We start from the raw sequence: 72,089 nt of genomic DNA, 5'->3' as shown, positions 1-72,089 counted from the left end.
GCAGTTGCTGAGGAAAGCTGCTCCCTGGAGCTGGGAGGCGCCGCAGGAGGAGGCGTTCCTCCAGCTGACCGAGGCCTTGGCGCGTACAGCATCCCTCAAACTGCCAGACCTGAATAGGCCCTTCACGATCCAGACGGACGCCAGCGACCAGGGACTCGGCGCGGTGCTCCTGCAGGAGACAGAGGGAGAGATCCGCCCGGTGGCATTTGCCAGCCGGGCGCTAAACCCGGCGGAGAAGAACTAACCGGTGAGTGAGCGCGAATGCCTCGCCATCATTTTTGCTCTTAAGAAGTTCGATCATTATGTCGAGGGGACGGAATTCACGATCGAGACGGACCATATGGCCCTCGCGTGGCTCTCCCGAATCAAGGAACCCGCCGGAAGACTGGCGCGCTGGGCCTTGACACTGCAGAAGTACGAGTACCGAATTCGGTACCGGAAGGGCACGACAAATGTGGTGGCCGACGCGCTCTCCCGCGCACCCGTGGATCCCCCACCGCGCGAGGCAGCAGACTACCGAGGCGGGGCCATCCCCCAGGAGACGGGAAATCCCGCATCTCGCTCCGCTCCCCACTGTGGCGGCGTCGCGCAGCTGGCTGAGGCGATTACCTCACTGGGACCGGCGTTCAACCGTACGGAACTGTACGAAGCACAGCAGAGCGATTCGTTTTGTCGCGCTATCTTCGACCGGCTCAGGCAAGAGATGGATCCTGACCAGACGGGCGAAAAGACGCTCCGGCACTCCGGAACACCGAGAGGGCCAAGTGCCACCGCCCAGGGGTCAGACATTGAAGCAGGTGAGCTGGAGTCTTACCTGATCGATGGGGACGGCGTCCTGCTGCGCTACTTCCCGGAAGAGAGCGATTCAAATGAGTCGTTCAAGACCGTGATTCCCCGCGATCTCAGAGTGGCAGCGCTGCGTCACTACCACGATGCGGACGGTCATGGCAGTGCACCGAAGTCGTGGCATAAGCTGCGCCGTTTCGCTACCTGGCCGGGCATGAAGGGGCAGCTGTGCCGTTATGTCCGTAGCTGCGCAGTGTGCCAAGAGCGCAAGCCCAGGGGCGGCAGACCACCCGGCCTGTTCGAGCCCATCGTGAGTACGCGGCCATGGGAGATCGCGGCCTGCGACTTGATGGGACCCCTGCCGCGGTCAAGCGGAGGCTATCAACATGTGTTGGTAGTCACTTGCCACTTCACCGGATTCGTCGAGATGTTTCCAATGCGGAAGGTGACAGCCAAGGGAGTCCTGAGCAGGCTGTCCGAGGTCTGGTGTCGCTACGGGTTCCCCGAGAGACTGGTGAGTGACAACGCCTCGATATTTTGCTCGAAAGTCTTCGCGGCAACCTGCCAGGCCCTCGGGATTAAGCATTGTAAGACTTCGTGTTACCATCCACAAGCAAATGTGACCGAGCGGCGGAACCGCGACATCAAGCCGCTGCTCGGGGCGTATGCTCGAAAGCAGCGGGACTGGGATCTGCATTTGGATTCGATTTCGTTTGCATTGCGGTCCAACCTCAACCGCAGCACTGGGTTCACGCCTGCGCTTTTGAACTTCGGCAGAGAACTCTCTACGCCGACCGATGCGGTTCTTCGCCCGCGACAGAGCGCGGCCAGAGCGGTGCCCTCGTACGAGGACTTCGCGACGCGCACAAGAGAGCGACTGTCGCGGGCGCTGGACGCCGCCCGCGGAAACAGGGCTCGCGCGCGGGCGGAGCAGAAGAACACCTATGACAAAGCGCACCGCGATGCGCAGTTCAAGGTGGGCGACACCGTTCTGCGGCGAAGTCACGTGCAGAGCGATGCGAGTAAGTTCTTCTCGGCGGCGTTGGCCCCCAAGTGGGTTGGCCCCTTTGTCATCGATTCCAAGAAGTCTCGACTGACATACACGCTGAGGGACCAGAATTCTGATCTCGTCCGCGGGACAGTTCACATCGGCGAACTGAAACCCTTTTTCCCCAGGGAAGGGGATGAGCCGGTCAAGCGGCCGCAAAGGGGCATTCGCGGGCGCCAACGATCTCAGGAGTTCCTGGGACCACCGCGGCACAGCTACAACACGCGTAGCCGGAGGCAACCCGATGGGATCGGAACTTCGTAGAGTGCGTGGCCCGGGAAAGGGAAGAAGAGGGGGGAGCGATCCGAAATTGGCGTTCCCGGCATTTTTTTATTGTTTTTCTTTGTGGGTGGGGGGAGGGTGCCTCGGAACCCTCAGTGTTTGTTTTTCTTGTTAGTGCTTTGAATGTTTTTTTTTTTTTTTGTTTTTTTGTTTTTTCTTGTGCGTCATCGCCCCTGCGGCTGCTGCTTCGAGACGCAACTTGGTGTGCATCGAATGGTCCTCTCTGGGAGGGATGAAAGGAGGAGTCGCCGTTTGGACAAACACCAGCTTGGGCTGAGCTCCTCGTCTTCTGGCAGCGTATTCCCCGGCAGGAACCACAGCTCGGGGAGCCTTGTGGGACGTCTGCGACGCCACGCAGGACGCCGGGGTGCAGTTCTCAGTGACACTGGACTTCCAGCCCCGCATCGTTCCGGGAGGGCGGTCGCAGCTGGGTCGCAACCACAGTCCCTCTCCGGTGCACCACTCTGTGGAGGGGCCAGTCTCATGGTGGCCAGGCACACTGCTCAAGGACCCCGTTGCCCCGGAGGCCGCCGCCAAGCCGAAGTCGACACAGTCTACTGCGAGGTGTGTGGTGGCCGCGCACCCCAGGTCTCGGGCGAACTGATGGACCTCAGTGAGGACGACCCATGGGACCAGCGGTGTGTGTGTGCGTGTGGGGGGGTCTCCAGGCCAAACCAAGCGACGGTGTTCCCAGCAGCCTAGCCGTACGTCTGAATTCTGGCGTACTTCGATTTTTAGGAGAGGGGAGTATGGCGCACCGTGAATTCACGAGGGCGCCCATCAAACCATTCGGCCAATCTTGGCCGCGACACGATCACATGGTCGTGTTGCCGCGGGGTTGATCGGGATCTCGAATTCGGCTCCCGACGCGCCGCTTTCTCTCCTAGCCACTGGAGGGCGCTGCAGGCGCCCCCGTGGCAGGCGAGGAGAAACCTCCTCGCCCATCGAGAGATATACTCGGTGGGGCAGGGGCAAGAGGCCTCTAAGAACTCCGGACGCGACCGAGACGCAGGCACTGGCAGGCAAGTGGGTGGCGACCGGATCTAGGATATCGCGGGACGCGAGGCCTAACGGCCTCCTTTGTGTTTAGATTTAGCCTGAACGTGCATTTGTAAATAATTGTGTAATGTAGCTTGTATTTGTAGTTTATATTGAGTGTTTTGTAGTGTTGTGTTTTATTGTACCAATAAACTGGGAGCGGAATCCCGCTCCCGTGAAAGAACCAGGCTGGACTCGGGTTGTTGACGGACCACGTGGGAAACGGCGAATCGGCGGCGGTACGCGAATTCCCACAATGGCGCTTGGCTCTCAGCATTATCAAATTTGGCAATTTTCGCCACACATTTCTAATTATGCTACAAAATGTGGATCTGAATATTATTTAACAAAACTTTTAGGAAACATTCGCCGGCTATTTATTGTTTACGATCGCGGTGCTGGTGAGGTAGGCTCTTACCCAATAGGCGATGTGGATTCGGCTGACGTGCACCGATTCTGCGTATGCATCGTAGTGAAAAGGCAGAGCTTTCGAAGGAAAGAAGTCGCAAAAGAGTCCAGTTTTCTTTTAAAAGTTCTATAGCAAATAATTTTTTTTGGCTCCCTAGTCTTGTGTTTTTGTGCTCCTTTTCACACCTTTTACGACGTGCGGTGGATGAAATTCGATTTTAAAATCATTTCATGGTCCCTTTATATCTCTTTTTAATTTTTTTTAACGCAATTATCGTTAAGAATGGGGTTGGGTAATGTTGTGCTTATTTATTTATTTTTATTCCCTACCCCTCTCGGTGACACTTTCTGCGTGTGTTTCGGATCGTTTCTGTGTCATCACTTTTGTACATTACGGAAGTGAAAGGATATTCCCTGGTGATCTGTGCCATGTGCGGTGAACAAACCCTAGCGTTTGGTTTCGGGAAGAATTGTATATAATATACTAAGGGTGGCCAAGCTAGCTGCGGCTCGCGAGCCGCATGCGGCTCTTCACGTGTTACTGTGCGGCTCGCGGCTCCCTCCCTAACCTTCCTCCCCGTCCCCCCCCCTCCCGCCTCCCTGCCGGTCACACGAGCACGTCCCAAAAAAGAGAAATGGAACGCGTTTTAAATCGAAAGGCAGGTTGCGGTTTGATTGTTTTGTGCAACTGCTACCTTACGTACAGTTGGACTGCTTTGGACTCGGATAGACTTAAAGGAGCGGCCCAACGATATTCAATTGGAATGTTTTTCTCTCTACACGAGCTTAGGGCTCATTCACACTGGAAGCGGATCCGCGTTCGCAAAGCGGTTGCGAACGCGGTTGTATAAGGATTCAGTACAATTGCACGCGCACACGATGACATCAAATGCGCGTGCAATTGCACTGGATCTTTATACAACCGCTTTCGCAACCGCTTCGCGAACGCGGATCCGCTTCCAGTGTGAATGGGGGGTTACTGGCACACCTGGGACTCAAGGATACTCACACGCAACGCCATTGGCCAAGCAGTGTTGTACACGTTCCTCAAAAAAAAGAACGAAAGCTCCTTCCTCGTTCCTTCTGATTTTTGGAACGCGGTCCCGTTACAAGTTTCATATGTGAAAAAGGAACTCGTTCCCGTTACAGTTAAATAAATGGAACGTATCGTTACATATACGTTACATTTGTATTTTGCTGATTACCATATTTAATTAGATTAATCAATTTTTTTATCAATCTCATCAAATGGGAACATACAAATTTATGTGTCGTGATGGAACGGCACCAAGAAAAGAAAACAAGCGGAATCAAGGTTTGATTTGTTGATATATTCAAGTTTAAAAATCTCAGCTTTTAATTATATTTGTGGTAAGCAATTCAGACGAGCCAAATGTACTGTTACTCCACATTGCTGGAGCGTTTTACAACAACCTCACACGTTTCAATCTAACAAAGTCCCCTGTTCCAACTTCACAACACTTTAACAGCCATTGCTCCTCGATGTTGCGGTCCGCAAGACGAACAAGTGAAGGAGAGGATAGGGCTTTTGGAAGGTTAGTCTTGAAAACTACAAGTACGTCTTTGTGAAGGTGAGGTTCGTTGTTCAGTTTGAAGGTGGGGGACAAGGGGAGAAGGAATAAAGGTTAATTTTTATGTATCTTTTAAGTGACCAATGCTCGGGATACAAGGGTGCGTTCGATGTCTTGGTAATCTGTGATATTGTTATAACTGTAGGTATCTCTATGGAAGTTCAAAAATGGCTTTAGTCGGCCTTAGATTTCTGGGAGTATGAGGATTAGTGGAAAGGGGGCGGGGGGGGGGGGGGGCGTAGAAAGGAGCAGAGTTAGAAACGTCCCTCTTTCTGTCTCTTTTCCTGCGCCGATACGTTTTGCTTTTGTACCTCAATCTCGGGCAATCAAAAAAAAAAAAAAAATCACTGTCCACCAGTTTTCCTGCACCCGACTGTTACCAGGCGACAGAGCTGGCCAAATTACTCATATTTTGTAATTAAATTACATTACTAATTACTTTGCTAAAAATTGCTGAAATGTAATTAAATTACATTACAAATTACCACAGCCAGAAAGTAATTAATTACCATTACAAATTACTTTTAAATGTAATGACATTACTTTCGCATTACTTTTGTATACTTTTAAATATAAAGATCTATTGATAACTTCCTTTCACAGATAACTTTATTTACATTATTTACACAGTTCATGGCACTCAGCTAGAACTCTCTGTTGCATGTTTACCGATGGACAGAGGAACGCACGCGACTGATCCGTTTCCCACCCCAACCCGGACAACTATTTTTGGAGATGACTGAGGACCCTACGCGGATTATCTCTGGGAGGGGGAAAACACTTGTCATTGTTCGCAAAATCGCGTCGAGGGCCGTTCCACCAGGGGCCTTAGTTCGACCTACTTCCCCTCCTTCGTTTTTCGAGAATGTTGAGCAGTAAAGCTCGAATGGAAGGCACTTACCAGCCCTATTTCTCACAGTGGAAGATAACACAGAGAGGGTACGCAGTATGCATCAGAAAAAGTAAGCGGAAACTCTCAAGAGGGGCCAGAAAACCTCGAATGCAAAACCGCAAAACATAGGTAGAGAATCGCGCTGAGCGGGTTTTCACAGTTTAAGAGAGTGGCAGAAAATGTCTAGCTAATAGCGGGCGCTAAAGTCGCACCAGCCGCATTAGCATCAGCAACATAGCGGCGGCCAAAAAGCGTTTTTTGGAAAGGTGTAGACGAAAAAGAAAAAGTAAACTAGAAAGAAAAGCGCTCTTGTGTATTGTGGAAACAAAAAATATGCCTGGTGCGAAAAAGTAATTAGGTAATTTAATTACAATTACCGTCGCTGGAGTAATTCATTACATTACTAAATTACCTGCTACAAAAAGTAAGGAATTACATTACTAATTACTGGAAAAAGTAATTAAATTACTGTAATTTCATTACAGTAATTGCATTACTGCCAGCTCTGCCAGGCGAGGACCACACAAAATAAACCCTAAGATAACTAGCCAAAAAGTTAACAAGTTAAAAACAATATGTCCGTAAAGATATAGTTCTTATACTTTTAAAATTTCCCTCTTAGAAATGAAATAAAAAATTGCCCCACTGAACGAAAGAAAGGAACGCCGTTACCCTTTCCGTTACCGTAAAAATGTAACGAGTTCCCGTTCCAGTTCCACCGATGTAAAATGAAACGGCGGCGTTCCTTCGTTCCTCCTAAAAGGAACGCGTTCCAGGAACGCCGTTCCTTGGAACGCCTTTTTGTACAACACTGTGGCCAAGAAACTCCTTTGTTGCGGTGTAATTTCAAGGACAAAAGCGATCATTTTCATTCAATCTCTCCTTTGCAAAATTTGATGATGTAACGTGGGGATCGCAGAACACCCAAGTGACGATATTTGAATGCGGTTCATAGATTGGACCCGAGCATTGCGTGGGCACTCGACTTGGGCTCGTGACAATTGCTAGCTCGAGAAGCATTCGGGTTGTGACCCGTGTCCAATCGCTGCAACGGCGACAACAGCCGAGCCATATCTGAGGGCTCAATCTGAGGGCTTGATCACAAGCCTGTGTTCCGAGAAACTCGGTATCGAAGTTTTATCTTCCGGAATTGAAAGAGCTCACCGGTTAGGAGCATTCCATCAGCAGAAAATTCGTCCCATCATTGTCAAGTTTTCATCGTTCAAAGAAAAAGAGGGCATTCTTGGTTCTGCGCACAAGCTTAAGGGCTCACGCGTTGCAATTAGTGAAGATTTTCCACTTTCTGTAAGGCTCGCACGACGTCGTCTTCTTGATTTTGCCAAACCAAAGGGAACGCCTTTTCGGCTGCGTCACGATAAACTGTTCATAGATGGCAAGTGTTTTGTGTTCGATGACGCTATCGGCTCGGTTGTTGAAAAATGTACGTAGCAATGCCGGCGTTCTTCGCGTTTGCCCACTCACAATCAAACTGCCAAACCTCACGTTATCAACAAGATATCTTCTATTCATTCTATTTTGTTTACTAACATTAGAAGCCTAATCCCAAAGAGAGATGATGTGAATTCCTTGATTCAAACATGCAACGCCGACTTCATTGTTCTTACTGAGACGTGGTTGAATCCCGACATATCAGATGCTGAATTGTTTCCTCCTTATCCAAACTTTCGTGTGTACAGGTGCGACAGAATTACTAGAAAGGGGGGAGGCGTACTTTTGGCTATTAATAATCAAATCACGTCTCGGCTCATTCCACTTTCTACCGCACTAGAAGTCGTATGGGTTTATCTCCCTACGGCGCCCTCTGTTGTACTGGGCGTATGTTATAGGCCACCTGATAGTAATAAGGAATTCACCTTTGAGCTTAATAAGTGTCTTTCTGAACTCGCTACTCAATATCCTAACGCTTCTGTTGTACTTCTTGGGGATTTCAATTACCCGAATATTAATTGGTCTACCTTCACATCCACTTGCACTTCCTCTCAAGAATTTATAGATCTTTGCCTAGATTATAACCTAACAAATATTATCACACAGCCTACTAGAATTACCGACTGCTGCAGCAATATACTCGACTTGTGCTTAAGTCAGGATCCTTCTCTTTTTAGCAACGTTACCTACTTAACAGGAATCAGCGACCATCTTGTCATCGACATAACACTCTCTCTCACTGTTCCTCGAAAATCACATTATTGCAAATACATTCGCGACTACGCGAGGGCCGACTATGTGTCTATCAACGCATGCCTCGAAGACTTTTACCAATCATTCTCTGTTAATCTCGAGGAAAGAACCGTCAATGAAAATTGGACGCTCTATAAAAATAAGCTATCCCACTTAGTTGAGCGCTTCATCCCATTGACCCGCATCATATCAGATAACTGTCACCCATGGTATAACAAAACGGTGCATAGTCATGCTAACAAGAAAAAGCGACTTTATAAACGAGCGAAATCTGTCAACAATGCAGCCTCGTGGGATGCATATCATGCGTGTGCTATAACACACAAAACCGCCATTGCCGATGCTAAAATTAAGTTTTATACTCACGACCTCCCCAACATTTTAACAAATAAACCCAAAAAGTTCTGGAAAGTGGTCAACCCAGCTCTGTCTCTTCCATTGCAGTTCATTAACGACAACGGCATCCCACTTTCAGACGAAGATAGCGCTCTTTACCTTAACAATTTCTTCACATCAATCTTTACTAAAGAAGACTTGCTAAACGTTCCCGACTCATGCCCATTAACTCACCCCCAGATGAATCCTATCATAATTGACCACGCAGGTGTATTGAAAGCAATAGAAAACCTAAAGGTTTCCTCGAGCTCTGGAGATGACCAAATTAATTCGAAGGTATTAATAAACACTAAACATATTTCCTCTGTTTTTCTCTGTGACATTTTCTCACAATCGCTCACGCATTCCATAATTCCACGTGACTGGAAAATAGCTAACGTAATACCTGTTCACAAAACTGGTGATCGCCAACTAATAAGTAATTACCGTCCCATCTCTCTCACCAGTGTTCCATCTAAGCTCATGGAGCATATACTTTACTCAAATATAATAAACTTTCTTGACTCTCATAACCTTCTTTTTAAACATCAGCACGGATTTCGTAAATCTTACTCTTGTGAAACCCAGCTAACCGCCTTCCTTACTGATATTTACTCAAGCTTTGATTCGAATATTCAGACCGACGCCATTTTCATTGACTTCTCCAAAGCATTTGATAAAGTACCCCACCAACGTCTTTTAACAAAGCTTAACGATATTAATATTCATCCCTCTGTTGTTAAGTGGATTTCTGAATTCCTAATTAACCGTAAGCAATATTCCTCCGTTAACAACGTAAAATCTCCCACCTCTACCGTAACGTCAGGTGTCCCCCAGGGAACCGTACTGGGCCCCCTTCTGTTCCTAATCTATATTAATGATCTCCACCTTAATATCGCTTCTTCTGTGCGGCTGTTCGCCGACGATTGTGTCATTTACCGACCCATTCTTTCAAACCATGATCATCATGCTCTCCAGGAAGACCTAGAGTCTGTAATCCATTGGTGCGAAAAATGGCAGATGACATTAAACTTCAATAAATGTAGATCCCTATCGATTTCCCGCAGTTCGCGTGCCACACCATTTTCGTATTACCTCTCTAACACTCAAGTAATAGCATGCTCATCTTATAAGTACCTGGGTGTTCATCTCACCTCTGACCTATCATGGACTACTCACATAACTTCTGTTATTTCTGATACTAACCGTTCTCTCGGATACTTGCGCCGTAACCTTAAACTTGCTACACCCTCCGTAAAACGACTAGCGTATACTACTCTTATAAGATCGAAATTAGAATACGCCTCATCTATATGGTCCCCATGGCAGTCCTACCTTGCAAATAATCTAGAATCCGTCCAAAACAGAGCCCTTCGTTTTATTTATAACAACTACTCACCATATACCAGCATATCAGGATTACGCCAATCAGCTAACCTTCATTCACTTTCCCTTCGCCGCCGAGTATCACGCCTTTCTCTCCTCCATCGAATTTTCTATCACAATAGCCACCTTAAAGAATCACTGCTATCACCTCCCCATCGTATTTTCCCGCGTCTAGATCACCTATGTAAATTACGTCCAATTCGATCATCAACTGTTTCTCACCAGACTTCCACACTACCATTGGCCATCGAGGATTGGAATTCACTACCTCATAACATCGTTTGTATTAATGATACTACTAAATTTGTTGAAGCCATTACCCTCTTTTTATCTAACCTACCTAGCTAGCTTACAGTGTTATAATTGTGTTTACTGTTCTATTTGTTTTTGTTCTATTGCCACCCCCTTGTATAATGCCCCACGGGCCCTCAAGGAAAATAAATGATGATAACAATGTCTGGAACTCAGCGCGTGTCCTGTGCTTTGCCAACACCAGCGCGTGGCTAAGATCAACACTGGCGGCATATAATCGGCCCCAGATCACGCGGCCGCTTGTTCTGGCTGCGAGTTGAGGGGGTGAACGCTGCTCGTTTTTCTTAAATTTTTTTCTGGGACTTCTATTGAGTGGGTTGAAAAACGAACGCGTGTTTCATAGGTCATTAACGTTAGGGATTCGTTTTAAGCGGCATTTGCGCAAAGTACAAAAAATGTTGCATCGCTCCTTTAAAGTAGTCCGAGTTTCGCGTATTCCTATGGACAAAAATGTGCCCCCTCCCCCCCCCCCCCCCCCCCCCCCCCCCCCCTTCCCCGCGGCTCTTAGAAGTTTCGTGGTTCGGTTTGCGGCTCTTCGGCCTGGTCAGCCTGGCCACCCCTGTAATATATCAATGATGTGGTGACTTTTGATCTCTTAGTAATATGACAGCTAAGAACTAGTCATGCTAGTTTACAGTGAAAGGTTTATAAATCAAAACAATACAACCCCTGCGCCTCTTGGATGTTGAAGGTCTACTAGGCCTGCTGATTTGGTAAGATATGTTTCTCGTGATTTCCCGCTCTTATCAAAACATAAATAAATATTCAATACCACGAAATACGTTTATAATTGATTACAAAACGCAGACAAAAATTCAAGAAAACTTTTTCACAATTCATAGAAACTCACGGGTCGCTATGTCTGACTTAGGTCTTGCAAAACAAGTAGACAACTACAATATCTACATTTTAACAAAAAAAAATGTTTTTTTTTAGAAAATTGATTTTAAAATTGGTACCTTTTGGTTTTCGCATAATATTAACATAAACGTCCCGCAAGGGATATTTTATACAACCGAGTTATTTTATAATATATATAAAGAGAGTGTTTTCGGGCTCTTCGTGGACATAAAAAATATTAATGTAACCCAAGTAGATCGCCAGTATTTAATTGTCAAATTTCGTCAACAATTGACGAAGGGGGCGTTTTTGACATTTTTATAGAAAAGAAGTAAAACGCCTAAAACTATTTCATGGTATTAGAACTTTTTAAATGTTCTCACAGAGTGCTTGAAAAAAAAGTTAATATAATGTGGACTAAAAATCCACGGCGGGAGATTGAGCGAAACATTTAACCGCGCCGGAAAGCAAACACTGGTTTCCGCCGCGGCCTCTTTTAAAATTCGTAAGTCGAGAACAAAAAATCCGACGAACTTGCGACTTCTGGCTACTGCGGTTTTAGAGTCGACGCCATAACATATATTTTTTTCAGCGAAATTAAAAATTCGACCCTTTTTGCCTGCACAATTTGAGATGAAGACACCCATATATACCGGGTGTTAATTTTTAATTCGAACATATTTATTTAAAAAAAAAAATCCGTAAAAGATGCACTGATACGGTTTGTGCAGGTGAGTTATACGGCCAGGGGGACATATTATAGGGGCTAATCATAACGATCAGTTAGATAGTTAATTAAAATTGGTCAATTAACTTTTTAATTAATGAAAATAGACATATGGTTCCAATTAGAAACTTTCACAGCGTCACCGAAAACCACTAAATCAGTCATTTTCAGACAGACTTTGAGCACGTGAGAAGCCTAGTATTGCACAAAAGTTACGACGCGACTCGTGGCGCAGCTACAAGGCTGGGGCTAGATAAGAGGCGGAAAACTCGCGCGGGCGCCTTACCGCAACCGCTAGCTTTGTACCTGCTCCACGAGTGGTAACTTTAGAGCACTACAACGCTTTTCACGCGCACAGATTCTTTCTCAAAATGACTGTTTTAGTGCTTTTCGATGACGCTGAGCAAGTTTCTAATTGGAACCATATGTTTATTTTCATTAATTAAAAAGTTAATTATCGAATTTTAGGTAATTAGCCAACTGATAGTTACGATTACCCCCTATAATATGTCCCCTGGCTGCATAACTCACCTCCACAAGCAGCATAAGTGTAACTTTCACGGCTTTTTTCAAACAAATCTGTTCGAATTAAAAATGAACACCCAGTATATATTTCCCATTTACAATGCTGTAGGCCGAAAAAAAAAGTCGCACGAAACGGCTTGACGAGCAATCGGACCCCCGAATTGCACTTCATTTCCCTATCATTATAAATTATAATGAATACGAAAAATCGAGATAGGACTCAATTCATAGTTTGTGGCAAATCCTATCGACCACTAGTAGCTATCGATCATTCCAGTGTTATATAATTCCCCTCAAACTCGACTGCTTTTAGCTGGTGCTGAATTTTATGGCCTCCGTTGTAGAGGCTCGACACTAAGCACTAACTGAGCACCGATCCTCCCTGAAACGGCTTTACCGGGTTAAGCCGAAAAAAAAAATAAGAAGAAATACGACACTCGCAAAGTGTGTTAGGGAGGCTTAGCTATTATATGGCGGAGGATAAAACGGACCTCCTTTGGTGTTGGGGCAGCTTAGGCCGAAAGCCCTACAGCCACACTTTGTCAATTCCTAGACTGATAGCGGTGTGGAAGCTACGCACTCGCCGGACCAATCAACCGTCTCGCTTTCATCACGCGGTCCCGCTCTCTGGGGTCGGGTATTATTGGTAATTGATCGATATTTACTAGAGTGTCCAGGAACAACCTATTGGTCTTGGTACTGGCGCACTTGAACAAAGAGAATACTACTACCACTACTACTACTACTACTAATAATAGTAATAATAATTTTATTCCACATGTATTAAAACACAAAATGAAGTCAACTCAAATAAGAATTATGCAGGAGAAAAGTAATAATAATAATAATGATAATAATAATAACAATAATAATAATAATAATAATAATAATAATGCAATCTGGCACACAGAAACAATAAATGCTTGTCCGTGGGACCAAGCAGACATTGAAACAATAAAAATAACAATAGAAAACTTTGTGTTAATCAGTCCGAAACACCCTGCTGCTCCATGGGAGAAGAAAAAATTCATACAAAGTAATTAAATAGCAAATGTCAGAAAACTGAAAAGACACAAAAACAAATACAGCAGTATACATAGAGTTAACAGGTAGCAAACATCTTACCGCCGTAAAAGAACAAAAACACTATACTATGTAATGTAATGAAATGGCAAACGGTAGGTGGGAATTGGCGGGACGTGTGATCAAGTGACGAAGGATAGACTTATGAGTGGTTCCAAGGAGCAAGTAGCTTCCACCGCACCGTCAGCGTAGGGGTGAGCGTAATTAATTTTGTACGACAGTTGCCACCGCTCTTTTCCTTCTTGTTTTGTATAGTTAAGGTGTCACCATCCCGTGTTTTATGCGTGTAGTCGTTGTGATGTCAGCCACCTGGATGAGTGCCCGAAATCCAGACAGATTAATGCGTTCACGAGGTTGGTGTGTTTGTGGTTCGTTTAACGTGTACGGCCGCCCAGAGCTTGTTGCGACAACCAGATCGTTAAAGGCGTGGGTGCGAGCGCGTGGGAGCGCAGGATTAATGAAAGCTTCTTTAGGGACAGTCGGGTTATATTTAGTTTCACGTGCTGAGACTCGAACATGTGTCACGTGAAAAACAAAAGAAAAGGAAACTTGACCGAAATCGAGCGAAAATAGAAGCAATTAAATATAAAAAAAAACTATGCAAATTACGCGTAGCTTATGATTGTACGGATATCGCAAAATGCCTATAGTTAAATCGTAAATGTGATTTCCAAAAAAAACAAACTGTTTTTGTTTTTGGTTTGAATATCGGCTTGTTTTTGTACACGTGTTTCAAGCCTCAAGTTCTTAACTGGAAAAGAAAAGAAAAAAACCAAAACAAAAACGCCTCAAGTTGTCCAAGAAGATGTAAAGCGGAGTGCATACGATCAAACATGAGTCACGAGGAGGACGTATTGCAATGTTTGGTTGTTGTATAGGCATTCACAACTTACACTTAAAAAAAAAAAAAAGAAAGGCCTGTTTTGTTTACTTTCTTGCAGAACAGAAAAATAACCAATCACAAAGAAAAAAAAAGAAAAAAAAACGTAGGAAATTTTAAGCGAATGACAAAACCCAAAATACGACTAGACAAAAAAAAAATTAAAACAATGTTAAGGTGGCTGCGGTGCAGGGCTCACGAAGCTAGTCCGATAAGCAAACATTTCTTTATCTCAGTTTCGCTTCACATCTATTTAACCCATTAAAAAAAAACTATTTAGTTGTTTTGCGTGATTGGTTTAGCATACTGAAGAGTTTTAGGGAACCGTTCTAGCGCAAACGTATACGATACGATCGGCTCTCTAGTATATACTGCGCGTGCGCGAAGTCACTGCTGCCTTACCGTAGTTCAGTGTCCGAACCCTAAGCCGTGATCGTGGGGTCAAAGCGGCTGACATCAGAAGCGTCTCGACTCGTTTATGGAACGGATGTATCGCCGCGTGAAAAGGCTTGCCCAAGCTTCAAACGTGAATAAAAGCATTCGGTTTTTTTTTTCTAAGAACTTTTTCTAAGCTTTTCTCGCCGAATAAAGTCGATTCGAAATCGGCGTCAAAATGCTTTAGCGCCAAGATTGCCGCGAAGATCGTCTGCTCCTTTAGCGGACGAACTGTTCAGTTACGGTGGGGACGCCGCCGCCATGTTTAACATTCACATTCCACCAGAACGAGACAAAACATGGTTAGTTTCACAAATTGGGCTTCAGGCTATTTCGGAAAAGCGAAATGTTTTTCCTTCAGGTCTGTGAAATTAAAGATCACCTCTCGTCCAAAACACATGACCGCCCTTCCCCCCCCCCCCCCCTTTCCCTTACCCAGTTCACGAAGCCATTGGGCATTTCCGGTGCCAGGGGGCGCGACCTGCACCAAGCGTCTGCAAACACTATTCTCTAAAATGCGTTTTAGGAAAAACATTCGGTCCGATCTCCCGATTTGAGGTACCGGCCGTTTGGTCGATCGACCGCGTTTGATTGCGGTGCCCCAAAACTCCCTAATGGTAGCAAACGCACAAAGACGACGAGCGATATGACGAGGCACTTTTGGCGCTGTTCGGTCTGCTTCATCGGATTAGCTTCAACTGGGGTGGGCCCAGTTGAAGTATAAAATGAATGGTTTGTATCACTATTGCTCTCGCATCACTATTTAACTATTACAGCGAAGCTGTTTATGGCTAGGGTTCCGTGGACATTTCCTGTGCGCCAACAAAAACTCGCGCGCCCTCTCTTTGTCGTTGTTCCAAGCGCTTGCGTGCCTAGTTTCTTTCCGCTCTCTCCGAGGGGTGGCGGTCCCATCGCGCGTGTCTAGATTCCTCCGGCTCCACGGGGCGGCGATAGTTCGTATTTTTGTTCAAAATTCTGTGTCACGTTTGTGTCGTCTGCTAAACAACTTCGCTGGTAATCCACCTTCACGGAGGGGAATGGCTCAGGATTTTTTATTCCAAGTTACCCCGCAGTGCCAGAGGCATTTATTGCAGGGGAAAGGGTGGATACAGAACGTAAAATATAGCCGCTTATATTCCGCTATTATGCAGCGAACCATGTCAAAAAGGACAGAAGAAAGATATGCACTGCCGTATCCAAAAGAAAAAAAGAAAAAAAAAATTCAGGCGAGCGCGTGGTTTAGAACAATGTCTGCCCCGCTAGCTTTCATAGGATAGCTAAATTGTCATCGAGGCTCCACGGGCTGTTAAATTTTTGTCATCACTCCCCGCTTGACCGGCTGCTGCTGAGTTAAGGCTGGTTCACACATTTGCAACGGTTGCCTTCGCTAGGGCACCCTAGCCTTCGCATGCAACCGAAACGACTGTAACGACAAAGTCACTGGGACAAGTGTTCGCCGTACAGAGCATGGCAAGCGATGCGAAAGGTAGTTTCGCGAAGTCATTTATGAGTCACGGTTTTTACGGTGTTTTGGTCGTTCCGGTCGTTTCGGTTGCATGCGAACGCAACCGTTGCAAATGTGTGAACCAGCCTTTAATGCTGATTTCAACTTTGAAAAAGGCAGCGGCGTTCCGCTACAGAAGGGAATCACGTGTGGCTGTGGAACCACCGGGTAGTCAGGTTGAACGATCCGTTTTCGTGCGTTTGGTAACAAATTCGCTGGATAAATGACGATAAAGTGTTTTTATTATATTTGACCGAGCACTACCATCAGCGTCGATTCAGCAATTGTTTGCCGACCAAGTGGGAAGTAAAACGACAAAAATCGAACCGCCACTGAAATGCCGGTAGTGCACACAATAGCCTCGCTGAAAACTCAGCTTTGTTCCGATAGATGGCACTGGAGGTCTTCGGAGCCACGCGCTCGCCTGGGCCTTTTCACTTCGTCCGCGACCGTGCACTCTTCCGATATTTAAAATTATGAAACATTTTTTTTCCTTGCGCGTTTACAGTTTTCTTTATGTTTATCTTCATGCTGAACTTGGAAGAATATCACGGGAACACTGAAAAAGTTACAATAATATAGGTAATATCTGTCCGAACTGCTTGAGTCGCACGTGGGAGGGCGAAAGGTAAAGACATTTTACCTGACGAAATTAAACACAACCACTCAGCAAAGAAAAAGAAATTATACTAATAAAATAAACGTATGAACAATCTTTTCTGCAAAGTAGGAATTAACCACAAAACAATAGTTTTGCAAACAAGTGAAAACATAAACAAATAACTATCGTTGAAGCGCATAACTCACAACTTTATTTTGCTGAAAGTGAGAACCCACACAAACATATATCTACTGGGTGTATCAAGGAGTGGCCAGGGTCTTTAAATCGACCGCAAAATTCGGTTTATTAACGTATTGTGCTACGACTTCGTGCAGCGTTGCCTCACAGGTGCATTTTTTTTTTATAAAATTTGCAAAGAGCGAACTTACCTGAGGAAAAAGTAAAGAAAGACAAAGGCTTAGCTCCTATGGAAATGCGGCGAAGCTAAAGGTCTTCAAATAGTACGGCGCCGTTTCGCATGGGAGACAAGAGATGGCGCAAGCGGTCGCGATGCCAACTGCGCTAACGAATGAGCATACGGCGCCGAGAGCCGGCGCCTTTGGCAGACGATTTTTTCGACTCAAAAGTGGGGCGCGTTCCGCAGGCAGCGACAGTCGCAGAAACAAAACAGGCGCGGTAGCAACAAATAAGTAAAAGCAGACGACATCGGTAGCCCGAAAAAAACAGTCAAAATATCCCGACAAACCATTTTTCTAATCGATTATGTGTCCATTCAGTATGTTTTATCAGTAAGAATGATAAAATAATGCATTGGCGACTGATATCAGAAAATCTCGCGCCGCTTTTGAGTCGAAAATATCGTCTGCTAAAGACGTCGGCTCTCGGCGCCGTATGCTCGTTCGTTGGCGCAGTTGGCATCGCGGCCGCTTGCGCCATCTCTTGCCTCCCGTGCGAAACGGCGCCGTATTGTTTGAAGACCTTTCGCGTCGCCGCATTTCCATAGGAGCTAAGCCTTTTTCTTTCTTAACTTTTTCCTCAAGTAAGTTCGCTCTTTGCAAATTTTACAAAAACAATGCACCATCTCTGGGCAACGCTGTACAAAGTCGTAGAGCGATAGGCACTCCTTGATACACCCAGTATAGCATAAGGTGGGAAATGCTTACCATGCTTCCTTGCCGCTGCTTCAGATTTACGAGTGATTTCAGCAGATTTTATTATTCGAGGCTTTAGCGCACGCCACTTATTTTAAGAAAAGAAACACGTACACACAGACAAAACAGTAAGATTCTTTTTTGCAGAAAAAAAATCGAAGACACAAAAAAAAACAGGTTTTGCATTTGCTTAGTTTATTGTCAGCTCTTAGACACCACACATACCACACACGTACAGACTGATTATTAAATATACGCTTTCGTCGTTACATCTTTCACATCAGAGGAACACAGTTATAGATGAGCCGTCTGACGTTTGGGGCGTTCGCTTTTGAACAGCAGTTTGTGAGGTCGGTAGGCTGTAACAGGAGACTCAGCGCGGTGGCGCACAGAAGCTCGTCAACATAGCTCTGCTAAAGATGCCGAAAGTCTGCGTGACGACGCATGTACGCTCGCGAACAGTTTGTCAACATTCACATTCAGCCTGTTGGCCGTTATAGTTCAAAGACAGGGCAAACAGGCAGTCAAGCAAACAAACAACACTCATAGCGGTGTGCACTATATATATATATATATGTGTGTGTGTGTATATATAGCGCGCCAAGCAACACGTGATCGTGTTCACGACGTTCAATATAGAAATACAATTTTTCGACATCACACTGTTCGGCGAAAGCCGGCTCTCTTCTCTCGCAAGGCAACTCAGTTCAAGAACACGGCAAACTGGGGTAGGCTTCCGAAGAAACAATGTTTACATATATACATATCAACGTTAACTGCTTGTTTAAAATTCGACTTTCGGTCGCCCTTCGCTGCTGCGTTCCTTCTGTGTCGTGCATTTGTGTTTGGTGCAACGATGTCGTCCTTGTTAGACAACATACAAGAAGAAGGACCCAAGTAGACATTTGTTTGTCGACACTGCTGGACTTTGTCAAATGTCTTAGCTCGTAACGGACATATTTATAAGCTGACGCATGAATTGGCATCCGTTGTTCAACGAGAAAATTACAGTTTCATGGCCGCCAGCCATGATAACATATACAACATCAAAGATCCGTAACAGGGGCTACAGAAGACACATGACCCTGCACCCATTGACTGTGCGCCTAACAATGTCGCCTTGACCTTCTTGTTTTTGTGTTGGTGTGTCTATCTGGCCTTTTGAAACAGGCGCATGCAAACGCTTACATTGTTGTTTTTGGTCGTGTTACTTATGCTTATCGGGTGTTTTTTTTTATATGTGCATATGGGCGAATGGACAAGCGCATTTTGAAAAGTGTGAAATTAAAAAGACCTCCTGATGCAGGAGGATGAATTGTGAAATCAAAGCAAAAATATCAATAACACCTGACCCCTCCCCTATTCACGCATTCTAACTACAAATCAATATTACGCGTTACAATCTCACTAGTAAATGTAAATATAACAAAAAATGTGAAACATTGTAATGGTGCGTTGATTGCTTTTAAATTCGGTTGGTAAGTTCTTAGCCAAGAGAAAACGCTTGTTGTTATTTAGTTTTGCGGGCACTGCTTCCAGGAGACTGTAAGAATTGATTGATTGATTGATAGGTTGGTTGATTGATTGAAGCACGTCTTTATTCAATAAATACTGCTCTGCTCGTTTCCGTTGACATCTGAAGATAGAATAATAGAAAGAAAAACCATGTCCCCTCTTCCGCCATCGTCATTGACAAAAGGTCTCCAGAGACTTCTGGAAGTTACGTGTATTTCCATATGGTATACACGACTACACAAAAACAATGACTCCTTTACCGCGAGGGGTAACCGCAGCTGTCATAGCACCTTCACATGTTTTTTGTTTTGTTTTTGTTTTTCAATATATTTTGTGTGTGTCAAGATCACCCCTGAGGCTTCTTGCACCCTGTGAAGATCGCGATGATTCCAGAGTAACTACCCTCCTGGTCGCGCCTAGGTTGTCAGACCGAGGGCACAACCAGATCTACGCATAGGCCTTCTTACTACCTGTCTTCTAGCCGTGTTTCAGCATTCTATACCAGTCTTAGTTCGTGGCGACGTCATGCTTAAAGACGTAAAAACACTCATACACCCACAAAGTCTCACATACACATATACACACATCGCGCGCAGAGATAACAATTTGGTTTAGCTTGTTTCCGGAGTCCAAAAAGACACCAGGCACCGACGTCCGGGGAGCTCACAGTTTTCGCCGGGAACTACTACTACGGTGCCTGAAACGCGTTTCCGACTGGTGAGTTTAACTGCTTATATCCCGCCTATGTATCAAAAGCGGTCCCCAAAAAGTTCAACAAATGACGTCACCAAAAATTGGGGTCTCATGCTGTCGAACGTCGCGATCCTGGCCTCCTGACACCTTTTTGTTTCTCTTCCACGGTTAGATGCTTCCTAGGTTTCTCGTTCCGGTCTCGGGTAATTCAACAAAATAACGCTAGACGTCCTGGCAAAAAGTACGAGCAAACGGCGTCCCAACCTCTGGCTGCTAAAGCTTCCGTAAACTGTCAAGCTAAGGCAGCTACCAACACCAGAACAGGCGTCTGCCAGATCCACCAACGCTGCCGTGACACCGCCAGGATCGCGGCACGACAACATGACACTTGTATGACGCCATCTGGCGGAAATCGAGGGACCACTTTTTCGGACGTGGTAAACGCATCAGTCGGAGGATCGTTCCAGGCATCATGCTACTACATGTACGCCACGATGTCTTCAATCTCGCAAAGATTGATCCAGAGGATAGGACAACGAACCTTGTCCACGTGCCTCATTTTTTTTTTGTTTTTTCTGAGAAGCATTAGCATCAACAAAGGACACTTGGTTCCACAAGAGACTTTCTTCCCTCCGGCGGCCTCAAAAAGGGAAAAGGGCCTTGCAAAATTACGACAGAGCGCGGGCAGCACTGCAGTGCGCCAAAGGGGTTACGAAATAGTAGAGCGTGTGGAAGACGAAGGAACAAAATAAAATAGACAAGGGAACCAAGGGATTGATCGAAGCGAGTCAGGCTGCACCAAAGCACTTCAAGTCAAGCCCGAGAGAACTACAAAAGTTAGAGTTTTTTTTTTTTTTTATTGTTTCGTCAGGGGAGGGATTGGGAATGCAGTTGGCTGAAATCTAGTTGCAGACGTTGATGCCCTTCCAAGGTGTTGCTCTCCTTCAAAGGGAATTAGTCTGTAGGGTAAGATACGTCATTGCGAAGTCAGGCCTACGGCAGCGAAGGCAGTAGCGAATCGAATTAGCGGGAATTTAAAACGAGCGTCAGCGCGTAGTACCTTACCCTAAAGATTTTCTCTCGGTGGCCGGCGTGATTACATCTACGACCGTGACGTGGGTCAGTATTGGCACGAAGTGCTGTTTGTTGCTCACAAGTTGGCGAGTAATCGTTCGGGAACCTTCTGATCTGCTAGATAACAGAAAGTATAAAACAGAGAGAGGACGAAACACAGACGAGTACATTTTCGTCCTCTCTTCGTCCTCTCTCTGTTTTATACTTTCTGTTATCTAGCACATCGTACCAACACGCTCGTTAGGAATATAACTTCTGATCTGCCTCTCCTCAATACCCAAATTGGTCGAAGGTGGATTTTGACTGAGAAATCTACGCGGCGTTACTTTGGCATTGGCAAACGGTGTAGACTGACCCCAATTAATCCTCTATACTGTCGCATAAATGACCACGCGATAGATTGCTTGGCGCATAGCTAATGTTTGTATTACACGTTTAAAAAAAAAGCGAAGAAATGTAACTGGCTCCGAGATACGTGCTACTGCTTCGTGATGGTAGGTGTACAACCACGACTCCAATATTTGATTAAAATGGGTTTAACGGTATTTCAACAGTACAACGAATATGTATTTTGTAATGCCGGGAACTCAAATCCTTCAAATTCCTCAATTTAATCGCGTCGGTATCTTGCAGTGGTTTCTTCAGGAGGAACCTCTATTTTAGTCCACGCTAGCTAACGCAGCAGGTAAACAAGAAAGAAAAATATTATAACCTTCTTTTTCACAGAGGTAATGATATCGTACGTAACAAACTTCGTCAGTCAAATTAGTCGGTCGTAATCTGTCAGTGATCAGGGGAAAATCAGCGAGATGGCGCACAGTCACTGGGGGCATCATCTAATTCTAAACCCCTTGACAAGGAGGCATAAAATAATAGAGAATACAACACACTTCTTGGGTCAGGGTTTAGATGAGGATGTTTACCAACCAGCTCGACTGCATACTGCCTCTTCTTGAACTGGTGACGGTTGCAAGACTAACGTCACGGGAGGAACCGTTGAAAGCAAAGGAACGACTTTTTACTGCCGTTGGTCACGCCTCGGCAAGAAAAAAAAAAAAAGAAACGAAAGAAAAAAAACTTTCAGCCTTTCCACTTTGGTGAAGAAGGAAGAGCAGCGGGGCTGTACTATGTGCCGCGTCTATGGGCGACGGCGGCAACCAGACAACCAGCGAGGTTGCCGCCGTCGCTCATAGATGGCGGTAGCTGTCCAGAGTTTTGTGTCATCAGGTCATTTGAGGACGGACACGATCCTGGGGAAACTAGCCCTTAACAGCTCCGCAGTAAAAAAAAAAATATGTTTTTTCCATATGTTACCGCGCAACGAGGAATCGGGTAATATTAAGCCGGGGTCACGCTGCTCACACCTCATACAAAAAGACAGTCCGCAAACACCAGTCGCAGCAGTATCCGTGGTTCGAATGCCGCGTGCCAAGTTTCTCAGTGAACTCATTATCATGCGGCATTCAAAGCACGGATTTCGCGATGACTCGCTTTTGAATCTGTATGGAGACTGTCTTTTTTATGATGTGTAAGCAGTGTGAACCCGGCTTTAGAGAGTGGTGTGGAGAAGTGTATTACGAAGAAACGCTACGACTCTGCTTTTGCAGCGGAACTGGTTAGCGATCACTCGGGCAAAGTTCAGGCACAGCCTGTCTGTAAAATAAAATGACTATATAGTATCCGGAGGATTCGAGCCTGGCACCAAATGTGCGAAGATATTTTAAGAAACACCCTGTGCTTCTTAAAATGTCAGTGACTATAAGATTGCTCTTGAATTGCAGCGGATTTGCGTACTTGGCTATCTTGGTGACCAACTGAAGTCTTTTCTAAATCTTCTCTAAGGCTTCTCTTCTCCAAGTTTTCTGAAATCTTCTCTAACTGCTGAAGTATAGAAGGATTAGTTATATGTTGTTTCACGTCACCAAGCTGAGGATCCGGTTTTCGTTGCGTGGGTTAGCGATAATCAGCCGAGAAATAGCGCCATTTATTGATTCTCACATATATTTAAGACATTCACTGATCCTCACAGGTATAGTAATATCATATTTTTTTTCGGGCAGTTAGAAAGCTCCCAGAACGAATTTTAAGGAATTCGCTAATGATCTCGCGATATTGAACCTGCGCATGTCCATCGGAGTGCGCCAGTTCGCCGATTCAAGAAAAAATAAAAGAAAGAAGAGGTATGTTTTTTGTTTAAGGTGCCCTTACAAGGGAGTATAACACCCTCGCTGATCCTCGCACATATTTAATGTAATCACGCTCAATTTCACAGGTTAGCTTAATTTTCGGCCCAACACGTATTATAAGTAATTTCATTCAGTCAAAAAAGGTACAGTAGCATAAAATTTAAACACCTGTTGAAGTTTTTGCTAACTAATGACTCATAAGACGCTAAGGGAGAACGCTTTCGTTTTTTTTAGTACATATCAAACTAAAAAGTGGGAAGGACGTGATATTAATGGATGCTAATGGATTCGTGACCTTATGATCTCCGCTTTAAATTCCCGAATGCTTTATCGTGGTCGCATTAATTAGCAGTAAATCACGTCAGTGTACGCTGGAGAGCTAGTCGAGTGGACATTTCCTCGCGCTCCAAATGAGAAACTTTTGAATTTTCTTGCTGAGCCCCGCTCTTCTGAAAACAAGAATAATATTAAGAAAAAAGACGCTTGCCGTATATGCGGAATAATTATTATGGGTAGTACGTTTTTTTGGAAGATTATCTTAAAGACTGCTAAATCTTACAGTAACTATGCAACTTTCCTCTTCCGTCGGTGCGAAGGCTTTTTTTTTTTGTTTTCTTTTGAGCCAGGGAAAAAGGGGGGGGGGGGGGGCAGGCAGTTGAAGAGAACGTAGATGGCTGGGTGTGCGACAGATGCCGATGCTCACGAATTGAATTCACGTCTTCCTAAAAGCAACACGGCCGGCTGCTCGGGCGGCCCCTTCGAAGCAAACCAGGAAGCGCAGGCGAGAAGCGGTATATCGGTCCAACAAAAACAACCTAAAAAACAAAAACAAAATGAAAACTTCATCTAAAACTTGTCAACAAGTTTTTTATGACACGCAGGCGGTGTTTATGGTCACGCCCGATGCTGAAGCTATATTGGCTGTGTAGAAATAATGAGATGTCACCACGCCCTTGGCTGTCGGTGACTGTGCAGTTTGAAAATGGTGAAGGGTGCATCCTTTGAAATTTGTATAGTTCGAAAAGCGGGTAGGCACCTCCCTTCTGTTTTCCAAGTGAGGTGAGGTGGAGGTGGAGGTGAGGTGAGGTTAGGTCAGGTCAGGTTAGGCTAGGAATGGTTAAGTTAGGGACCAAGAAGCTTTCGTCGCACGCGTTATGTTTTTTCACAGACCCTCTCCGTCAGACTACACACAAGTTTGGGATTACGCGCTAGAGAAGTTTTACCTTAGGCATGATTTTCTATCATATTTGCGAATAGAGGGGGTCGAGCTATTTTGGTGAGAACCGAAATTGAAATGATGCACTTAACTTCTTTTCATTGTGTTAAAAGTGACTTTGCTACTGTCAGTTACCTTGATATATTATTAGTAGTGATCATTTGGATGATTTTGTGGCTTTGCAGTAATCGAGAAGATATATCCCAGCAGCGCCACCATAACAAAATGTTTCAATAAACGCCCCCTTTCGTTTTCCTTTGACGTTTAGCTTGTTTGATAAAACATTGTTAACACAGATCAATTTTTGTGAGTTTCTTGTTTCACGATAATAATGCCATTCAATTTATCAACAAAACGAAAAAGGTCTTGAAAATATGCCGGGCGATCATAGTTCTCCAACTCGCCCGCAAAAAGGACATGACTCCATTTTTCGAGCCCCTTAATAACTGGCCACAACTGAACACTTGCAGACTATGTATATATCGCAAAGGTGGTAAGCACGGCATGGTATTACAACTACAGACTCATAAGGTGAGATACTAAGCAACCATTGAGGAGCAGCGAAGAAGACACTAATACCGTTCTTGAGTTGATGACAACCGGTGACAAAACTGGAAAACAGTAGGAAAAAAAATATTTTGGAAAAAACGATTCATGAAATGAGCTGTAGTGAAAAAGAGAAGAACAAGAACAACAACAACCGAACAGTAATCAACGTACGACAGTTGGCACACATGCAACGCCCCGTTTCGCCGCACGGTACACAAACCACCCATAAGCCAATCCACTGCCGTGTGATTATCACGTGACCTTCCGAAGGTCACAGTGACGTGTCGGACGCGCAGTCAAGTGATAGATTCACAGCGGTAGAGTGGCTGGGACGGCTCGTAGCGTCCGCTGCGGTCTGTTTTAAGGCGAAGCAAAGTACAGAAAAACACAAGAGTCCTCCAAAGTTTTGACACAACTATTTACAAGGGCGAATAACAAAAAATACAACATATTCGCACGATCATTGTGACCCTTGAGGGGGAAAATATGAGAAAAACAGCTTGAAAGCTGCCTATCATTGTTTTTTTTTTGTTGTTTTTCTTTTTCTGTTGCCAATGCTACTTAGTGGCTTGACTAGTCGACAACAGAATGTAATTTTGTTGCACATTTTTTTTTTCAGCCATCAGACGAGAGCGCTTTGGGGGTTCAGCGTGAATTCACGAGAAACCAGTCCGTTCCTGGGAGTCGTGGAGCACACACGAATAAAAAAAAATAAAAAAAAAACAGAAAGAAAAAGTCCGGTTGCGTGGCGGGCGTCGCAAGATGGCGTCACTTCCTTGGCGTCACGCGTGGGTGGCGGCGCCACCCGCAGTCACTTCATCGTCGTCTCACAGTTGCCCGATCTCGATCTTGCCTCGTTGCTCGCGGCGGCGTAAGGAAAAAGAAAAAAAAAAAGAAGGGGATCGTGGCGGCCATCTTGGTTCCTCCGGTTTTCGGTGTCGGTTAGTGCAGGGTCCCCATCCTGCTCACTTCTTTCCCCACTTCTGGAAGAGGCCCATCCTCTGGCATCTACAGTTGGTGCCCCACAGGTTGCATCGGCACGAAGAGTTGTAGCAGCAATCGTTGGGTCGGTGGTCGCAACTGCCTCCGCGACGAATGCAGCTCCTCCTGAAAAAAGCAACGACAAAAGAAGGCATCAGCGCCAAGGTTTTGATTCAGAGGGGGGTGGGGAGGGGGGGGGGGGGGGGGGGGGCACCCATGACAAAATTTTGTATGAGGGGGAGGAAGGAGAGGAGGCCCCAGCTAAATGGAAGATTTCAGAGAAGGGGCGCCTGCAGCCCCCCCCCCCCCCCCCCCCCCCTTTCCCTCGGATACGTGCCTGGAAGGCATCCAGTGTAAGATAACCTTTTCGAATGTGCGCGCCATCTAGACGGCGCATACGGCCTGCCCACGGCAGCTTTAATGCAGCAGTGTGACGTCAGACCCGCGCGTTGGTCCATAAGATACATTATATATAAAATCCGAGACAAAAAAAAAATAGAAAAAAAAAACTTTTTTATGAACTACGCATCGGAGGAAGCGGGGAATCCGTGTGAACGTTACGCAGGTGATGGTGATATAATGCGGAGGATTGAAAGCCTGACGTTACCTAAAATCAAAACATGAAACAGAAAAAAAAAATATCTTCACTTAAGTCTTCATATCCGTCAAACCATGACATGATATGGTAAGGACTCAGCGGGATTTATTTCTGGAAGAAAGCTTGTTAGAAAAAATACAATCTTGTTTTTTTTTTCTTGTTTCTTTTGTTACCGACAGGTTTTGCGTAGGAAGTACGGGTTTGCGTCCGGTACTTCCCACGCATCGGAGTGATCCTCGAAGTGCCAATAAAATACGTCGCAGGAGCCGCCGTCTAACACAACGCTTTATTGCGGTCCGGATGGCGGGTTGTAAAAGAGCCGCGGGGCTATCGTCGCCGGCCACAGAGTTCCAACTCGCGGCCATTGCCCGAGTGTTTCCGTCGAACGGCTAACGGCGCAGTGGTAGGAATACCCACGACGCTGCGACACACCGGTGTGTCACAGCGTCGTGGGTTTTCCCCTTTAATAGACCGGCAACCAACGTCATATCTCGGTTTGGCGTCTTCACTACCGGCCGCGTATTTGGTGTGCGTGCTGTTCGGTCGTGGCGTACTGGTCTTTTTAATGCAAAAGCATTAACTGTTCCTTGGAGCAAACCGACGTCATCAGATTTGAAGCCGCGCCAAACGGCACCTTCCCCTGTCCCAATGTCGTGTGAAGCAGAAATCTGATGGGAGGCTCCCATTGGCTGGCGCATCATCAAGGAACGAGGCTCCGGTTTGCTCTTGTGCGGCATAGTTCCAAGGGACGCCACCAGAGAAGCCCTCTCCAGGGCGGCTCGGCGCACGCAGAGCGCATCGGCCCGGCGAGGTGCGGCGGTGCGGGCCTGGTCGCCTGGTCGCACAACCCGCGCGGGCGAACTCCGGAGTGGGTGCACGGCCGAGCTCAGCGCGGCGCGGCCACTTCACGAGAGCGCGCGCTTGGCCGTCGGCCGGCAAAACGTGGCCGTCCACGCCACATCGCCGCCGACGAACTAAGGGAGCGTAAAGGCACGACCACATTGGCGTCGTGGAGGCCTGCGGCGCGACGGTCGGCGCGGCCGGCTGCCGACCAATACCAGTTTTCGGCTTCAGCGGCGCGACGTACAGCGCAGCAGAGCCAACCGCTCCTTACGCGGCTCAGAGCTCGCCGCACCTCGCCGCAGAAGAGAGGAGCCAATGGGAGGTGGCGTAGATAGTGACGTTACGATGCCATGGCAACTCTCAAGCCGGTTCTCCGCACGTCTTTCACGTTCCGAAGGACGTAACGTTGTTTCGTTCGTCTGCTATACCTATTTTCCCCGATGCCTTCACCAACGGAGCGGTTCCTTGAAACTGTGCGACTGTTTTCCTTTTTATATGACGAGACGCAGCCAGACTACCTAGATAGTGACGTCAAGAACAACCGCTGGGAAAATAGGAGAGGGATTCGGAATTACAAATGAGTTTTTCCGTGGCACTTGTTGCATGTCGTCTGTGTTTTTACGGATGTCGTGTTGATTTGGTGACACTTTCGAAAGTAGCCTTCATCTCTGGCACGCCGCCGGGGCAGCAAAGCATTGCCCTGTCCTTCGGTGTTTCGGTAGAACCAACTCGGCCGGACCCAAAATCTGTGCCTTCTTCGCTTCGGAGCGCGGCGACGTCGCGAGATCAACGAGCAGGCTAGGATAATCACATTCACGCTGATCACCAGGTCTTTATGGACATCTCCCATGTAGGCAGCGAGTGCGGTTTCGATGCTGATATATGTGAAAGATGAGAGCCGAAACGGAAGTATCTAAAGAAAGAGCAGACGACGAAAGAGCGGGAAATCCGACGGGAGTTGCGCGCGCGATGGCGAGAGCCAGTGCTGTCACGTGACGCCCGCAAAATGGACGCCAATGTGGATTCCGTTGGAACGCCGGACGGCGGTGCCGCCTGGCGGTGCCGACCGGCGGCGCCGTTGACGCTAGTGTGGTCAGGCCTTAAAGGGCAACTCCGCTTCTTTTTCAGTAGTGCAAAACTATACAGTTCTCTTTGTTATCATCTACAAAACCCCCATGGCAAATATTACGACGGAATTCCGCCTAGAAGTTCATTAAAATCGCTGTCAAAGTTTGACAAGCACGAATCCGCTGGTTTTGGTTGAGACGTGCGGGCCAGACAACACTGCCCGGCTGCATTTCCGCTTCCTCCAAATTCCTTCTCCCGGCACGTCAGCGACGTCATCAAACATGTACAGTATCTTTTTTTTTTTTCAATTTTGTTTTCTTTCCCGGGGAGAGCACGGGTGGCTCCAGCGCCGTGAAAGACGTGAGTGACGCGCTCGGCCGGCCCGGCGCTCGACTATTGATACTACTGATAAGCCGATCGCCTCGTTGAGCGCGGCTTGTGTTACATCGCATACTTTTGAACACCAAGTAAAAGGAGGAGAGGGAAGCTGCTTTTGTAAGAATTTTGAGTGACAGGTTAATCTTCTATAATCTTCTGGGATGAGAATAGCGACGCCTGTGCTAATCCAGGAGGCACAAAGGAGGATCCTGATAAGAGGGGAGCTTCTTCTTCCCCTTGTATATCACGTGGGTGTACATGCTTAGTGATGCCGAATATACAATGTTGTCCGGCTTTGCCACCGTTTCGGTTTCGGTTTGTGATCATGGCTAGAGTAAAATTACACGAAAAATATTTTATTTTTCGCGAAACAAAGGATTGGGGATTGTTTTTGAGTGCTTCAAAAAGCAAAATCGGCCACTATCTCAAAATTTTTGAAATTAAGCAACAAAATTAATTAAGCAACGAAACTTGAAATATTCCCGTCGTGTTCAAAAATAGGTTGAATATGATCCACAGTATTCGTAAATGACAATCGCACGTTTGTATTTTGAGCCTGGTGGCTGTATTTTTAGTTATAAACGGCGCACCTTGGCAAGCGCTCGGAGAAGGCCCAGCGGAGACCACGTGACATCCAACGCAATCGTGACGTAGGTCGTCTCAAGACGAGCAAAGCTACGGCGAGGCTGACGTCGAGAGGATGGCCTAATCGTTCCAGCCACCGAAGCGGCTGCTTTTGTACAAATTTTGAGTGACGGGTTAATCTTCTATAATCTTGTAGGGGGACAATAGCGACTTCTGTGACACACAAAAGGCATTCTCGGGAAGAGGGGAGTTCCTCTTGCCCCTCTTCTCTCGTCGTGGCCGGAGGCGAGACAACCTCCGTCACTAGCTGCCAAGGTTGCTAGACGGGCATTACAAGCGAGGCGTTAGCGACATCCACCAGGTGCTCTTTGCTAATCGTTTAATTCGTTTTAAAATTCCGTTTCGTGACTTTTTTAACGAGATATTGGTATGTTCAATTTGATGGTGCTTTTTTGAACATATATAGACCAAAAAATGAACGCCGAAATTTCGTTGTAGTATCCCTTTAAGACCGACATTCATGCTTTCGCATTTACAATTCCTAAGAAGTGCTTAGGTGCCTTCGGACTTTTTTAAGCGTAAAAGAAACTTTAAAATAACCTTTTCTAATGCGACAGCATCAACTGGTCCCGTGGAGCGAAGCCGGCGTTGTCTCTAACCGTCTGTAGCAGCGAAACGGCAGTTAAATTCCCTTTGGCCAAAAGCACAGCAACGCAGATGCTTCGTCACGGAAGTCGGCGGGGAGCTCAAGGTCAAAGGAGACGCGCCTCAGAAGTAAAACACAAAGTAAAACATAGCAGCGCAGGTGCATCGTCACAGAAGGCGTGGAGTCGGCGGGGTTTGCCGCGCCTGTGGTGGAGGAGCGTGATGTCACCACTGAAGCTCCCTGTGCGATAGGAAGACGTAGCGCGCTGTTTGTAGGAATGCGCTGCGTGTAGGAAAGCTTTCGCATTCCTACACGTAAACAGCGTTAAGTGTCTTCTTTAATTTTGGAATTACCTATACGCAGCATGCATTTAATGTCTCGTTTGATTCTGCCAGCATTGAACTGGTCACGACGTCTATAACTAGCAGATGAAACCTGTAACCAACTAGATAAGGGAGTTTTCGGAATTTCATCAAGCAGCTTCGAAGCTGCCGTAGACGTTAATCATTCTAAGGGTGTCGAAGAGTTTGATTAGCAGTAATCACGCTTTACATCAGTGCTTTATCAGGCAGGGTGCCCACGTGATCCGGATAGAGAGATGTTGAGGGGAGGCGGCCAGAAAGAGCAGAGAGAAGTCGGCGGCCGTTGCTGCTCGAGCAGCCGAGTCACCAGGAGAGGCTTCGGCGCTGCCATCGCTCTGTCTAATGTAAACGAGCGGAGTGGCCTGTATTCCCTCCATTCCCCCTCTACTGAGACGGGGATCCCTTCATTGGGGTTCTTCCTTCGGAGGAGGGGAAAAGCAAATATCACTAAAACGGTGGTTGTTCGGCTTATTTGTTGACTTCAACCATCTTCGACCCGCCGGTGTCGCCGTTTTGTGCACCTTTGCGGGGTTGGGCTGGTGTCGGGCTATGCGGGGTCCTTTCTCCCTGTCGGTCCTACCTGGGCCGTTCTCGTGGTGAGGCCCAGTGTTTTCTTAGTTCAGTTCCCAATTGGCTTTTAGATGAAATTTCCATCTGAACCAAGGATTCAGTTCATTTATATTGACTTGGCTTTAATATCGGTTGTGCCCATGGGCAGCACCAATCGAGGATCATATATTTTTTAATCTTTTAACTTCCTTATCCTAACAAACGTATTCCCCCTAGTCAAGTATTTGATGCAGGTGTGGCAGTCCACGAGTGAAAGAGAGGAAAAAAAAAACCCTGTAGTGGGAAGTTTGAGTTACCAGCTGATCTTCGAGGAGTAGAATCAAACAAAAGAGACTGCTTCGTAAGCCTTTCTTAGTCCTTTCGCAGGGTTCACGAGAAGCAAGAGCGACCTCCCCGTCCCGCTGTTAGTCGGTCGTTGGGGGCCCCCTATAATTGCAAGATATTCAACTTTGACTTCGGCGAGCGGAACCAGGACATCGGTGAAGTTACACCATTCGAAGAAACTTCCTTTCTTCTGCCTCCGAGAGAACGGACTCCCGGCTGGTCTGTAACCGGCCTTTACAAATGCAGCCGACGTGAACGCGCATCAACGCATCCAGCGAACAAGTAGGCCACACAAGGTCGTACATAGTGTAAGACTCGTTCACACAACCGCGTTTGACTGCGTTAAGACTGTTTACGTTGAGCTGTCGCTATGGCAACCCTTACTACGAGCCAATGGGGTGACGCTTTGCTGCACAACGCAACGCAGCGCAACGCAGTCGACGGAACTGCGTGAATGGGCCTCAACAGGCCGAGAGAAGGCACCGGATAAGTCGCACTACTAATGATGCCGCGCCTCCTTGCGGCACGCACACCGCGACTCCTGGAAACGGCGGTGGTTAGCGAGCAAGACACAGGCGGCGATCTGCGAGCGATCGACCGCTCCTGCATTGTTTATTGCCGAGCCATCGATCCCCGTCGCCCATGGGAACAAACTGGCGTGCTGTCTGGACGGGCAGCGTGCTTCCTTCTGTCCTTCGTTATTAGGGATTCCTTCTTAGGCCCAGCAGCGGTCGTCCGTGTGAGGAGGAGAGCACGTCCTCCTCTCTCTCTCAGTGGTAAACATTTAACAAAATAACGTTGTAATAATATTAACAAGAGCGGTGTTGTATTTTTGCGGCGTTTTGTTACAGGATACCTCGAAATGCGATAACATGCCGACGTTTCTTCTATAAAAGCCATGCTCCGCTGAATAAATGTGGACAACTCTTGCTCTATAGCTCGGATCTCGGCCATATCAGAACGAGCCCACTTTGCTTCCGTGTCCGTAGCAAAACGCTGTTTTCTCTTTATCGGCGTTTCATTGGCACGACGAACACCCTGAACCTAAGGAGGCCGCCGCTTATGTTCAGTGATGACCTCTTCAGCCCCATCCTTTTTCTTGCGAGGCATTCTGAAGACTGCCAAAGCACTTCCAGTAACCCTAAGTCGTCTATATAGGATGGATAAATGCGCGGATGGCATTTGCCGTACCCTTTGTATCCGGCGGTTTCTGGCGCTACCTGCTTTAGAAACATTGACACCCCCGCCCCCCTCCCCATTAAATTATTTAACAATTTCCGTCACTAAAATATTTTGCTTTACACATTTTTTTTCACGTTTTTCTAGAACGTCTCCAGCAGTTTTATAACCTCTGTTTGGTGATAGTAAAGTTTACATCCTCTACTTTTTTTAGCCTTAAAAAGAAGTGATTGTACTAGTGACACGGCGTGGCTAGTGGTGGATATTCGGATTGTCGCGCATGGCAGGGGCTGGGAACACGTGCTCGCCGTCCCCCTATCTAGGCCTAGCACACGCAGGCCGCAGGGACCGCCATGTTGGCCGCATTCCTCGAAGAGGTCGGTGTCTCCCTCTCTCTTTTAGGTGAACTTTCCACTGGCACACCCTTGGGAAATGATCGTGGACGCGACCCATCCCTGGACTAAGTCACACCACGTACCCCGGGCGCGTCCATTTCCCGCAGGCTGGATAAGCCGGCCACGAAACGGGGGCCGTGGCTCTCGCTGGGAGAGGCTCGTCCTCAGGGCCTATACTTTCTTCTTAGAGCTTTTCCCTTCCCACGAATAGACCGATCTCACCAGCTAGTTTGAGTACGCCACCGCTGCCGATGTGCATCGTGGGAGCTGTAGTCTTTCTGCACGCACGACAACCCTGCTGGAGGTTTGCGCGAGCAGACTACGAGGCAGCGTGAACTGTCGCGTAAACTGGCGTCTGCCTTCCAAGAACTACAGTTATGGCGGCGTCACGCATAAGTGGAGCGCTTGGTGAGATCGGTCTATTGGCCTAGTGCGGCAGCTTCGGCCACTGCGGGTGAATCTGTCTAATACAGCAGCGCCGATTTTTTAGCCTTTCTTTTCATTGTTGGCCGGCGGGCAAAGCGTGGGGGCGAAACGCCAATAAAACCAGCTTCTTCGGAATCACTGTGTTGCGGAGTTGACTCCTCTCCATCGGTGCCTACAGCGGACTTCGGACGGACCCTACCGTGGCAGTTTCACAACAGCGAGCTACGGAATGTATAGGCATGTCGCGAATCTGCCGAGGTTCGGGCTCTGCCTATAGGTTATAGGGTCTCAATCTTCTATTTCAAAGCTTGACAAAGAGTCGGGGAAAGCCTTGACTTTAATGCGCATGCGCGAAAATCTGAAAACAAACTGGCAGTCCCTGGCGGAGAAGTTCAATATTTTTTGGAAATATTGTTTCATCGTTTCACATTGATAAAACACACTAATGCGTTAAAGGTGTACATCCTCGCTTTGATACACCAACACTCGGCCCTGTCGTTGGGCTGCTGTTGTGGCGCTTTTGTCGACCACGCGAATGTTCCGGCGCGTCACGTCCCGCGAAGCTGGTTTTTGCGCATGCGCAGTGGCCCCACGTTGTGTGTGCGAATTTTTTTTTTTTTTTTTTGTAGACAACGTGTCGGTTTATGTTGTATAAACATTGGTAATAATTGTATTAAAATATAAAATAAACGACTCTATAAAAATAATGTTCCCCAAAATAAGTTCGAAATATTTGTGTCGAAATCGGACGACACTGTCTATTAGTCGAACTTTGTCAAAGTGCACTGAAGGTTCCAAGGTACGACGTCAAACTTTGAGTAAAGTTCGACAAAGTTCGAACTTTAGTCAAGCTTCACTTATCAGGCTTTACGGAATGCTGAGCACCTAGCCAAAGAACGTTTCACGTTAAAAGCACCGGGAATATGTGAGGCCGCCGACGGGTGCAGTCATAATTGGGAGGGGTTCGTTCGTGAATATCGGGATTTTACGTCAACGACTGCGAGGTTGGCGAAAAAGAGTGCGTCCTCAATGATGTGTTAACAACATGGAAGGTTTATTGAACGGGCCCGGGGACGGGCTAGGGTGTGTCGCTCACCAATTGTTGACAAAGAAAGAAAACAAAAAACGAAGCGCAGATATATAGTGCGTGCTAAGCTTCATGGAAGGGTGAAATTCCAGGGAGAGCTGCAGACGGCTTAAATGTGGGCCCGCATTTTGTCGTGGGCGTGAATATCGGATGAGAGGAGCGTCTCTGGTAATCGTGCAGTTCAATCGAACGAACGCACCGTAAAAAAGAAAAGCTTGACACAGTTGCGCCGTTTTTGGGCGCTTTGTTTCACATCAATCTCGTCAGACTGTCTCTTTTCTTGTTTGTAGTTTAGCGAGGCGATGCCGACCAGCTTCCCACGTCCTCCAAGTCTTTCTAAAATTGACTGACTGAGTTGTTTTTGATGACGCTCAGCAAGTTTCTGATTGGAACCATATGTTTACTTTTACGAATTAAAAAAAAAAAGTCAATTAACACAATATAACAAATTGCCAGGCAATTCTGTTGCATACGTGAAACGTTCTAGGTCACATGACATAAAGTCATATGACATCATTTTCTCCGCTCTACGTAGCGGGGAAACTGAATTTGTCTTGAGGTCACGTGACACGAAGTCATGTGACGTCATTTCTCTCGCTAAACTTAGCGGGGAAACTAAATTGCTGTTGAGGTCACCTGACGACAATATTCCCGCTACATCTAGCGGGGAAACTGAATTTGCATATGGCTCACGTGACGTCAAATTCTTCTCGAAATTTAGCGAGGAAACACACTTGGTCTATAGGTCACGTGACATAAAGTCATGTCACGTCATTTTCCCCGCTAAATTTAGCGGAGAAACTAGATATGCGTGTAGGTCACGTGACGTCACGCCAGGTGATGTCGATTTCCCAGCTAAATTTAGCGGGCCAAATTGAACTGATGTGTAGGTCCACGTGACGTCAATTTCCCCGCTAAATGTAGCGGGGAAACTGAATTCGCGTATATTTCACGTGACGTCATTGTGACGTCATGTGACGTCACAACCCACGGCCTCACGACCAAAAAACATTTCAGGTAAAAAAAGAAAAAAGAAAGACCTGTAACGGCCCATCAGGCCATCTAACTCTGCAGCTTATAACAGATTCGTTGGTAACGTCATCTTTGACGCAACCCTCTGACGACACGCTACTCTTCTAAAGCTGCTGTCGGAACTGCGCAAGCGCAGAGGCTTCGCTGCAGGCGAATCTGGTTTTTGTGCCCACGTAGACCCGATGTGGGCCAACGTGGGCTTGTTTGTAGATAGGGTTCCATGCTTTCGGTGTTCATTTTCCTTTAAATTCGGGGGTGTTGATTTTGGGGTTTGTTTTTTTATCCCCCGTACATCGGTATTTTTTGATACCAATATGTAATGTCGAAAAAAAAAACAATTGGCGATATGCGGGGTTTATGTTGAACGAAATTTTGCATGGACATAGAATTCCCCAAACTTCAAGGAACATATTAGCGGCGAGATGTTTTGGTGGCGCCCTCCTACGGTTCCCCCTTGTGACGTCATTAGCTTGCAAACAACAAGTTCGATGTTGTTCGTTATTAGCATGGTGTAAGCTTGAAATCATTGCGCTCTCAAAGGAACACTGCCAACACCGTCAAAATTAAAGTTCTTTCATTCCTCTTATTTCCGTCGATGATAAATCCCCTTTCCGACGTCATATTCAGCGTTCGGTCAATCGTGGAAGGCCGACCACAGCGACGCTTTCGGTCGCGCACGGGGCTAATACCGGGGTGATTCTAAGAGCGGCCAGGCTCTTTAAATCGACCGCAAAATTCGGTTTCTTAACATATCGCGCTACGACTTTGTGCAGCGTTGCCCGCAAATGGTGTATTTTTTTTTTTTTGTGAAATTTGCAAAGAGCGAACTTAACTGAGAAAAAAGTAAAGAAAGAAAAAGTTGTAATTCCTATGGAAACGCAGCGAAGCACCGGTCTTCCAAACAGTACGGCGCCGTTTAGCCGGCGTTTTTAGCAGACGATTTTTTCGACTCAAAAGCGGAGCGAGCTTTTTTCATATCAGTTGCCAATGCATTATTTTATCATCCTTACTAATGAAACACCTTGAATGGACACATAATCGATTAAAAAAATGGTTTGTCGGGTTATTTTAACTGCTTTTTTTTTTGTGGCGCTTATGTCGTCTGCTTTGCAGTTTCTTGTTGTTACCGCACCTGTTTTTGTTTCTGCGACTGTCGCCACCTGTGGAACGCGCGCCGCTTTTGAGTCGAAAAGGTCGTCTGCTAGAGACGCCGGCTCTCGGCGTCGTATGCTCGTTCGCTGGCGGCAGTTGGCGTCGCGACCGCTGGCGCCATCTCTTGTCTCCCGTGAGAAACGGCGCCGTATTGTTTGAAGACCGGTGGCTTCGCTGCGTTTCCATAGGAGCTAAGCCTTTTTCTTTCTAAACTTTTTCCTCAGGTAAGTTCACTCTTTGCACATGTTACAAAAAAGAAAAATGCTCCATCCGTGGGCAACGCTGCACAAAGTCGTAGCGCGATAGGTTAAGAAACCGAATTTTGCGGTCGATGGGTACAGAGCCTGGCCGCTCCTTGGATCACCCATTATATATACATGTGTTCCGAATACTGCAGGAAAACTTCCCCGTACCGATATATAAAAGAAAAAAAAATAATGTGTCTGGTCCCCCGAAAAATAGCAGCTTCGCGAGAGCGGTTGATTAGGGAAAAAGGGGGGGGGGGGGGGGGGGGGGGGAGATAAAGCGGTACATATAAAAGCTTCTTCCCGTTGACGCTCTAGTTTTTCTCCTTCAAGGACAGCTCGAATTCGGGGTCTATTGGGTTGTCCCCCGACTTCGATCAAAAACCACTAGGGGGTTACTTTTCGGTGTCTATCGGTATATACCGAAAACACGGAACTCTCCACTATAAACAGTGTGTTGGTCGATACTGCGTTTCACTTCAAATACGATCGCAGCCGTCGCTGACATGCGACGGAGCCAATCCAGCTGCGGCAAAAAAAAAGTGCAGCGTCACGGCGTTCGTTTTCCCCGTGGATTTTCCATCACCGGCCACACCGATCACACACCTAAACATTCGCAGGATCACAGCGCCTTCGCTGCGCGTGAATGGTGCAAGCCGTGACGATGCATTTTTGCCGTTGGTTGAGTGGCTCCGTCGGAACCAACGTTACTAGAACACTCAGTTGGAAACTCGCCGTCGAAACCTGGGCCGCTGGCGTCCACCGGGACCGAGCTAAATACGACAACAGCGCCACTCTTTATCATTTGTCTGTACTGTGGTCACCTTGAGCTTTTAGAAAGCATGTTATTGCGTAAAAACAAACTGAAAACACTCTTTTTTTCTGAATTTTATTGGAGTTTAATACAAAATGAAGGACGCGTGATGTTTTCAAAATCTTTAGTTGGCAACGCTTTGCGGCACAACTAATATTGTTTTTATACGACCATGCCTCACCGGCGCTTTCAGGTAGCGCGTCCCGAACTAGGTGCATTTTAACTTCGTAGTACGACGAGGCGCGTCCGCTGGGGAGACGGGAGTGGCACCCCTGAACCTCTTCTGTTTCGGTCCGAAATGACCGATTAAAGCCGAAAAAGAAGTCACGTGCAGTTCCTTGAGTGGGCGCTGCGGGAGAAATGGCGGCGTTGTGTTCGTCATTAGCTCGCTGCTCGAGGACAGATCGGGGACACTTTTTCAGAGCAGTCTCTATGGCACTTTCCCAACTGAGTGTTTTAGTAACGTTGGTCGGAATGTTGTGCGGGGCGCAAGTTCGTCTGCTTTCTTTTGTGGGTGGTTCCGGTGACGTCAGAAAGACGTCGAGCTCTAATTGGCTCTGATTGATAAAGGATAGTGGGTAGACTTCAATGTAGCTTGCATTGAGATCTAGCCACTGTCTTTCAGAAATCAGAGTCAATCAGTGCTAGGCATCTTTCTGACGTCATAGGAACCCCTGCGAAAAAAAAAAAGCGGACGAACTTGTGCCCCCCATAGCGCTTAAAGCGAAACGGGGTATTTATTGCCTGTTGCGCACGCCGCCAGCTTTTGTCTCTGGGCTGTGGAACACCTGAGCGTGCGCAATAGCTCTCTCTCTCTCTTGCGGAATATGATACGACGCGCTCTTAAGTTAGCTTTCTTTTTTTTGTTTGCCTGGGTGATAAGCTCGGGAAGTTTAGAATATAAAGACCTTTGCGTCGCTTATCACCCGGGCGAAAAATGCTGAGTCACTGAGCTGTGGACGGATGCGCAGCGTTCGGTATACCGCACAGCAGATCAACAGCGCATGCTCAGAAGGCGTTCCACAGCCCAGCAGACAAAGATGGCAGCGGCCAGAGGCGATTTTTGCAAAGATCTATAGGGCGGCTTGTGGTTATACTCACTTTCGCGTGAAAAATAGCAAGCGGGCCAAGTTGTCGTTGTAATCCTCCAAATCGTCCCCTGCAAAAAAAAAAAAAAGGAAAAGAAGAAAGTAGTTAGCAACAATATAAAATAAATATATATTGACTGTAAAATGGTCTTAACACCACGCGAAAACGCAAGAACAGCCGTTAACAGTACAGTTCTCAAGAATCCGAGAACAGAAGGAGAAAACAGCATGCCGAGAAACTCCTCCACCTAAATCTTTTTTCCTCTTCTCCTTTTCCCTAGAGGACGAGAAATCTTCCCCTTCTCACGGAGACTGTAGCGCGTTCGATGTTGTGGACGGAATAGATGGTGCGACCGACTCCGAGCTAAGGTGAAAATGTTCTGTTTAATCCACGTGCCGTTGGGCTTGCGCCAAGGAGTTGATTCGCTGTCTTTCATGGTGGCGACGCTGGACGTATTGACTGCTACAGGGACTATACAATACGTCCAGTGCCTTCCATTTTTTATTTTAATTTTATTCTCTTTGTTTTATTACAAAATAAACAACAAACAACATCGGTATCAATTACTCGTGTGATTGTTTCCTACCATTTGTATATAGATGATTACAAAATCATACACAAAAAAATAAAGAAAGCAATGATATAAAATGAATTCCATAACTTGCAACGAGCACTGTACAGATCTGACGTCCAGTCAGCACACAGGCACCTCGTTTCACAAGCTGCCATTTATACACTCCCCAATTCCCCTGTAGTCGCGGTCACACTGCAAGTGGTAGACACTGCAAGGGGTCACGTGGTGCACGATCCCCAGATCGTGTACCACGTGACTAGCACGTCACCGATTCCTGCTCTCCGCGCCTCGTCCGCGGATGCGCGGATTAAAATAGCCGACATGGTCTTGTATAGAGTTTTCTCAAAAAGAGCTTCTGCTGCCATCTCGAAGAGTTTGTGCGTATGGCGCGTGCATTGCTCGCTTTCCGAAGCGACAAACACGCACGTGCTGGGCTGTAAATATCGCACGCTGGGCCGTACCTGAGAATGGTATATTGTCGGGGACAAGTAAAGAACGCGGACGTTAGCTTCCGCCGTGCTTTGGTTGGGCGTGCGCGCTCGTGCTATCAAGGAAAGCAAACTCATTAGCCCATCACCGACTGTAACAACCACTCTGAAACATGAAAGTATTGGGTCTAGAAGAACTCATCACAAGCCAACTCATCATAAGTAAACTCATCAAGTAGGCAAATTGTCACAGTGCATCTGAGGGTGGTGGCTTTGGCCTTTACAATGCTTTCTATCTCTACAGACCCAGTACACAACGTCGGGGTCTTTTCGGCTAAGCGTATAAGAATACCCTTCGTACAGCATGGGAGCGTCACAATGGGTTTTAATTCGGTCCATCATACGAAATGCGGTCGTGCTCTCTGAGGGTCCGCACATTTCGCCCCTATATATATACGTATTCGAAGCCATTTTGAATGAAAAACCCCTTTGGAGTAGATATAGAGAAAAGAGAAGACGCCCCCAAAGACGAAACCTAACTGCTACACTTTCTAGCATCCTGGTGCGGAGGTCTGCATACCGCACCCCCGTTTTGTCATTGCACAATATGCTCCGACGTAGCAAAGCTTCCGAAAAGGCTTTAATAACAAAGGGACGTCGTAAGTAAAGATAACACCGAAAAGCCGACCACAACCGCCCCCTGCAAACAAGCAAAAAAAGAGGCCACGTTGAAACCGCGACAGGTTCGATACGACCAGGGATGGGCAAAATACATGTATCCAAATACAAATACAAAATACTTCGTCAAAAACGTATTTAATTAAAAATCTAATTACATTTCCAAAAAAGCATTTAAATACAAGATACAAATACAACCAGATGTATTTGGTCTTTTTCAAGTACTTTTCCAAATACATTCCTCAAAATTTGCGTCAGCGACTTCAGGGCACCTGCAACGGGTTTCTGGGTATCTCATTTTAATTTTGCATCGCACACGCGGGAGTTAGTGTGCGAGGCTCTAGTAACGTAATAGAAATATAATCACAAAAAAAATGTAATCAGCATGGACGTAATAGGTGAAAAAAGTACAGAGCTTCAAGCAGCTTTTTTTGTCGATTACATTTTGGTATAGACCAACAAAGAACTGAGACGACAAAAACGCGCAGCACTAGATAGAGATTTTTTTATTGTTGCAACTCGCACCAGTTACGAAAATCTGGACGACCCGCGCATTTAGAATGTTCCAGGCAAAAATATGAATGGAAATCAGGCTGGAAAGCATCACAAGTTGTCCCAGGCACTTATTTAGCCAGGCTGCCTGTGAACATCGATTTCGTCACTATTCTTGCCTTAGACTAGCACCGCAATCAAAAAGTCACTAAACGCTTGTGCTTGATTGGGAGACACTGCAATCGGTGCAGAACGTAGTTTTCTTGCTGCTCTGGACAGTGACAATAAATTTGAGGGATGTATTTTCGCCCACAAAATTGTATTTAATTACAATTGTATTTGAAATGCCCTCGTTTAGTATCTAAATACACACGTCAAATACATTATCCAATTTGTAATTAAGTACAAATGCAAAATACACAAAGTACTTGAAATACATATTTTAAATACTTGTATTTGAAATACTGCCCACCCCTGGATACGACCATTTTCCAAAATAAAGCCCCCCCCCCCCCCCCCCCCGCCCCTTCTCCTCCCCCCTATAAAAAAACAGTCTGTGACGAACTTTCCAAGAACGAGAAGGTCACTGCGACCACTTTCCCTACTACGAGTTCACCTAGACCGAGATGCCCTCTTTGACCAGTTCGCCTATGACCAGTTTCCCTATGACGACTTGGCTGTGACGAGTGGGCCTGCTCCCGTCGGGTCATAGAGAAATGTAGTTTTCTTTTTATTCAATTAACGTCATGTACTCCAACTTTCGCGTTTTATCACCACAGCTAGAGTCACATTCTTACGGTTCCTTTTTCTCAAGAACACCCGGTATATCGGACGATTTACATACGTCAGAAGCAAGATGGCGGCGCCCAGGGCCCGTACTTGCAAACGTCTGGACTCTGTGTGAATAAGTTGCAGAATAGCGCCGACGTCGCGTTCAAGCTACGAGAGTCGCGCAGTGTTCCTTTATCTTCTTTACATCCAACATATTTAGGGCCAGCGCACCGCATACAATTGTTCAGTAAGGAGGCTAATCTCTAAGTGCACTCTCAAAAGCAGTAGCTAATGGATGGAAGTGTGATGATTTTTTTTTTCTTTTTGTTAGAAGATGGCGCCACTTGAATGATGCCATTATGACGTGGCGGAGACGTACTCAGTATCTCAAGCTGTTATTCACGGTAGAGACTAGTTGGTCGTCTCTCACTATTGAAAAGCAGGATAACTTCCCCTGTTATGTAAACTGTGTTGTGTAGACTGCCTCCGAGGGAGACTTGCGAATTCGACTTTTTGATGTGCATCAAGCAGTAACCGACAATGCTGTCTATACTTACTAGACAATTGTTGCTGTCGTGGAAAATAAAGCTATTATTAATATTATTATATGTGTTCTATAAAGAACAAACTTAAGGTCCCTACTGAAAGCTAACGTAAACTATTGTCTGAAAAGGGGCAGACAAATTCCTCCTTGCCCATGCTCTTTCCGTCTAAAAATTTACCTTTCCCCTCGCTTCAATTGGGTCTCTAGCGACACGTGACCGTTACCTTCCCATGGTCCCGCGCGAGTCGGTGGACAGCTCTAAACCGGCGCCATTTTCGTGCGCGTGGTATGGCGGTGGCTCCGTTCCTTACAATCCGGCCTAAGATTTTTTTTAACCCGATCTTAGCGGAAACGCTATGCCATGTTACTGTGCTGTGCATTGTGCAAACAGCGTGGCGAAAGGGAAGAAGCTTTTTATCGTCCCGACGGGAAATGGAAATCTTCAGCGACGAAGACAATGACTCCACCGGATCGGAAAGAGAATTTTAGACTGCCTCCGAGGGAGACATTACGTGGTAAGTCATTCTAAAAGTCTGGATCGTATTACCTGTCTCGTTTGATCTCGCCGATGAAGATTGCCTAATACGATCGTGAAACGAGACAAACACGGAACTATATCACCGGCACGAAGAACTTTGATACGCTGTGCAACAATTTTTGTACTGTGCACAAATACCGCTTAAAACGGATCCCTAACGTTAATGACCTATGAAACACGCGTTCGTTTTTCACCCCACGCAATAGAAGTCCCAGAAAAAAATTAAAGAAAAACGAGCAGCGTTCACCCCCTCAACTCGCAGCCAGAACAAGCGACCACGTGATCTGGAGCCGATTATATGCCGCCAGTGTTGTTCATAGCCACGCGCTGGGGTTCGCAAAGCGCAGGACACGCGCTGAGTTCCAGACATTGTTATGGTTCGGCTGTTGTCGTCGTTGCAGCGATTGGACATGGGTCACAACCCGAATGCTTCTCGAGCTAGCAATTGTCACGAGCCCAAGTCGAGTGCCCACGCAATGCTCGGGTACAATCTATGAACCGCATTCAAATATCGTCACTTGGGTGTACTGCGATCCCCGAGTTACGTCATCAAATTTTGCAAAGGAGAGAATGAATGAAAATGATCGCTTTTGTCCTTGAAACTACACCGCAACAAAGGAGTTTCTTGGTTCATGGCGTTGCGTGTGAGTATCCTTGAGTCCCAGGTGTGCCAGTAAGCTCGTGTAGAGAGAAAAACATTCCAATTGAATATCGTTGCACAGCTCCTTTAATAATGGAAACTGACTCACCCGCTCTTAGCTCGCTTACATTGAGTCGTCCAAGTTAAGACCGATTCGTGGGAGAGTGGGGTGCCACTAACATGAAGAGGGTTGTAGTGTTACCGCGAGCGTATGGCGTCAGTGAAAGGAGTCACCAACGACCGAGCTGCTCGCGCTTTTGTTCTGCAAGTTATTTCCGCGATCGGTGCTTCACAATAGGCAACTAAATTTATGCGATGCTGCCTTTAACTTTGAGGAACACTTCACGAACGATCAGTTTGAGCCAGTCATTGTGGCAAAGACTGGCCTCAAGAAACTCATGCCACATACAGCTCCTTTCATTTTTTTAGAGCGCAGCTCTTAGGGGCCCGTTTCCGGCTTGAGCGGCGTCGCCGTCGCCGTCGCCGTCGGCGTAACCGCGCGGTGCATCATGGGAAATGTCCCATAATGCACCGCGCGAGCCCCCCACCGGGGTCACGTGACCTCGTGGGGGGCACGTGACTCCCCCGAGGTCACCTGACCCCCCGAGGTCACGTGACCCCCGAGGTCACGTGACTCCCCTGAGGTCACGTGACCCCTCGAGGTCACGTGACCCCCGAGGTCACGTGATCCCCGCCGATGTCGCGTGACCCCCGATGACGTCATCGACACTGATGACGTCACCGGCATCCACATCGTCATCGTCATCATCACTGATGACGTCATCAGACGTCACCGGCATCCACATCGTCATCGTCATCATCACTGATGACGTCATCAGACGTCACCGGCATCCACATCGTCATCGTCATCATCACTGATGACGTCACCGGCATCCACATCGTCATCGTCATCATCACTGATGACGTCACCGGCATCCGCATCGTCATCGTCATCATCACTGATGACGTTACCGACATCCGCGTCGTCATCGTCATCATCACTGATGACGTCACCGGCATCCACATCGTCATCGTCATCATCACTGATGACGTCATCAGTGACATCACTGATGTCGTCACCGGCATCCGCATCATCATCGTCATCATCACTGATGACGTCATCATCACTGATGACGTCACCGGCATCCACATCGTCATCGTCATCATCACTGATGACGTCATGAGTGACGTCACTGATGTCGTCACCGGCATCCACATCGTCATCGTCATCATCACTGATGACGTCATCATCACTGATGACGTCATCATCACTGATGACGTCACCGGCATCCACGTCGTCATCGTCATCATCACTGATGACGTCACCGGCATCCACATTGTCATCGTCATCATCACTGATGATGTCACCGGCATCCACATCGTCATCATCACTGATGACGTCACCGGCGTCCGCATCGTCATCGTCATCATCACTGATGACGTCATCAGTGACGTCACTGATGTCGTCACCGGCATCCGCATCGTCATCGTCACCATCACTGATGACGTCATCAGCGACGTCACTGATGACGTCACCGACATTCGCATTGTCATCGTCATCATCACTGGTGAAGTCATCAGTGATGTCACTAATGACGTCATCGGTACCCGCATCGTCATCGTCACTGATGACGTCATCAGTGACGTCAGTGATGACATCGTCGGCATTGGGGGTCACGTGACCCCCCAAGGTCACGTGACCCCCCCTGGTTAGTTTAACCCCCCCCCCCAGTGCCCTTCCCTCCTCCTCCTCAAGAGCTGCGCTCTAATTCGGCGTTACAGGGAGTTGTAAGCGGCTTTCACTTTTTTCATACCGACCTCTTACAAAGGAGAGGAACCCCCCCCCCCCGTTCCCCCCTACTGAAGTGGCGTTGACAGTCAAACGAAATTGTGTGAGCCGGCCTTTACAGTCAAACGCAAAATGGTGAACCAGCCTTCAGAGTCAAACGCAGGGGTGTGGAGTGACAATCACAGACAAACGCAAATGTGTGAACCGGCCTTGACAGTCAAACGCAAAGGTGTGAACCAACCTTCAAAGTTAAATGTAAAGGTGTGAACTGACCATCACAGTCAAACGCAAATGTGTGAACCGGCCTTCACATTCAATCGCAAAGGTGTGAACCAGCATTCACAGTTAAATGCAGGGGTGTGAACTGACAATCACAGTCAAACGCAAATCTGTGAACCGGTTTTGACAGTCCAACGCAAAAGGTGTGAACTAATCTTCAGAGTCAAACGCAAAGGTGTAAAGTGACCATCACAGTCAAACGCAAATGTGTGAACCGGCCTTCACAGTAAAACGTAAATGCGTAAACAGGCCTTTGCAGTAAAATGCAAACGTCTGAACAGAGATTCACAGTCGATTGCAAATGTGTGAACCGGCCTTCACAGTCAAACGCAAGTGTGAATTGGACTTTACTGTAAAACGTAAAGGTGTAATATGGCCTTCCCAGTCAAACGCAAATGTGTAAACCGGCCTTCACAGTCAAACGAAAATTCGTGAAGCGGCCTTTAGACATGAAATCTTACTTGGCGCCTCCGTTTTCTCGACCGTATTGGCCCGGCGGACTTCGCGGTTGAGCGCGAAGTCGCTCCCGAAGTGCGCCCGGCAGAATTCGTAGGGGTCGCTCAAGGCCTCGGCCGACACGCCACCGCCAGCGTCGTCACCTGGCGGAAGAGGTGAGCAACACTAAGACTCTTCGAAGGCCAATTGGTTCAACCCCGATCTACGTCTTTTATCGCAAGAATAACGCTTGCGATCTTTCGATAAACCAGTCTTTTAAAATATGATTTTTTTTGTAGTTTTAAAAAGTTCTGTGTGTGGCCGGTGTAATTTTTCGCATTATTTTCAAATATGATTTTGTGTGGACAACGTGCTGGGTTATTAAAAAAGACGCTGCGTATTGCACATTTTCATTTCAAACAAGCTCCAAAAGTCAGAAGCCAATTCCGCACATAATCGATTAGAGGAAGGTTCCATGATCATTGAGGTTCTTATCCTCAGAAATAGCACCATGTGTTGCGTGATGAACATCAAATGGTAGCACATTTCTTGCCACACACACAAGTCAACTGGCCACTATAGTTATTGAATTCACAGCTTCAGCTATTCAATGTTGCAGATACTCAAATCAAATGTGGAGGTTCTACGTGCCAAACCTACGACGGGCATCTGGCACGCCCCAGCGGAGGACTGAGGATTAATTTCGACCACCTGGCGATCTTTTGACGTGCAACCGAAGGTTCGGTTACACGGCGCCTTCTCCGCAATAAGCCTCCGTCATATTGCGGGCACCATGTTGCAGATATTGAAACAGACACAAACAGGTAAGCATAAAAAAAGATAAAGCTTTTCTAAATTTTTGTTAAGAGATGTGCAGAAGGCGTTTTTTTTTTTTACAGTTTGCATAAAATAAAGTTTTGAAAACTTCTACGTTTTTTTTAGCAGTTAACATTAATCTCTGAGAATCGTCACGGGCGGGAGAGACATCGCATTTGGACTGTCACGTAGCTAGACGACGTTTTGGGCAACTTTACTATAGTTAGTGGCAGGTTAAAAGTTCATTGAAAACTCCTCCCACCCCTTTTCACTTTAGCAGAGCAAATGCTTTAGAGGAGCTCGCCTCCTCTCCACCGTTCTTTCTACTAAAGTGGAAAGGAATGGGAGGAGCTTTCCCTGAATCCTTAAGCTGTCATTGACTATAGATTAACTCAGTTGCGGAACTCCCGCGGAAAGTGGTACCCCTGAACTCTTAAACTGTCACTGACTATAGATTAACTCAGTTGCGGAACTCCCGCGGAAAGTGGTACCCCCCTTCCCCCTCACTTCATTCAATCCGCCTTCCGTCAATTGAAGTGCTACCTAGATTTTTGTTTCAAAACTGTGTGTTCCATAGAGTACGCTGGATCGCCCCGCATAATTGTTGTCACATCAATAAAAAAAATTAAATAAAAGTTCTGAGCATTGTTTGGAATCTGCGGGAAGTAAAGTTGTTACAAGGTTTCGGTTGCCAAGGGAAAAAAGTCGATGCTTTTGTCGTTTGAAACCTGTACGTTTTGATACGATAACTTATGTCTAATCTAGAATGCAACTACATATACCTTACTTCTCCACATAAAAGAGGAAATGAGTAATGCTCCACTAGGAGCCGGACTTAATTTGTTACAGTTTCTTAAAACGAAAACGAGTACTGCAATGGCACTCTGCTTCAAAACTTGTGTATTCCATAAAATACGCTGCAGCTACCAAAGCAGCCGACCCCGGAACGGTGGTGTGTTGAACGATGAGAGGTGATCCGAAAAGGAGGGGGGGGACGGGTAATTTATTTTTGGGAGACAAGTACGTCACACATCAGTTTCTGTTCTCTCCCACTTCGCGGGACGCGCCGCTGTTGTGTGCCAGGGCCACCGACTGTTTTACCACATTTTTTTTCTCGGGGAGATATATGAATTGTTAGGATGTAAGGACGTCAGTAAGTTGGTAGAAGTCAGGCATGTTGTGAAGTACCGGAGATTAGTCGTTTCGCTTCGAAGTTTAGGGTAGCTGGTTCTCACATCTGCGTTTGAGCGTGATAGACGGCGTTACAAACACCTGTGAGGGCTTAAAACAAAGATAACACTAGCGAAGACTGACGCACTGGCACCATCTGTCGGGCAGACCTGGAATCCTTGCCGACCAGCGCATAAATATACTGAATGTTTTGTAGCATTTGCGCTGACCAATCTTAGACCTATCTATGAGAACTGGTTTCTTATAGCATTGTCCGCATTTCTAGACGACGGTGAAAGTACGACGGCTTTCTCGCATATCTGTGCTCTTAGATTTGTGTGTCAGAAAAGTCGCTGCTCGAAAACGTCACAACAAAGGTAAATCCTGCCGTATATAAAAAAAAAAGTATGAATATGTTTAATAAACATATGACAATATATGAAATTATCCCTGAAGATGTACGATCCGAATAAACATTTATACGCCTGGTGTAATTTTTATAAGATCTGGTTTGTTTATTGAACAAAATATATATACTTTTTTGTTGTCTTTTCAATAGGGTATAGGTGAATATACAACTGCTACGCCATTTATATATCACACTTGTGGCGTCACGAAACTTTTAGAGATATTGATCCATACGCAAGACGCCCCCACTCTGACTCCATCTGCAGAACATATAGCGGCCCAAACAGCTCAGAAATGCAAAAGCTTAAGAAATACGATTCTTCGGCGACTGTATCCCCGTGGCGGGCGATTTTTATCTCTACTCCAGGAAGTCTAGGGTGTGTACTGTCCCGCAAAGCACTTGGGAGTTCCCATCGCTGGATTGATAAATGAATGAACGGATGGATGCTATACAACGGCTATACCCTTTATAAAAAGCGGTAGCTTGCGCCACCGAGCCTAGAAATCAAACGTATTATCCATCTCCTCCCCCTTCTAAGCCAATTCGCTTTCCTCATCAGTTTTGTAACTATCTACGGAGCCAGTTTGCGGAATGACGAGGCTGAAAACACGGTATATAAATAAAAGATAAACAGTCTGCACTGAGGCACTAAGCTTGGTGAAACGTCCTGCGCAAGTCAGTGCCACAACCAAACGTTGATTACTATAGTCTGTGATAGGTTAAAAATTCAGGGGAAACCCCTCCCAGCCCTTTCCACTTTAGCAAACGCCTCCTCTCTAGCGTTCGCTCTGGTAAAGTGGAAAGAGCTGTGAGGAGCTTCCCCTCGAACTCTGGACCGACTGTAAGTTAGCTCAGTTACTGTAATGCCCATAGAAAACTGCTTCCCACGAGCAGTAACCCCTCCTTACCCCTCCCCAACGCCCTCCTACCGTCGTCCGACGCGCCACCGTTTTCGGAACGGCTGATATATCGTAATTGCTAAGGACCTCCGCTACCCGGAACACTACAGCCAAGGCCATCGGCGCGCAGGCGCAGTGGCGGTTTCTTCGTAGCGGAAAGTTAGTGGAGGGGGAAATACGGCCTATTAAAGCTCCCTAATGTCTGGATGGCACTTCAGCAAACTGTGCGGAACACAAAGTTTTTAAACGAAAATCTCGATGGCGCTTCAGACAACGGAAGGCGAACTGAGGGGATTCCACAACTGGTAAGACTAGCCCAGTTGTGGAACTCCCTCCACGGGAGTTCCACAACTGGGCTACTCTAGTAACGTTGGTCACAGAGCAGTCTACCTTTTTTTTCCTGCGTCTAAGCATATTTTTAGCGTCGTCATTCGCAAATATCTCTCAGCATAATTCAGAGATTAGTGCTGCCAAGTGGAAAACCAGGCCCTATCGGTTTAATTGAGTGCGATTAAAGCAAACAAGAGCTTCGTATCCTCAATCCCGGTCGTGAAATCGTTCATGTCGCCAGCTACATTCGTGCCCAGTGACGTCAAAACTCGCCGTAAAATTAACCGTTGCGAGTTAACTTTCGTGCAGCGGAAGTCGTCGCGTGACGGCTAGCAAACGGCACTCAATCGATCCCTGGCACAGTATATTCCGAAGGTCATGTTGGCAATCGAACTAGACAGTATTGACCACCGCCCCGCTATAAATACGGCTCGTCCCAGACGAGACGCATAGGCTGCTGATAGCTGGTACGGCCGGCGGCATTTTGTATCGATCATCTCGTCGGTCGTTACAGATCTTTCGTCAACACCCGGCGTTGGCAACAAAGAAAAATTTGTGAGTTTTCTGGTTTTAGTTTTCTGACTGAAAGCTTCGAAATATTGCTATTGTCACTGACAGCCCAAAGGGACAATGAAATCATTTTTTCTACTTCTTGATCTTAGACAATGGCCAACTTTCTAGTACATTGATTGGAATACAAAGTATTTCAAGGAAATATAAAAATGATGACTAACATACGTTCTATAATACCCATGCAATTAAAGTCCTCGGGAAAATTAAAATGAGTTTTGTCAAGAAAAAGAGAAATCGACAATTTTGCGAATATAACCCATATTATTCAACTAAAAAAAAAAATTAAATGTATAGCTGTGAAATAATAAAAAAAAAAAGCTACACACGCCCAAATGTTTAGTTACTACTAACTAATATTCTTTGACTGTAATATAAAATATTCCCGGGGAAAATCGCGATGTATGTTGTTTTCCAGTTGAGAGAGAGCGAGTGAAAGACAAGGGTTTGATAGGGAAGGACAGAGAGATAACCTGATCGTAGGGTCTGGTTTGATGCACTGTACTGGGGGAGGGAGAAGAAAAGTTATGACAATGAGGAAGAAAGATGAGGTGAAGCTTTCAATTAGGGTGGGCAATTAATTGCTATTATAGTGCATGCACCGAGGCGTTGATGTCCAAGAAAGTTCGGAATGTTTCCTCTTCAAATCAAAATTGAAATTAGGAACCACGTGGTCCCGACGTAGGATATCACCGGATGCCATGACTGCAAGCTTCCACAGTGCTTTTTAAGCACACCAGGGAACTTGTCATACGCGAGTGATGATAAGTGCCGTCACGGCACTCATGGACCACGAATGCGAATCCCAATATTCGTTGACGAACTGCTTGTTGAACTGATTGAATTGATTTGATAGAATTCATTGAGGAGCGCATACCTCCGAGTTACGTATTTCTTGCGTTCAACGCGCGAGCTGGGTTCGGAGGACGTGGTGGGGCACCGCGGATGCATCCCAGTGAAAATGCGGAGAGCTTTCGAAGGAAGCGAGGCAAGAAATAGTCCGCTATATTTTCGTATTTTTTGCACGGAAAAGCGGGCTTTTGGCTTCCTACCGTTGTGCACTAGTTTTCCCTTATCCCAATAAACGTTATGCGAGCAGTAAAATCCTAATCTAGAATCACTGTGCTCAGCCAAAAATTCATGTCATGGTCCTTCTGAAAAACAGTAAGGATTGCGGAATTTTCTGATAAAACACCTACTCTCCAAAAAAAAAAAAAAATGCCTGTAAGTTCATTTTTTTTTTTTAGAACACGGAAACAGTCATTCGTGGCCAACAAGAGAATTTGGTCTCAGAGAATGACGAAGCTTATGAATTAGATCTAAAAATACGATGTGCGCAGGCGCCGTCAGCAAGTGGAACGCGGTGTTCAGTGTCCCTGAAATCGTTAACGGTCGCGCCTTACTTTGCGAAAAGTAGTCCCGCACTGGTTACTTGTTCAAAATCAGTAACGGATAACGTCCTAACGTTATTAGAGAGTTTTAGTAGATAGTTTTGGCTCTCCCGCTACGCTATACGCTAGAGCGACGACGCTACTGCGCATGCGCGCTGCTAGCGGAAACATTGCGGAGCTGCGGAGGCTAGCGGAGGCGCGCTAGCGGGCGAAAATAGCGAGGGGCGTAGCGCGGCGTGCTAGCGTGGCTCTCGCGAGAACGAGTCTTGGCGAGATGAGGGAGACCCAGCGAGAGGCGCTGTTCAAGATGGCCGCCACGCCGCGTCTACTCGGTCTGTGCGTTTCGCGATCGTGGTTCTAGGGTGGATTATACCTTGCTGCTGCGAGAAGTACCCGCGACAAAGCCGTTCCACGACTGCAACAGGTAGCGATTCATGGCGGATATACTAAACGCGGCCACGGAAAGGAGAAAAAAAAAAAAAAAAAGAAAAAGCTTCGCAGTTTTTGGTGCTGTGAGCGAAAGGTGCAGCCCCCTGCTCGGCCGCTTTGTCGTGAAGACAAAACCGACTAAAGAAGCGGAGCGAGCAGGCGGATATGAGGGATTTCTGTGGCGCTTCATTTTCGGTGAACAACGACGCAACAGTTGAGCTACAGTGGTTGTCCTTTATTTTTGAAGATTTTTCTCGGTGGCTTTGGCACTTGACTCATATCGGATTGGCTTGGACAGCTTGGCTGACAGTTGTATTCAATTACAAACATAATAGTCACCTACTTACAAAGGAAGCAACGATTAGCACGTTATTCAATAAAAAAACAATATTTTATTAAGATAACGACGTTAATAAAAACAATTGCGAAGGATTGCTTTACAAATCTGTTTTACGCGAGCCCTAGTGTCCGAAAGAGCCGCTAGTGGCGTTGCGTTAGCTCTCGTAACGTTGTAATCCGTAGCGGGTTGCGAACGTTCTACTAAAACTTAAAATGGTAGTTCCGCTACGCTACATATAGCGGAGGTCGTAGCGGCTAGCGGATAGCACAGCGGGAGTGACTGAACGATCTACTAAAACACTCTATTATTTCGAGTAACAAAGAATTCAATTTTGCGTGTTTTGCGTTTTTTCTCTTTGTTGGAAAAAAAAAAGGGGGGGGGGGGCGCATTTTTATTTTGGTAAGTATTTAGGGGGAACCTTAAAAAAAAAAAAAGAAGGATTTGGTAATCACGATGATAATAATCCCCGAAGAGTCTGCATGGACATGGTGTTTCTTTAAATATGGCACTTATGTGCGCACCTGTAACGTCGAGCCACTAAGACGTATTAATTCACGAATAAAAAGAGTAACAGAAAATTCATTCGCGTGACTTTTTGTCGGTAACGGGTTCCTTTTAATTTCAAGCAACGGGTGACGTATTTCGTCACTTTTTCTTATTTTTGAAACGCATGCAACGCTGTTGCTCGCGCACACGGCATTTGTTGGCCTAACACCTGAGCTCCATAATTCTTCGCAGTCATCCGTTGTCTCCTGTTCCGCAGAAATGTGAAATAACGTGCTTTTTTAGAGTGCATAGAATCGAATCAGAATGTAGGTAGTGTGAACACAATAAATCCACGTCCTGCGTTCTTAAAGCTATTAGTGAACATATATAGTATTGCGGCTTTATTGTGTTATTTACTAAAATTAATCGGGAAAGCAGTCGTCGTGTTAGCTTACGTCCAAACAAGCTGAACTAAGCAGTTCCTCCACTATTAACGCTTGGTTAATTTCGTAACTAAAAATTGCTTCAAAGAATGAAAGCGAAAAGAAATGTCGCTTTATATTTTGCGGAAAAGGTAAGAAAGACGAAAATGCTACAAAGAATGTAAAAAAAATAAGAAGAAGGTGTTTTATTTAGCGAAACGTCCAGGCATCATCTTGATCTTTTATCCTAGAATGCTGAAAGAGATGGTTGCTGCTGGCGATAGCGAAATCCCAATAAATTTAATGCATTTCAATAAGGCCAGGTTCTTCAAATACGTAATTATTGATGGCATCGAGTAGTCCGAGAATATCTTAGTAGCTTAAAACAAGTATCGTCCTGTTCTTACAATGCCTTCCAGGGGTAAAACATAAGATAGCTTGTTGTGCCGGAAATTATTCCGCCCCCCCCCCCCCCCCGCCAAAAAATAAAAAAGTGGCAACAGAAGTTTGGCAAAACAAACGAAAAGTCTCTGCCACTCTAAGTGTTTTTGTTAATAAAGGTAAACACCTTGACGGGCGTGTTTCAGCAAAAACGTTAAAAAGTTTCTACCAACATTAGTGCAAATAAATAATTTCACCAATTAAAAAAGCTAAATTTTCACAAACGAACAAAGCTGGCAACGCAGAAACGTGGATGATATTTGCATCATTCGCGTTTCTACGCCATGAACCATGTCCGCGAGTGGAAACTTTGGCACATCCCAGCGCTTATCATGTCCTCCAAGTCTTCAGAACATTGACTGATTCAAGTGTTTTTAAAGACTCTCAGCGAGATTATTTCAAAATTTTATCGGTAAGTTTATTTTTACTAAATAAAATGTTAGTTGGTAATTTTTGTGTTTATTGTATAGCTAATTATTATGATTTCGCAATGCCTCACGTCCGCCATGGCGGTCAGTTTGCTCCTGAAAAGAGTTGTTTTCTTTTTTTCTCAACCTTTTTTGGGGCAAGAATTTTTGAAAGACTTCTCTGAAACACTGGCTATAGAAAAGGTATTAAATTCGCCTTTGAAAGGACGATTGCGGTGAAGAAAAATACATTTTATTGTTTTTTACATATTTGTTTTGATTTCAGTTTAGAATATTTTATCAGTGAGATTTTAAACTGTTTTCGAGAGCGTCGCACGACGTAGTGCGACGCCGCGCGGTGTCTGCTGAATTGTTTGCCGCCCAGATCTTTAGTTCCAAGAAAACTTTTCAAACAGTCGATGAGAAGTAGAAGGCTTTTCGAGTAAAGGCATTTCTCCTACGTTCACAATAAAAGGCTAACCATTATTTTTTATGTGTTAGAATTATGCACACGCGCGTGCACACATTCAACACACACGCGCGCACACCCACGTACACGCATACGCACTCACACGAAGAAAAAGCCAGCCTGAACGACAACGTGCGCGAACCTTACGTAAGGCGCCCACCGGTGGATTTTTTGGCGAGCGTTGCCGTGGGAAATTTACGGATATATTTTTAGTCCCTATGAAACTCGGGCTCTGTACCTTATCGGCAGCTATCCGACGCGCCGCTTCAGAAAAGAGACTCCGTGGTACGCTGATTTTGAAGAAGTCGAGCCTTCTGTTGTGAGGATTGGAATTTCGCTCGGTGTTCGCAGAAGTATTCATTGCATATACGTTTAGCGTTACGCAAGCGATAGGATGCCAAAAGTCTGGCGTATCTATTTTTTTTTTTTAATTTCTATGCTTTTACAAGTGGTACTGAAGATCGGAATTGAAGAAAAAGCCCAAAACGGGATTAGATCGATAAAAGTTTCCAGATGTCAAATCCCGGCTAGAAACCTAAAAATAAAATGGCTTGACATAACTTCAATATCGAAATATTGAGCGAAACCATAAAAATCTGCGTTAAACGATTGTTGAAGTTCAAAGGGGAGCTTTCGCGACGTTTCTATGGTCACCGACTGGGCTCTGAATTTTTTTTTTCAACCCACTAATACACACGGTTGAACTAGTAACTTAAATTATAAGTAAAATAAACAAGATAAATATTTCTCGCAAAGAAAATTCATTTTAAATTTGGTCTTCATCACTTTTTTTTTAATTACCAATTAAAAGACTCTATAACTAAAGACATGAAGAAAGACGTAATTTGAGCAGCGCGAACTGTTTTTGACAGGCTACAAGAAGTTCGATAGTGTGAATTGAATTCTGAATAAACTCACTCTGGCAAAAAAAGAAAAAAAAAAAGTGACCTTTTGTGTTGATTTCTTTACATTAGATACTAGCCCGTTTTAAAGCGCAAGAAGATTTTTATGCCGTGATGAGTAAATCCATAATTATGCCGGGATAAGTAAATCCAGGGTATTCTAAAAGCGCGCGTTTGGAATTTGGCTAGCTCGAGAAAACGCCGGAGCTCTATTCAAGACTGTTCCTTATGATTGTAGTGAATTATGAAAATCTGAATTAATTGACTGTTTTGTTTTCCCCCCAAATACCCATGGACTACTTTAAATTTCCGTGTACTATTATAATATTATCATTATTATTACGAACAATGTACATATACAGGTTGTTTCTTTGCTGCTGTGAAAGAGGGAAAAGTTTTTCAAGCAACATCTGAACTTTCTTTTTTTCTTCTCCGGCTCTCTTTCCAAATAAAAAAAAAAATGTATACGATTGTGGATTTCGACTGGAGCGAAAATATGACACTGCATGATGTTAAGTTCAGTACTGCAGCCCCTTTATTAACTCCTGTTCCGTTTTCTTCACTACCGGCTCGGTGTGATTGCAAAGGAAAAATATATTTGTGGAGTTTTCAAGCTGGGGGTAGGAGGTGGAGCATGCTGCGTCTACTGCGACGGATTCTCATAATAATTTCGCCTACGCAATATTTCTGTTAACTAGAGCAATCTTAATAATCTGATCGTCGTATAACTTCATGGCAATACTGGCGACAAACGATCCGAGTCATCTTTTTGGGGGAATATATATTTCCTCCATTCTCATTACCGCAAAACGGCATAGAACCTTACGACGTAAATTATACAATAACGGCTCATTCTCACAAGTCACGACGATAAAATGAATTGTGGCTCAGTGACTGATTATGTCTCGGATGAATGCAAACATTATTGGAGTTTTCGGAAAATTGCAATGCGTACTATTTATCATTTCTACAAAACGTGCTTGACGATCAACCCTGCACAAATGAATTACTTTACAAACACGAAAGATACGTATTAGTGAGTTTGTTTTTAGAAGCGGTCTTAAAGAAACGTGGGGCCTGGCAAATTCCGAACATAACGCTTCTCAACCAATCATGTAGTAGCGTTAACCGATAAGAACGCGCAACAACTAATCAGGAAGCGTGAACATCATGAGCCACGCCACGGTTTCCTTTAGGCAGCAACTACAGGACATGCACCAAATTAAGGGCAGAAGATTGAGTTACGTAGTTGACACCATCGAAACATGTGTCTTCTGATATAATTCAAAACGAGCGTGTTGGTGAATAGATATGAATATTTGAAAGGATAAAACACCAAGGATGGGGGGTGGAAACAGGGAAGTCATGTTTCCGTCCCAGTCCAGGATGTTCTATCCTTTCAAGTATTTGTATAAATGTTTTCTCTCGAACGCCTTTCCCCCCACTGCGCACGCGATCGAACCATCTCGAAAAGGGCAGCATCATTCATTAGGGACTAATCGGGATTGCATAGTCTGATTACTTTTGAAAGGGATAAAGTTACTCGTAACCGTTGCTATATTTTTCCTCTCCCCTCTTCCTAATAGCGCCGTTTGTTTCCACGACCCTTTTACGAAGGATGTATCGAACCAAGTCTCCAACGAAGGGGACGGCCTACCAAAAGGGGAGGATTAAGAGGATGTGTAGAGTTGGTAATCCGGTGAAGCTATAGTACAATAATGCGTAGCACGAAAGGCCCGTTTTCGAAACCGACCGAAAGATGGGCCGTTTTGAAAATCCGAAGTACTAATCGGAAAAGTAACGGCTATTACTATAAGTAGCGGCGATTTACTTTTTCTCTCAAGTAATCCAGTAATCTAAATGAATACTTCTGGGCCAATACTAATTGTAATCTATTGTTTTTGTGTTTGTTTCTTGAGTAATGTGTACAAGACTGTGTGCAGGGCTGCCTTTGTCTGCACTACACTCGTCGAACGCGCTCGAATGCGAGAACCAAGCGCCGGACGCCTGCGTTCCGCGTTCTAACGCGTTTGACAAGTGCAGTGGAGACAAAGGCAGCTGACTTTAAGTCTACCCTCTAATCCTTCCATTCACAGCTCGGCGTTCTTTGACGTCCATGCGACGCTCTAGTCACCTCCTCTCCCTCACTTTCTCGACGCATAAGGAAGGCGGGCGCGCGGAGCACGCGTACCTACGTTCCCAGCATTCTCCTTGATGCTTGGGTAATTAAGCGAAAGGTCTATTCCCTCACGACGTACTGCAGCGAAAACCCTGCCTTATGTATGATGTGCGAGCAGTCTGACCGCGACTTCAGAGTGCTTGTCTAATATATGTCACGCCCTGGTCACCTGAAGGTGAGTTGGGAAGTGTAGATTGGCCTTATATTGTAGTAGACCCAAGAACGGAGGCACGCGGGGCTACTCACCACTAACGCTGTAAGGAGAGGCTTCCGCCACGGCTTCCACCAGCAGAAGGAGGCACATCAAGGTCACGAGGCATCCGAGCAGCTTGTCCATGCTTCCAGGGCGACCGCGCCGGGACGAGCTGCACGTGACCACAAAAGAGGACGTCATCAGTGAAGCTCGCTTACTTTTCCTGCTTACACGAGTCACGATTCACTCGCTCGATCGGCGAGGCGGCGAAACACACCATATCGGACTAGCTTTTGAAGCGTGGGTTTTTGCAATCCTTCGTGGAAACACCTTGCCTGATTACGTTCTGTTTCTTCCAAATGCACAATTCGGGAAAGCTTTCAGGTACTATGCAGAGGTCACATCTCTCGCGCTACTTATGACAGAGCCTTTTATCTTGGAAATAAAATTACCGAGTTCATAATGTAACGTATTATTTGAAGACATTTCACGAACACAAAGAAGAACGAAAGAGAAAACGCCATCTTTCTCACGTAAACGGGGCGCTTCCGGTTCGGATACTGCAGTGCGTGCGTAGCTATCTTACACTCCTCGTTGACGCAGACATATTTCCCGTCGTGCCGACCCTTACTTCCTGGCTGGTATACCGCCTTGTCGGCTAGGGCGTGCAATCCGAAGGAGCGGTTCGGAAAAGACGACTTTATCTCTGTTTGCAGATATACGAGGAACAATGGTCTTCCTTTGGTACCTCCTGTCACAATGCGTCTGTCACTTCTTCTCACGACAGACACCTGAGTGCTTTTAAATAAACTCTATTGAACCGCAGCCCGGTACGATCGCCAAACAATGTGTCGTTTATCTGTCGTAAATATAAGACACGCCGAACAGTACTGAACGCCATGTATTCGCCGCTCCGGCGACCGAAATGGGGATCGCCACTATCGGACAAATATGACCGTTTTACTCTGACAGATCGTGCCGTGCCATATGCCAGTTCAACACGCAACGTTCTAGTTCCAGCAAGCAAGCATCGTACACAAAATGATTTGCCACGAGTCTCATTCACAACGTTTCATCCCTGCGGCGATGCGTTGGCATAAGCCAGCTTCCAGAGGGTCGACCTTCTTCGGAGAAGCGATGGATGGACTGCGGCTGTGACGAACGTTGATATAAACGCACGATGTTTGGTTCACGCGGTAGCGTAGGTTGCGTCCAGAGCGACATGGGTAAGACGCCGATACGACGGTAACAACAGGCTCACAGGAACAACTATTCCATCGCACCAACTGCCGACAACATGTAATCAAGGAAGCCACTAGGGACGAGCAGAAATTGCGAAGGGACTAATTTCGTTCAGTTCAGTGTCCTTTCACCAACTGTCGTCCATTTTGCTAGAGTCGCGAATACATAGCTTGCACTGAGGTCACATCACCTGCCATTGAGGTGGTCTCTCCCATGAGCACGTACATTTTGCACCCTCAAATTTAGTTGTTTTTTTTGGGCATAAGCAAGTAAGAATGATCGCCAGCCGGTCAGATATTGAAATTCACAATTTTATATTGTATAGACTGGGTTGTTTTCTAACAGATTCATTGTTGGGTTGCGCGATGATATTCGTTGTTTTTAAACAAATTAAAACAAAATTAAAGTCGGTGAGAGTGCAGGCGAGCTGGTGGTAGCTAATCATGTCGTATTACACCTGAGACTGCGGTGGTAGAAATCGGAAGAACTTTCAGTAGAAGGAACAGACACAGAGAACGTCTCAAATTAAAGTTAAAGTACGCAATTATTCCCGCGATAAGACGTGAACCGACCATAACACCCTTGTACCAGTGAAAGGATTTTTAGGGGAAAAAAACGATTCCCTGTATGAAATTTACTCTTTCGGGAATATCTTTCTGGATTGCTCGGGCTGCCCGTACACTCGTTGCGGTAAAAGTGCCAAGAGCTAAGGAGAAAAAAGAAATAAGCACGCACACTCGTTCTCACTTCATCTCCCTCTCTCACACCAACACACTCACACACACATCACACGGACATAAACACATACACACAGAAACAGGCAGACGCAGGCACACATACACACAAGGTACACAAGCGCAGACACACGCACACACACATATACACACACGCGCGAGCGCAAGTACGCACATACGTTAGCACACAAATGAACCCAGCGCCCACGTGATTTTGACACGGCGTCCTTGCGGTTGTTTTGGGGACGTGTCGGCGGGGGGGACCCATCGGACGTGGTGTACCTAAATAGAGCTTCGGGACCAGGTATATGGTATATTTCTTCAAGGCGGTCGAAGGAGGCACCTGGCACGAGCGGCTCCGTGTCAATAAAGAAAGACGCCAAAGAGAGGCGAGACGTTTTGGTGCGCGCTGTCGCCAGCTTTCGAGCGCGTCTACGCCTGCTTGCCGGTCTCCCAATTACGCGTACTACGTCTCACCGTGCGTTGGAAAATGGCTAATGCTACGTCCCCGGTCAGCCAATCAGCGCGTCGGAAAGAGACACGTGACTTTGCTCCAACTCACTAGTTGCCCGTTGTGCTGTTATAAAGCCAGGGGCGGGAGAGAGGGGGACAGCCGCTTTTGTACGAATTCTAAGTGACAGGCTAATTTTCGAGGGGGCCAATTGTGCCGAATGCGACACACAGAAGAAGGTCTGGGTAAGAGGGAAGCTTCCCATCTCCCTCTTCTCCATCCAACACATTGGGTTCCGGTCTCGCCCACGTAGATTTGCTGAGGACTTTCACTTGCTTCGCATTCGTTGGTCCGATTGACTCCAGGGGTCCGCAGCGCTCGCTCTTTGCCAAGTCACGGTAAAACAAAGTATAAGATCTATAGCCTTCGTTGAACCGCGCGAAAGCTAATAACGTTCGTGATGAGGCCCTTCACCGGTCTGTTCTTGTTTGCGAAACCTTCGCGCGCCGACCTATTCTTAGGCGAGGCTTAATTAGTGCCCGATAGAGTCAGATTCCGCGACACTCGATTTGTTTCTGCCCGAAGGTTTCACGTCGTCTTACTTATTTGAGATGGGAAATCCAGCATCAAGACCCCGCCACCCACCCTAGTTTCGAGATTTAGGCCTTCGCGTGGATTGTGTGATTAGGTGATCTCGACGACTGCCACGCTTTCTCGGATGTTTGATTAGCGCGTCAATGCGGTGAGAATAATTAGGGACGTTTTTTATTGCTTGACGAAATTTATTTAACTTCAACTCAGATATATAGTTCGAAAGAATTCGTTCTTTTTGTCTTGCCTGAAGATGATTCTGAAAAGAGAATCGTACGTAACGTTTCACCTTTTAGCTTTGACCACGTGACGTGACTTGACACGATGACGTCACATAACTTGCCGCCACGTGACATGGCGACATAACCACGTGGAACGATGGTGTGACGTGACCGCGACGTCACCCGATGGCATGTGACTACGTGACAATCACGTGACTTCCGTGAACGAACCTTCTGTCCGAGGAACTTTGGCGAGAGTCTTATCATCTTTTATAGAGGAAATATAAACGCATCAAATCACAAAAGCAGGTTTGGGCTTTAAGAGGTTTGAAAATGTAAGTATTGTGGGAGGCACATTTGTTTTGTGACGTGCATGTGACTAACTAGAAACCAAAAACTTATTTAATGCGTTCAGCTACGTACTTTTTTTAATACCACTAAAGAAAACAACAAAGACCCGGTTCTTTTAAAGGACACGCATTTCCTTGTCAGATGCTGATGGCAACGTAATATTAGATTTGAATTTTTTTTGCAGACAATTTGACCTTGCGGTTACTAATATTTGGATCAGGGAAACATGGCTGCTATATAGTCATGAGCCAGTGTTTAGATTATTTTTATCATACTTGTCCTTGCGACTTAAACATGCGTAGACTTGCGCGTAACGCGCTACAGGTTACTTGTGCCTAGGTACCTTTTTCAGTAGCAGCGTAGTGACCTAGCTACCTTTTTGGAGAAGAAACGAGTAAGTATTTTTTTTATGAAGAAACAATTAATGGTATTAAGTTACGTGTGGAGTGGAACGTGCACAACATAAACACCCAATCTTCTCACCCCATTTCGCACCGTTAATTTGCACGACGAGCAAACGCTAGATAGAACAGAAAACAAAAATGTGTACAAGGTATGTCAGTATAGCCACAGCTATTCCTGAATGAACGCGTCACAAATCCCCCCAAAAAAAGATTAACGACGAGAAATATCGGAATCAGCTAATTCTTTATGCAAAAGTTATCCACTCAAAGTAACGAGCAAATAACTCCTTACAGACAGTCGAACTGGAGTACCGCCTTCGTTTTAGTCGCAGTAACAGGTAACGAATAATTCGTAACTCTTTGAGTAAGTAATGCCATTTAGGTATCTTATTTCACTAACGCGTGCACATGTCTGCCCATACGTTGCTATTTAGGTATTAACTAACTTAAGTTCTCTGTAGCAGTTTTGCTTCCCTCCATCGAACAACAGAAGTGGAACGAAAACCCCGAATAACGCTTATTCCTCGGCGGTTCAGCGGCATTTAAAGAGATACCGAGAAAGGAGCTGCATGTTATCAGCAAGTTCAACGAGTAACAAGACTAAACGCGACCACGGAAATAACACTTTCACCATGTTAAACTAGAATGTTGTAGGAAAATGTCTTGCTATGAGGACGACAAAAGTTTAGACAAGCTCGTATATATATATATATATATATATATATATATATATATATATCAGTGTGTCGAATCGAAAAAAATACGGGTTCGGTTACGGTTCAGATTCAGGTAAATTTATTTTGTTCCGGTTCAGTTCCGGTTCGATTAATTCGATCCGCGAACCGGTTCGGGGCGCTGAACCGGTTCGCGAACCGGTTCGGAAATTATAAATGACAAGTTGCAACATCGAAATAAATTACAAATAAAACATCTGAAATCTGCACATACGAAACGGGATACATCGTAGTGTAAGGCTCAGGGATTTCTACCAGGAATGGTTTCTTTATGTGCACTCAAAGGTTACCTCACCGACGCTTACGCATTCGGACTTCATCTAATTGGGTCCGACGCAGTAGCTGTAAAATCCGCGACCTCCTTACAAACCCACTCACAAGTGGAACTCGCTAACTATCCCGCCACCTCGACGTGTAAGCAATTGAAGGAACAGTGGGGAGAAAATACAGCTTTCTTTATTTGAACTAGCCTTCGGTAACTCAAATTAGACCCTTAAAGAAGTTTTCATTAAACAAGATACGGAATATGAAAAACACTTCACCGAACGCAACGCCAGAAGGACGTAATAGGATAAATATTAAAATAGAAGAGTTCGCTGTCTCACAAATATGTTAGCTTCTAAGTGCCTATACGAAACCGGATGCATTATTATCAAACTCCACAGCCTTTTCTTTTCTCATTCCGATGGAAGCAAGCTTCAAGAACTCGCGCGTTCTAGAAATGTGTTATGAAATGAGCACACAGCAGCATTTAGGATTTACGAGATTGTAAGAAAATGAAATCCCGTGACGCGATTTTTTTTTTTTTACACAACCTTCCAATTCTCTTTTTTCCGTGCAAGCCGCGACCAGCGCAATACTGGTTCCTATGTCAAGATTCATGGATGTAGCGTTTATATTCCTAAGACTGAGTGGAGAAGAAAAATATGTAAGCGAGGTGTGTGTCAGTTGACGGCACTTAATAAACAAATGGCATTGATAGCACATTCATTGTCAACAGCGCGTGGCCGAACCGTTTTTACATGAGCCCGTAACCATTATTTTTTTTCCGGTTCAGTTCCGGTTTGGGTTTATCGTGATAACAATATAACGGTTCGGGTTCGGGTTCAGTTCCGGAAAAAATACCGGTTCGGTTCGGTTCCGGTTTGACACCCTGATATATATATATATATATATATATATATATATATATATATATATATACATACATATATGGGCCGCGTGATGTAGCCAAGCTGTGTCAATATTTAGTCAAATGTAACCAGCCTTGAAAAAGGTCCGTGTCAGGCCGAAACGTCGACGGACTTTACGAATATGTTTTAAAAACTCCAACATCCGTCTCAAGTGCGTTCTTCTGACGTATATATATATATTTTTTTTTTCTGAATGTTTGTGCAGTACGAAGCATCCCTGTGTTCGTCACGTTTAACAGACATTAGGCGGGGGGGTTGACGTTGTTATTTATTTTGATCATATTACCGATGAGCGCCTTAACGAAAAAAAATAAATAAAAAAGGCAACACAGAGTAGACAAAGAACTTGAGGGAAACCGTTTCTTCTTATTTTCGTTTCGAACTGCAGAGCGGCTAGAAGGGGCGAGAGAAAGTAAAAATCGTTCAATGATTTTCCAGGTTCGAAAGGACTGTTTAAATTTTGGCGTTAAAGGGCTACTCCACCGATTTTTTCATTGTCTCCGATTTGCTTGAAATTTTGCTAAACTAACCAACAAACATCGCGAAAATAGTATCACAAATATTAGGTCAAAATATTGTTTTTTCGCGAAGTTATTGAATTTACAATTCTGGTCCTCACCGTGTTTTTCAAGCTCGAAGTCTCTACTGGCAACAATGAAAAAGTGACGTCAGTGGAAGGCAGGGGTTCACTCTTTGGGCTGTAGATTTCGTTTTAAACTGATTCGAAGCAATTTCATGGTGTCAAATGAATGCTTGGAAAGCTCGCTGCAGTACCCGCGCTCCAGCACGGAACAAATGATTGGCATATTCAATTTTTTGGCTGCTTGCTCGACTGGCAAGCCTGCCTGCCACTGACGTCACGGCCCTGAAAAGCGCGCGTATATTTGAATGTTGGTTTTTGCATCATTTTCATTTGCCGATTTCGCAATAACTATTATGAATTTCGCGATTCTAAATAGCATACCGGAGAGAGTAAAGGCCGGGGAGTCAGAAAATATAGTTAGTTGAGGTAGCTCAAAAAATCGGTGGAGTACACCTTTAAAGGGGTACTCCACCGATTTCTTGGCTATATTTTCTGACTCCCCGGCCTTTACTCTCTCCGGTATGCTATTCAGAATCGCGAAATTCATAATAGTTATTGCGAAATCGGCAAATGAAAATGATGCAAAAACCAACATTCAAATATACGCGCGCTTTTCAGGGCCGTGACGTCAGTGGCAGGCAGGCTTGCCAGTCGAGCAAGCAGCCAAAAAATAGAATATGCCGATCATTTGCTCCGTGCTGGAGCGCGGGTACTGCAGCGAGCTTCCCAAGCATTCATTTGAAACAATGAAACTGCTTCGAATCAGTTTAAAACAAAATCTACAGCCCAAAGAGTGAACCCCTGCCTTCCACTGACGTCACTTTTTCACTGTTGCCAGTAGAGACTTCGAGCTTGAAAAACACGGTGAGGACCAAAACTGTAAATTTAATAACTTCGCGAAAAAACAATATTTTGACCTAATATTTGGGATACTATCTTCGCGATGTTTGTTGGTTAGTCTAGCAAAATTTCAAGCAAATCGGAGGCAATGAAAAAATCGGTGGAGTAGCCCTTTAAAGGACAGTTATTAGGCCCCGGAGATAATGCTTCTTGTCCAGAAATCTTGTTCAGTGCTATATATCTAGCTTCTCATTCTTAATATTGTTATCAATTCAAAGAACCTGACATTTCTAAAACAAGGACAGTTGCAATATTTTTGTATAGTATATACTTTCTTTTTTTGCTTACAATTATATGTGCCTGTATGACAAGCAAATCTGATTGGTCGGATGCAAGGTTTGCGTCTGAATTCAAAATCGCAGTCGTAAATAAAGGAAAGACTTTACTGATTATAATATGTGAGTAATGGCAGCCTATTCTTTGTTTTACCTCCAGGGATGACTATCGAATAGCCTTCCATTCGCGAGTTGCAAAAGCGGAAGTCTTCGTGCAGCCATATTTGACGTCTGCATGTTTTTAAAGCTCGTCGCGAATTAGCTTTTTTTTTTTAGCTTTTTAACCGGTAGCTTTTTTACAACCTTAGTTCTAAAACGTTTGTTTCACGGCTCAGCAGAAATGACGCGACATGAGTCTTAGTGCGAAGCTAAGGGGCTGGATAGGTTGTGATTTTTTTTCTCTCGTAGTTTTGAACTGTATAGTTCTTACACACTCGTTCTTTAGCATTTCTGTACAATGTAAACAAACATACGAGTATGAACTGAAAACAAGAAAAAGTGCAACTTTCACTCGTAAAAGGCATTTTTTTAATTCATTCAGTCCAAATTGACGGTAATAATTTCTGGAGAAGGAGAACAAGGGACCAACACAAAGCTACAAACACAGCAATAGGTGTGTTTGTTCCCCTTTTCCGGGGATTGTTATCGATATTCTTTTCCAGCTCGCTTACACCTTTGCATTATTTGAATTATCAGCCCAATTTGTGTTTTCAAATCTCTCCAAGAAAATTTTATATCTCGTAACGTTTCTCTCACATAAAAATCTGCATCGCTGTTCTTTTCTTCAAAATAAATAATCTACAGAAACGTCTTGCTATATCTTAGGCAAATAATGAATTTAAAAAAAAATGCTACACAAAAGGTTCTATCATTATCGTCACTTTACATCCTTGGAGCTGCGACCACTTGCCCGAAATTCTTTTTTGCCCGTGTCACGGCACATTTGTTTATTGTATCTCTCAGTCATAAAATTTTCGCGGAGTGAATTGGTGTTGTGAGTCTCGTCGAGCAACGAATTTAACAGAAGACAAATAATAATAAAAAAAAGTCTGTCTCATATGTTTCTTATATTGACTCGCTCGAAAATTCACATGGGTTTACTGAACAAAGCTAGAGCGTCTACAGCTGCTCTCAGTGAATAATTTACGTGCGAAAAACCAACACTCTACTCTCCAATATCTTACGGGTGGCGCCATTTTGTTGCCTAGTTAGAGTGGGAGCAATGGCGATAGTTGAGATTCAATAAAGCGGCTTCCACACCTTCAGATCTGACGCGGATTGTTCTAACAATCCTTGACGACGGAAAAGCGTCTAACGCGATCTTAGATGGAGCTTCGGATAACTCAGCAACAATGATTTTAACAATACATTCCTAGGCTAGATGGCACAAGCTGCCATGCGTTACAAAGGGTACAGCCGTTATAATCCATCCATCTATTGCTGAAAAGTTGTCCCTACTCAGAAGAATAGCCGTTATTTAGTGTCTCCAGCGGCGCCATCCGAACCTTGCGGTATTTTTTTCAATTTTATTTAAAGGATCCGGACAGGAAGCGGGCGTACGGGAGACAAATATTTGTCAAGATGGCTTCGATAAATCAACGGAAGAAATGGTTTAATATCTGTCACTTCGCCTTCAAACAAAATTAGAAATGGAACGCTCGCGTGAACGTTGAGATCTGGGAAATTTGTGACGTCGTGAACTTGTCTCGTGACGGTTTTATGAGAAAGAAACGTACAAGTCACACTAAAAATAGAATGGACTTGTGCATTCTAGATCCGCCGCTGTTAGTAAATAATTGATACATATATATGTATATATATATATTACTGTTCAATAAATGGCATCGCAAAAACCCGTAAATCTTCGCTTTTTTTTTTTTTTTGTAAGACTGGTACGGTGCCAATTTTCCCGCTATCTTCACATAATGTTATTTTGAATATAAGTATGATGGCGATTCCGCACTAAAGAAGAGCAAGACTAAGCAAGCATAGAAGAAAAAAAGGACAACAGAAAAGCCACCAATATTTGTCAATATGAGTTTAACAAAACAATTGAAATAATATTTTGTGGTCGGCTTCAAGACAGAAAGTGATTGTTTCCAAGGACGGCAATTTCTATTGAACGGAAACGGCGCAGAAAACAAATTTTTCACGATTTATACTGGTATATCTTTATATGTCATACTGCTATAATAAGCATTATAAAAATGCATATATTTTTTTCTGATATAAGTTGTAGAGTAATTTAATATAAACTATTTATACCTTTTATCTCGCACCTTTAACAAAAGTTTGAAGCAACCACGTGACATGCACTCCGAGGGATTAAGGTTCCTGACGTATTACAGCCACTTTTATGTTTAAATGAAACGAACTCCCGCCAAGGCATGTTGCGAAGGGTTTAAGATTAACGCGGTCTATTCGAATGCTCCGAACTTTCGCGCAACACACCGACCAAGCAAATCACAAATACACGCGCTGTGGCTCTCAGCGACACTCGACGCCGTCAAACAGAACGTTCCTCTTAATCCCCGACTAATCCGGGCCTTATCTTCCCCCAAAACCCAACGTTCGCTCAGGCGCAAAAAAAAAAAAAAAAAAAAAAAAATGAACCCAACTCACCAATGCCGCGAGAGGGATTCTGTCGTCTTCGCCGATCGCACGGCAGTCTGTCAGAAGCACGATACGACGAGTGGTTACGACTCGATGTTTGTCCCAGAGTCCGTGAAACGAAAAACCCACAAATGAAACTGGACGTCCAGACCGTGTTTTCTTTCGATTAATGTCGCCAACGAAGCCTAATCCGCCTCCTCGAAGCTCATGCACAAGCACGTGCGCGCGCCCAGCACATCCGACAGCTAGAGACACGTTGTTTGCTGGAGTATAAGGACGATCTTCGCTCGCCTCCCCAAGTCTGATGATCCTCTGCCAGTGCCCGACTACACTGTGTTCGAAGGCTCAGACCCGGCTCCGTTTCTTGGCGGGGTTTTCGTGACGTCACATCACGTGGGCGGCGGCCCTTACCTCCTTTCCACTGCTCCGTCGGCTTCTTCGCCTTACGTCATTTGCTCCATTTCGTTTTGTGTGTGACGGCGTTGTAGTTATTGTGGTTTTGTTTTTGGTCTCGTCTTCCGGAAAAGAAACAAAAAAGCTGCCGAAACTCTTCGGGCTTCCTCGAACGCGGAGTTCGGCGTTTTTTTTTTTCTCTCTCGCGGTGCTTCGCCGAGCCGGACCACGTGACTTTGTTTGTCTCATCACCCCTTACCCTTTCTCTATTTTTTTTTAATTATGTGTGTAAATCAGTCATTTGCATATTTAAGCTGCGTATTTTAATGGGCGGCCAGTGAACTTTCTGAATTTCGTTCGTTCACGTCCGGCCGTCAGCTGATGGGTTTATAATCTGGTTTCGTTTCAGTTTTAGCGCTATGGGTTTCTTTTTCTTCTTCTTTTCGCAATTTTAAAGGTTCTTATTAGTCCCTATTCATTCTCTTAGCTTAAAAATTTCTGTAACAAATTTGGCGTAAGGGCGGCAATTTTTTTATCTTGCCGCTTCTGGGTTGAGATGTACGCAACTTGACGCTCCCCTACGTCGCCTGGTATCCCACACACGCTCGGATCTTTTCGCAAAGTATCACTGCTTCCAGGCTTCGATGATACCCTTCACGTCATAGCACGTAACAAAAGTTTCGAAACATTGTCTCGTGATAGGCTCAAATACTTGACTACCCTGTGAAGTATTTGATACAGTTTCTGTCCTCTTTTTTTCCTACTCAAACGCTTCACCCACTGTGATCGTCTTCGCAGCGAGAAAGCGAGTATGCACACTTTATAGCGGAAAGAAAAGGAAGGAAAAAAAAAGAAAGAACGAAAATGACGTCACGACGCCGCACACTCCTCTTCCTCCTCACCTTTCTTTCTTCCTGCTTTCCTTCCCGCCATCTTATCATTATTTATTTTTTTTTTTTCGTTGCTCGCTTTCTCCTTTGCATCTGGGGCACGACGGGGCTCGGGGTCGCGCGCTGGGTTTGAATAAAATCAGACAAAAGAAAAACAAAGAAAGAGAAAAGCAAATTAAACAAAAAGAGGGCGGGGCATTCCAACACGCTTCTTCGAACAATACCACTTCAGAGACAAGGCCGGCTCATGACGTCATCTTTAGTGGATCCCCGACGCGGCCCAAGAAGCGAACACGCCAAAGCTTGCTGGGAGACGCTGCGGGATTGATACGACTCGCTCCAAAGGCTCCTTTCGATCCGAGACCTTCTGAACTCCTTCCAAAACTGTCTCTTTCATGTTATTTCCACAAGTGGCCGGAGCGGTTCGTTTTCTTTCGTTGTTTATCCAGGCTTAAGCGGAAGGCGAACGCTTTCGTTTCCCTTTTGGCGTTCCGGCCTTTCGGACTTTTGTGAGGCTTTGGAGAGGATGCTGCCACTGCGGCTTTTTGGGACTCTTTCCAGATACTGTTGTGGTTTTCAAAAGAAGACAAAAAGTAAGCTTAAAACAAGAAAAAATAGCATCCTTTTTGGCTCCGGGCGCGGCTGCCGAGACACTGTCACCTCACTCGAGTAATTTACGGTGTCAAGAGGTCGCGGAACAGCCGATTCTGTTTATTTATTTATTTTTTTAGTCTGTTTACTTCCTCAGTTTTTTGTTTTATGTTTCATTGGCTCCCGGCCCAGATTCCCTGGTTCATAAGTGTTGTTGGGGGCTCCGTTGTTGTTGAAGGCTATTTTGCTTAGAAGTTACGAAAACTTTGCGCGCTTACCGATTTATCTTCCGCGACGCCCGCACGAGGCGTTGCAGTTAATTTACCGAGGAGCACCACAGCACCGAAAGTGTTCCTATATCATTCGCCCTCAACACGGAAATATAACCGATGATAAGTGCTCTTTAGTTATGGTAGGATAAAGACTGATTCACACTGTTGCGACTGCTTGCGATTAAGTGCCTCAATATCTCTTGGGATTTCTTACGAGACTAGCGCCATCTGGTGGCTAGCCGTAGAACACTACGCGATTCGTATTTGAATCGTTTCGCTCATCATTCTTTTTTGTCTGGCTTCTTTCGATAGTGCTATAAACGTCCATTGTTCATAGACAGCACGTACATTCGACCTCGCAAATACCGCAAAACCTTCGCTCTAGTGAAATCCAGTTGCAGCGTCCCCTTATAGGTGGCGCCAGAGTGCGAGTGTATTATTCTTCTATCTCAGTTCCTCCGAAAGAAGTCCACACTTGGCACCAGACCCTGAAGAAGCCAAAGAGGCGGAACGAAGGGCCAGGAAAATAAGACTGACTTCGCACTCGCCTCCGGACGGTTTCCCTTTCCCTTCTAGTTTGTCGAGGTAGAAGAGGTTGTGCGTACGAAGGCTTCAAACTTAAACAGCCATCCCACCGGTGAGGCAAGCCAGGTTTCCCAAACCAACGGCACCTAAAGACGTCGGTCCGAACCCATCTTGCAGCAAAGCGTGTGGCCAACACAAGCCACACGTATATATGCGTTTGGTCTGGAACTGCAAGGACACAGATATGCGAAGACTAGGAGCCATCGCAGAAGTACCGCCAGAAGCAAGCCCTCCAAGCTACACAGAGCGGACACGCCCAAATATCAATAACGCTGACATAAAACAAATATTGTCATTACCGGTCCGTTTTATTCGCTCCTCAGGCTTCATCAACTATATCTGGTTCCCTTCACAATTCCCCCCTTATCCCCCCTCCCTTCCCCCTGTCTTGCGAGATGGTATTAACCAAGAGGCAAGGAAATAATCACCTTTTCTTTTCTATAAACGTAATTACTACTACTACCGTCGTAAGAGGTCAGCAAAACTCGGTCGTAACCTACCGGAAGTGATTGAACGAGCCATAATCGGCCCTGCCGGACGCTGTACAAAATATGTGCTACACCAAAGCACAGCCTGAAAAGAACATCAGCTAGTAGATTTATGCATGGTGATCAATGTTGAAGACGCACTAAAAAGGAGTAACAAGACGATACTCGTTACTTGCAAATGAAAGGAAAACGTTACATTTACCGATAAAAAAGTTATTAACCTTACTTTTGAGGAACGTTTTTGTGTATGAATTAAAACGTTTTACTGTTTTCACATTAGAGGAATGCACAAGCGCCATTTTTCAAGAACCATAATGTTCATGCCGGAACCTAACATAATTATCTTTTCTTTTTTGATACTCTTCTTTTGAAAGCATGAAAGATGAGAGCTCCAAAAATTCAAGAGGAATTCTTTTTAAAGCTTTGGGAAGAATAAAGAGTACTTAACAACGTTACCTGTTGCTCGAAGTAAGTAACCTACGCACATTGTTTGTTACTGATTTGAAACTTTAACGAGTTCTT

The 72,089-nt window shown here is 45.5% G+C and overlaps 1 protein-coding gene across 1 annotated transcript; it reads right to left on the bottom strand.

Annotated features, from left to right (window-relative positions):
- Positions 1–18,202: 18,202 nt before the first annotated feature.
- LOC115319667 lies at positions 18,203–68,702 on the bottom strand. Its single transcript, XM_040218019.3, has 5 exons — positions 68,358–68,702; positions 58,110–58,228; positions 46,230–46,367; positions 39,048–39,105; positions 18,203–26,368 (listed from the first exon to the last, which is right to left on the bottom strand). Exons 2-5 carry the CDS (start codon positions 58,198–58,200, stop codon positions 26,227–26,229), a joined length of 429 nt encoding a protein of 142 aa, XP_040073953.1. The 5' UTR covers positions 58,201–58,228; positions 68,358–68,702; the 3' UTR covers positions 18,203–26,226.
- Between the last annotated feature and the right edge of the window lie 3,387 nt (positions 68,703–72,089).

The sequence above is a fragment of the Ixodes scapularis genome, unplaced genomic scaffold (assembly GCF_016920785.2).
Source record: "Ixodes scapularis isolate PalLabHiFi unplaced genomic scaffold, ASM1692078v2 PGA_scaffold4__175_contigs__length_147842914, whole genome shotgun sequence".
NCBI lineage: Eukaryota > Metazoa > Arthropoda > Arachnida > Ixodida > Ixodidae > Ixodes > Ixodes scapularis.
Note: the sequence above shows the minus strand (reverse complement) of the source record. Positions and strands in the feature narration are given on the sequence as shown.

Coding starts and splice junctions, on each gene's coding strand:
- LOC115319667 (XM_040218019.3), bottom strand. CDS start 58,200: ATGGACAAGCTGCTCGGATGCCTCGTGACCTTGATGTGCCTCCTTCTG. Junction 46,368..58,109: donor CTCTCCTTACAGCGTTAGTG/GTGAGTAGCCCC, acceptor CTCTTCCGCCAG/GTGACGACGCTGGCGGTGGC. Junction 26,369..39,047: donor TTGCTATTTTTCACGCGAAA/GTGAGTATAACC, acceptor TGCTTTTTTCAG/GAGGAGCTGCATTCGTCGCG.